This window comes from Erpetoichthys calabaricus, chromosome 5 (assembly GCF_900747795.2).
Source record: "Erpetoichthys calabaricus chromosome 5, fErpCal1.3, whole genome shotgun sequence".
NCBI classification, from domain to species: domain Eukaryota; kingdom Metazoa; phylum Chordata; class Cladistia; order Polypteriformes; family Polypteridae; genus Erpetoichthys; species Erpetoichthys calabaricus.
The window spans coordinates 181,075,053-181,147,141 of NC_041398.2; the positions used below are offsets into that span (position 1 = coordinate 181,075,053).

At 39.7% G+C, this 72,089-nt stretch overlaps 1 protein-coding gene across 1 annotated transcript; it reads right to left on the reverse strand.

Annotated features, from left to right (window-relative positions):
- Window positions 1–8,688: 8,688 nt before the first annotated feature.
- Window positions 8,689–50,690, reverse strand: parm1 (prostate androgen-regulated mucin-like protein 1). Its single transcript, XM_028802277.2, has 4 exons — window positions 50,536–50,690; window positions 43,408–44,109; window positions 20,578–20,656; window positions 8,689–9,385 (listed from the first exon to the last, which is right to left on the reverse strand). Exons 1-4 carry the CDS (start codon window positions 50,576–50,578, stop codon window positions 9,301–9,303), a joined length of 909 nt encoding a protein of 302 aa, XP_028658110.1. The 5' UTR covers window positions 50,579–50,690; the 3' UTR covers window positions 8,689–9,300.
- Between the last annotated feature and the right edge of the window lie 21,399 nt (window positions 50,691–72,089).

Consider the following 72,089-nt stretch of genomic DNA (forward strand, 5'->3'; position numbering starts at 1 on the left):
CATAGAAATATTGTAGTAGTGTGTTCCACAATAATGAAGCATTCTCTGAAAATGTCATCTATGGAATGTATCTAAAAGAAAATAATATGGGTTAGTCAAAAGACTATTTGTGGAAACTTATGTCAGTGATATGCAAAAGTGTAGGATTCTGTTAATGGTTTAAAATTTAGAACATTTAGAATCATTTTATAAACATCACAAGATTTATTTGCAAGCCAATGTGAATATTTCAAGGGCAGCAACGATTAGTTGATGCTACTCAATGACTGCCTAAATTCTTACAACCCTCCTGTGAATATACCTAAATATACTTAAATATGCTTAGTTGTAGCTATTACAGTGTTTTGTTATAGATGTTATATGTTAAGATAAACACATTCTGCCTCAGTAATGGTCAATAAAGTATTGCGGGAAAAATGTTATGTATAAATGAGTAAGTGTGGTTTCAACAATGTTCCCAATTTTTGATGACAGTATGCAGTATGTTTAAATATGATCCACACATTTCTTTTAGGGCAGCATGGTGTCACAAGGGTTAATTAACATATTGCCTCATGGATTCAGCATCCTGGTTTTGAGATCTGTGCCCATTTGCTAGCTGTATGGAGATTGCATGTTCTCCCTTTTTCTGTATGGGGTTTTCTCCTGGCACTCCAAAACAATTTTAAAATTGGTCTCCAATAAGTGCTTTTATGTGAGAGTGACTCCTGTCATGGAGTGGCACTGAATCTAGAGCTGGTTCCTGCTGTCTTCCTAGTGCCGGATGGGCTGTGGCCTTCACAACCTAATTGTAACAGGATTTTAATTATTTTATGTAGCTTGACATTTTCTCTGTCTGCTAGTGTGATACTAGTCAATGCAATGTGAGCCTATTGTGTTGTTAGGTTATGTGACCACAAAGCGACACCACTGAGCCCCAACCTCACACATTCCCATGTTCAAAAAATAAAGGATTTTAATTTACCAGATGTGCAAAAGCCACTCAACCACAATACACAAGAGTATCTTCTTTCCCTCCTACTGCTTCTCATGTTGCATGTCACCCGCTGGCTCCAAACTCTGACTCCCCAAGGTGAGATGGCAGACTCCTGTTAAGCTGCACCCAGGAATGCTTCCAGTGACATAGTGTTACCTCTTGGAAGCACTTCCAGACCATGGGGATATCAGCGAGGTCCTCACCCGACAGCACCCTTTAATGGCACCAAGGGAACCCAACAGGGCTGCACTTCCAGACTCCAGCTCCCATATACCCCTCTAGGTGTCTAAACTGGGAGGACCACTGCCACCTGGCATATGGGGGACCCCTCCATCCTTTATATACCTCTGGCCAGACAAGAAGTTGTTTTCCCATACCAGCCAATATGTCCATCTGTCCTTCATGGCACTTACAGTTTGTTAGTGGAAGGCTGTAGTTATTGTACTTATCTTTTATTTTAAGTTTTCTAATTCAATTGCAAATATTTATTATTTGTTTCCATAGTAAATGACATCAGCTGATTAATTTTCCTGATCTCAGAGCTATTCCTTGTCCACTGGTTTGTTGTTCTGGCCCACCCACTTTGCAACTCTGGCCTTTGTCCCGAGTCACAGAAATTTGTCTTTTGCCAAGCCAATGTTTGAACTGTTCTCATGTGAATTGCTCAGATCTGCTGTGGGAAATACTGGTGTTTGATGAAGACTTTTGTGTTTGTTTTATTTTATTGTTGCACTCTATAGTACCTCGCACCATTTCTTCTGAAGTAGGTAAAAGTTAATTCTCATTGAATAAGTAGGATCATGCAGATCATTTACACATTAAGCATTAAACAATATCACTGTCTTTCTCTCTGCCTGCAGCCATACCACATGTACTTCAGACTAGGTCATCCACCTGAAGCTAAGCATGTTCGGGCCCGGGTAGTGCTTGGATGGGAGACCATCTAGGAAAACCTTTGGTTGATGCTGGAAAAGGTGTTGGTTAGGCCAGTAAGGGATGCTTACACTATGGCCTCTGTGTGGATCCCAGTGGGATGGCACTGTCCTTCAAATGAGATGTAAAACCAAGGTTTGGACTCTCTGTGGTCATAAAAGATCCCTGAGCATCCTTGGCTGAATTGTTCATCACGGCCTGGTCATTCTGGCCAGTTAATCATCCCCTGTCCCTAACAGGCTCTCTCATCCCTTCACTGCTAATGTGTGATGAGTGTAATGGTTGTCATCCAGGTGGATACTGCACCTTGGTGGTGGTGGAAGTGGCTTACCACTCTCTATTTAAAGCACTTTCAGTAGTGAGAAAAGCTCTATATAAATGTAATGTCATCTTCTTCCTCTTCTTCTCCTCTCTCTCTATATGAAAACATGTGTATCTACAGTAAACCCTCCTCTATCGCGGGGGTTGCGTTCCAGACCCCCCGGCGAAAGGTGAAAATCCGCGAAGTAGAAGCCATATGTTTATATGGTTATTTTTATCTTGTCATGCTTGGGTCACAGATTTGCACAGAAACACAGGGGGTTGTAGAGAGACAGGAACTTTATTCAAACACTGCAAACAAACATTTGTCTCTTTTTCAAAAGTTTAAACTGTGCTCCATGACAAGACAGAGATGACAGTTCAGTCTCACAATTAAAAGAATGCAAACATATCTTCCTCTTCAAAGGAGTGTGCGTCAGGAGCACAGAATGTCAGAGAGAGTGAGAAAAAAACAAACAAAAATCAATAGGGCTGTTTGGCTTTTAAGTATGCGAAGCACCACCGGACAAAGCAGCTGCAAAGATGTACAATGTAAAGGTAGTCTTTCAGCATATTTTAGAGGAGCGTCCGTATCCTCTAGGCCAGTGTGTGAACAGCCCTTCTGCTCACACCCCCTCCGTCAGGAGCAGAGAATGTCAGAGAGAGAGAGAGAGAGAGACAGAGAAAAACAATCAAATATCAATACGTGCCCTTCGAGCTTTTAAGTATGCGAAGCACCGTGCGGGAAGCATGTTGCTTGACAAAGCAGCTGCACAGAAGGGAGCAACGTGAAGGTAATATTTCAGCATTTTTAGATGAGCGTCCGTATCGTCTACGGGTGCGAACAGCCTCCCTGCTCACACCCCCTCCGTCAGGAGCAGAGAAGGTCAGAGCAAGAGAGAGAGAAAAGCAAACAATCAAAGATCAATACGTGCTGTTTGATCTTTTAAGTATGCAAAGCACAGTGCGGGAAGCATATCGCTTGACAAAGCAGCCATATGTAAGCCCAGCAAGGAAGAGAGCAATGTGAAGGTAATCTTTCAGCATTTTTTGAGGAGTGGCCGTATCCTCTAGGGGTGCGAACAGCCCCCGTGCTCACAATATATTTGAGGAGTTTTATTTAATACGTAATACGCGCTCTGGTTGGGTAGCTTCTCAGCCATCTGCCAATAGCGTCCCTTGTATGAAATCAACTGGGCAAACCAACTGAGGAAGCATGTACCAGAAATTAAAAGACCCATTGTCCGCAGAAATCCGTGAACCAGCAAAAAATCCGCAATATATATTTAAATATGCGTACATATAAAATCCATGATAGAGTGAAGCCGCGAAAGTCGAAGCGCGATATAGCGAGGGATTACTGTATAATATTAACCCCAGCACACAACCAGACATATACTCTAGTGTTAAAAAGCTTGTAATCACTCTGAAACTTTTATGTTTTAGATAGAAGGTAATACTTTTCTAATCAAGGTACCATTACATTGATTTAAAATATAGCCATGGTATTACTGAGATTGCAAAAAGGTTATTATTGCTTGAAATGAGTGATTTAAAATTTATTATTCACATATGCTTGCAAAGCCTCATTTTTAAAAGCCATTACTCCAGTATATTAATGGTAAACTTGCTTTGCTCGTCCTGTTTAAAAGCTAATTTATTATTAGTGAAGCCTTTGTACTTGTGTTAGCACAGCTGAAGCTTGTTGTTCGGATCAATAATAAAAAAAAAAGAATTGTCTTTCCATTGGTTCTGAGGAGCTTGCATTCCTAAGGTTCTGGATTTATAAATGACCAAAGCGAAAAAGCCTTCTCGAGAAACATGTCCGTCTATTGTCATTTTGTGAAATAAGGCTTATTCTATGCAACAGATTGCCTAGAAACTGAAGATTTCATACAAGGGTGTTTATTACTGTCTTGAGAGAAGAGGGCAAACTGAAAGTAACCAGAAAAAGAAGCAGAAGGCCCAAGCACAAAACTGCACAAGAGGAGGAGTACATCAGAGTCACAGTTGGCTGCTTTCCTACACAGTATATACCAAAAACCATCTGAAACATCATCATCTGAAACAGTGAAAAGACAACTCTGGGATACTGGACCTAAGCAGAGTTTCAAGGAAAATGGAATATATGAAATTGGCAAATAACAAGAAAAAGTTAAAATAGACAAACATTTGCAACTACCCAGAAATCTACCATCCAATGCTAGTGCTCTTTTGCCCATTTTTAACTTTTTCTTTTCATTCATCAATTTCTGATATGTTGCAGACAACAATAGTATTTGGCATTGTGGCCTATAGGGTGCATTCCAGTACCCCAAAGCAGAGACACAACTACCCAGACACAAGTCCTGGGTTCAAGTTAAAAGTTTATTTACACAAATACCTTAAAAAAGCCCTTGATAGTAACATAAACACAAGTATTCTTCTCCTTTTCTTTTTCCCTCTCTTTCCTCTCCTCCAGGCGAGCTTTGTCCACCTTCCAGCTGACTCCAACTTGTCTGGATGAGGTTGAATGGCTTCTGTTATCTACAGTATGACTCCGAAGCACTTCTGGTACTAGGGTATGGCCTGTTGGAAGTGCTTCAGGATAAAACTGAAGTCTCACAAGGTAAGGATCATGTATCCCTGCATCACGCTCTGACGGTACTTGCGAATCCTGATAAAGATGCCCTATGGGACTACAGCTCCCAGCATGCCTTGTGGGTGTCCATACAAGTAGCGTTGCCCAGGGATGCTGCCACTTGTTGGGAGAGTTTAAAGCCCTGACAGGTTGTCTCCCCCTGTCCTTCCATCACACTGACCTCCTGGCCAGGTAAGGAACTTCAGATCATCCCTGCTGGGAACCCAACAGTCACACCTGCATATTGGCATCCTTTATCAATCTGGAAAGGGCAGAGAACATTCTATCCTTTTTTGTGCCCACTCACTGACATGTCCTCCTATCCAGGTAGTGGAATCTGTTCTGACAGGGACACCAGCCCATGAATGCTGTCCATCACTGCATGTACTATTTAAGGAAACAGCCAAATGAGGACATATAAGGGGTCTGTTCAGGTTTTGAACAACTCTTAATTAATGTCATGTAGCTAAACTGTGTTATTATTTTACCTTGCCTTGTCAGCCTCATTGGTGTCTTCAGTACATATGCATGGCTTGAGGCAATTTCCATATTGTTAACTAACTTGTGTCATTATTTTTCTGCAACTAACAAGGTGTAATCATCTGCTAAAAATATATTGTATAGCAGCGTGAGACTACTAATAATAAGGACAATGTGTGTTGTGGGTTAAACAATGGCACACTGGTAACAGTATTGCTTAAATTTCCATCCCATCTGACCCAACTACTGGAGCCAATCCTTATACTAAAATAAAGCATCTGAATTGTTGACATACTTTATATACAGTGCATCCGGAAAGTATTCACAGCGCATCACTTTTTCCACATTTTATGTTATAGCCTTATTCCAAAATGGATTAAATTCCTTTTTTTCCTCAGAATTCTACACACAATACCCTATAATGACAACGTGAAAAAAGTTTACTTGAGGTTTTTGAAAATTTATTAAAAATAAAAAAACTGAGAAATCCCATGTACATAAGTATTCACAGCCTTTGCTCAATACTTTGTCGATGCACCTTTGGCAGCAATTACAGCCTCAAGTCTTTTTGAATATGATGCCACAAGCTTGGCACACTTATCCTTGGCCAGTTTCGCACATTCCTCTTTGCAGCACCTCTCAAGCTCCATCAGGTTGGATGGAAAGCGTCGGTGCACAGCCATTTTAAGATCTCTCCAGAGATGTTCAATCGGATTCAAGTCTGGGCTCTGGCTGGGTCACTCAAGGACATTCACAGAGTTGTCCTGAAGCCACTCCTTTAATATCTTGGCTGTGTGCTTAGGGTCATTGTCCTGCTGAAAGATGAACCGTTGCCCCAGTCTGAGGTCAAGAGCGCTCTAGAGCAGGTTTTCATCCAGGATGTCTCTGTACATTGCTGCAGTCATCTTTCCCTTTATCCTGACTAGTCTCCCAGTCCCTGCCGCTGAAAAACATCCCCACAGCATGATGCTGCCACCACCATGCTTAACTGTAGGGATGGTATTGGCCTGGTGATGAGCGGTGCCTGGTTTCCTCCAAACGTGACGCCAGGCATTCACACCAAAGAGTTCAATCTTTGTCTCATCAGACCAGAGAATTTTCTTTCTCATGGTCTGAGAGTCCTTCAGGTGCCTTTTGGCAAACTCCAGGCGGGCTGCCATGTGCCTTTTACTAAGGAGTGGCTTCCGTCTGGCCACTCTACCATACAATGCTGATTGGTGGATTGCTGCAGAGATGGTTGCCCTTCTGGAAGGTTCTCCTTTCTCCACAGAGGACCTCTGGAGCTCTGACAGAGTGACCATAGGGTTCTTGGTCACCTCCCTGACTAAGGCCCTTCTGCCCTGATCGCTCAGTTTAGATGGCCGGCCAGCTCTAGGAAGAGTCCTGGTGGTTTCAAACTTCTTCCACTTACGGATGATGGAGGCCACTGTGCTCATTGAGACCTTCAAAGCAGCAGAAATGTTTCTATAACCTTCCCCAGATTTGTGCCTCGAGACAATCCTGTCTCGGAGGTCTACAGACAATTCTTTTGACTTCATGCTTGGTTTGTGCTCTGACATGAACTGTCAACTGTGGGACCTTATATAGACAGGTGTGTGCCTTTCCAAATCATGTCCAATCAACCGAATTTACCACAGGTGGACTCCAATTAAGCTGCAGAAACATCTCAAGGATGATCAGGGGAAACAGGATGCACCTTAGCTCAATTTTGAGCATCATGGCAAAGGCTGTGAATACTTATGTACATGTGCTTTCTCAATTTTTTTATTTTTAATAAATTTGCAAAAATCTCAAGTAAACTTTTTTCATGTTGTCATTACGGGGTGTTGTGTGTAGAATTCTGAGGAAAAAAATGAATTTAATCCATTTTGGAATAAGGCTGTAACATAACAAAATGTGGAAAAAGTGATGCGCTGTGAATATTTTCCGGATGCACTGTACTTTGTTCTAATATACCAATTCATCTTTGAGAACAGCTAGTGATCTGTGTAATGTGCTTGCATAAAATTATAACAAAGTGGCACATTTATATGTGGGATATAGCACAAGGCACTAGTTATTCCATATTATCCCAAATGTATGTTGTATATGTATGTAATTCCTACTGGTTTGTAAATGTTCCTACACAACAAAATTATTGGTGTTAATTTAACTCTTATATTAATAAACACTGTTTTCATATGTGGAATTTTACTGTAACTCATATACTAAAACTACAACAAGAAGTACTGCTACTACACTGTTAATTCTAACCCCAATAATGTTGTTGTACCTTCAACTTTTCTTTTTTTTTTGATCAAACATTTTTGTGAGAGATAGATGGAAGTTTTGTTTTTTTATTGAGTCAGACAGATAGTCAAGCAGTAATCAGAATAAATGGGAGACAGAGGTTGAGAGATTTAAAGAGGCAGAAAGCAAAAGTACTGAGTTCAAGTGTTTGCCAGACAATAGACATTTTCTTAACTTATTTTCACTGTGTCAATTAAACACAGTCAAGTTATACACATGCAGTTGTATCACATTTTCAGAATAAAATAGGAAAACAAACCACCTAACCATGAATTACATACAAAACCTGGGCACTCGGTGAGTGCATAGTGAATCTGACTCCAGCTGCATTTAACTGTAAAAGTAACATCCTTATGTTTATAATTAAGGAAGAAGAAATGTGTTAGGGCGGCACGGTGGAGCAGTGGGTAGCGCTGCTGCCTCGCAGTTGGGAGACCTGGGGACCTGGGTTCGCTTCCCGGGTCCTCCCTGCGTGGAGTTTGCATGTTCTCCCCGTGTCTGCGTGGGTTTCCTCCGGGTGCTCCAGTTTCCTCCCACAGTCCACAGACATGCAGGTTAGGTGGATTGGTGATTCTAAATTGGCCCTAGTGTGTGCTTGGCTTGTGTGTGTCCTGCGGTGGGTTGGCACCCTGCCCGGGACTGGTTCCTGCCTTGTGCCCTGTGTTGGCTGGGATTGGCTCCAGCAGACCCCCGTGACCCTGTGTTCGGATTCAGCGGGTTGGACAATGGATGGATGGATGGATGGATATGTGTTAATAGAGACTTATCTCAACAAGGGTAATTTTAGTTCAGTTTAAGCTAGTTGTAGCCTCACATGTCATAGATTTGAGTCCATGCATCCCCAACTTTTATTTTACAAATACAGGCAATGGTATTGGAGGCTGAAATAATTTTATGCAGTATGTAAAAGTGTAAAATATAATTTGGTCACAAATATTATTTCATACACTTTACTCACTATAGAACAGTGACTGAGCAAATAAGGCAGGACTGTACAAACTCTCATGAGCCTATACTGAAAGGATTAGTGGACAAAAAACATATAGATGTTTCCTGTTTATTTTACACAATAAGAATTTAGGACGTACAGCATATGTCATATTTATTATTTTTGCAGTGTTTATTTAAAAGCTGAGGCTGCAATAAAATTCAAAATCACAAAAAACACTGTAAACTCTACAAATTAGATGTCCAAACCTAAAAATGCAGTTTAAAAATAAGAAGCAGACATAATTTGTGGGTTTTACATATATCTACCAAACATTTATTTTGAACATTTTTGATTTCTTCTCCGTTTTTTATCATTACATATTCAGTACTCTTTACACATAAAAGTGCATGTTCAGTGCCTAAAATATCAATTCAATGCACTTTTCAAAGAGTTAGATCTCTAGCGAACAGGACTAAGCAGTATTGTGTATTAATATATATTACACAAAGCCTTTAATATAAAGTGCATTTAGGTTTAAAACTAAAATCTCTATATTTGGCATTATAAAACATACAAAATAAAAAAACTTTGTATTCCAACATTTTAGTACAATGTTCACAATATACTTTTTTTGTTAAATAAAACAAAAACGTTAATCAATTTCCACACCTAATTTTAATTAAACTACTTAGCCTGTTTACATACCAATCAAATTAACAAGGCATTTACAGCTAATTTACAAAGGAAATGTCATTGAGTGCCACATCTTCATCATGAATTATCAAAGACAGGGTTGCTGAAATTCCCAACAGATCCATAGTCACCATCATCCAAAAGCCGTCCATATGATGGCCTCCTGCAAAACAGAATGCATTTTAATATTATCTTTAATGGTGCACCTTAAGATCATCATTTTCCTCTTTTGTAGAATGGCTAAAAGCTGATACTCGGTACGTAAAAGTATAACATATACTTAATAAAAATTATTATGACACAGAAGATTTTAATCTTTCACTCTAAAGCCTTTTTCAATGGTCTTGTCTAAGCATTATGCTGTTAAACTTTAGATCAAAGCCCTTAGTTTTGTGCTTTTGCTGGTTTTCTAGAATTCAACAAAAGAATACAGTTTTATTAATTTATTAAACAGAAATATAAAAATTCCATCCATCCATCCAACCCACTGAATCCAAACACAGGGTCACGGGGGTCTGCTGGAGCCTATCCCTGCCAACACAGGGCACAAGGTAGGAACCAATCCCGGGCAGGGTGCCAACCCACCACAGGACACACACAAGCACACACTAGGGCCAATTTAGAATCACCAATCCACCTAACCCGCATGTTTTTTGGACTGTGGGAGGAAACTGGAGCGCCCGGAGGAAACCCACGCAGACACGGAGAGAACATGCAAACTCTACGCAGGGAGGACCTGGGAAGCGAACCCAGGTCTCCTAACTGCAAGGCAGCAGCGCTACCACTGCGCCACCCCAATATAAAAATTGAAACTCTAAATTTTAAAACACTATATTCAAAAATAAAACAATTGAAGAATTGAAATTAATTAAAAATAAATGCAATAGTCAATACTCCACACATTCGAAAAAAACACAAATATAAAGATAGATGCCAGAACCAGAAATAATCCAAAAAAAAAACAAAAGGGAGCTGAATAGCATTGTTGTGAACATCAAATGTCACGGTAAAGAGGCAGTGGTAACAGGTTTTTTAAAATAATTGCTGTTCTACTGACCGCTGCACCTAAAGTCATGAATTCAATTAAAAGTCAAACCATGGCAAACAAAGAACATAAAAGGGTACAGGTAATAATTTTAAAAGATGTAATCTTTCTAAATGGAAAACACCTGGTAATTTTCAATAATATATTGGGAAGAAAATACTGTGAAAATATAAAGCAAATACATTTATGATAAAGGGAAGTATTCAACATTTAGTTACTAGGAGAGAAGCCACCATAAAGCTACTGGGGAGGTACTGAATAGGACATGAATATTAAAGTACAATAAATACGTTTATGAAGCCCAGTGAAATATGGTAAAATATTCACCACAGTGGACCCTAAATGTTTTTGTGAAATACTGCGTAATCAATGGGAAAATTGCACAGACTAAAAATAATCAAGTGAGAAGAGAGTGGACAATATAAAAATTTGTCTTATGTAATGGATTTAAGAGAAAGTAAAACAATAATAATAATAATAATAATGGTAATTAAACAACATTCTCCCAGTCACCTCTGGTGATTTTTATCAATGAAAATGTGTCAGGAACACATTGCTTGTTTGTTTATAGTATTTAGATTTGTTGTTTTTTAATGTATTACAAATACTTATTTTTATCGTTATTTCAGTGACATTGTGCTAAAATTTTATGTATTATATATTTTATTGCATGTATTTGTTTGCAAGGTTGTTGCCTTTTTGTTTCTCTAATTTCATGGGTGCTGCCATTTTATAAGCATGGTTCCTTTGACATTGTGTAGGTCCTAGGCGCATGACATCATGGTGCCCATTACATGTAAGACGGCTTCCCTTTCATTTCAATAAACAAAAGACTCTTGCAAATAAACACATATTTAGTGTCACTCTGTTTTGTAGAAAAACAGGTTTGATCTTGGGTAATGACCTCTGCATTTTATTTCATTTTGTCTTACTGATTAGTTTGCAGAAAGATGAGAGGCCATTTTTTTAAGACAAATACATGCACGTCCCAACCATATTTCAACTGGTTGCATGCACTGAATGACATTTTGAAAAAATAGCATCATTGTTTTTCAAACATTTACTAACAGTTGACTAAATTATCAGGTCAGTATATTTCCCAGAAAAGAGGACATCGAATATTTATGATTTAATCAAGTAATCAGACAAGGTAGAATATTCTTGGCATATTATAATAAATTATTAAGCAAAAAGATTATAATTTGAGATGGAAAGAAATTACTGTTTTAATTAGAAAACAAACCCACCAAAAAAGGTTCACCACCACACACACTCTATTATAGCAAACATTAATATTTCAAAAACTAATCAAGGATTTTAGATGTACATTATCCAATATACTTTAGGATGAAAATATTTTTAAAGAGTTAGTCAGTAGAGGTTTGTGCTTTAAAAAAGGTACTGGAAGTGCAGCAACTATACTAGAAAAGACACTGGAAAGATCAAAAAAGCTTTATAAGAAAAATCACTTGCCTTTTTTATTTTTGTCTAACATAAAATTTAGCTGGTGATACCTGTCTTATAGCAACTTAAAGGAATAATTTTAACATGGTTAATGGTTATTGTTCATTAAATCACATTCAGGGTTTTCATATCAGGAAAGCATTCTTTGTGAACTTCACGTTGTGTGAAAATGCTGCACTTGTTAACCCATAAAAATAATGTTATTCTTTTCTTATTTTTACTATACTGTAAATGCTATTTCACACCTAGTGAGTTTTGAGTCCCTGGAAGACATCAAATGAACAAGAGATAAATTCATGGATATGCTGACTCCTTTGGCTAGACAAGCCTTGTAACAACCGTTTCTAAACAGGTGCTGTAATATCTTCAGGTTCAACTTTTTAATTTGCTTTGTCACTCTTGTACTCATAGGGGACAGCTGAAGGGCTCTACTGACTGTAATTCCACCGCCACACCAGGGGTTGGTGCTGTGTCTCAACATCTTTCTCTCTTTTTTCCTCTGCAGAGTGGATGACTGATGGCTAGAACACCTCTGATGTCACTTCTGATGTCTGTTCACCTGGACCCACCTCTTCCTGCAAGGAGGACTGAAACTCTGCCATCTTTGGTAGTTCTGTTGGATCTCACGTCTGCAGAGATGACTCTACAATAATTGTGTGTTTTCTTTTTTTTTTCTTCTGCTGCATCCATTTGAATGGGGTGGCCGTCTTGGCACCCCAACTCTTTGTCATTGTCCTCTCTTTCTTTTACAGCTTTAATAGTCTTTTACAGCTTTAATAGGAAAGTATTCCAATACTGCCCTGTTTACCAACAAGTTGAGGATGACTAATTAATGTTATTAACCGTTTCAGTGTTTTATTTTTGGTAACTCAATTGATCACTTATAGTATGTAACAAATCTCAACTAACATGATTTGGTTTTCAGCTAGTCATACAGACCCAGCACTGCTTGCAGGAAATCAGCACACTATGTCTTTTTTGAAACACACAGAAATTACTTTTCAATAAAGGCAGTTTTAAGCAATTTCAGTCTTATTTTCATGTAGTTAAGATTACCAAATTTTGTATAGTACCATTTCAAAAATTTAGTAGTTCAGTGCTTTTTAATTACCAGTATATTGCACAACACTACTGCACAACAGTCCAAGCAACAGGTAAGATATTTGATTTTGTAGTTATGTAATTGTAAGTTTTTTTTTTAAGTAAGACATTTAATGAGTATGCTTTTAATGTTTTATTAAGTAGGGTGAAGGGCAGTGCTAGCCACTGCACCACAACTGATAGTGTATATATGTTGATTTGATTAATGGCAGTGGCTTTTGTGTGTGTGAGTGGTGGTGGGATTATTCAGTATTTATAGATTTCACTTTTTCATAGGAGGGCTTGGAAGGACATCATGATGTTACTGTGTGGAAAAGAAAAGCTTTCATTATATTTGTAGGTGTTTTTTCCTTTTTAATGCTGAAGTAATTAACAAACAAAACAATGTCACAATCTTTGGGTAGAAGATGAGATGACAGGTTCAGGTTACCAAAATAAGGCTCCTAACAGTGTTGTTAGGTCCATTCAACATGACAGGATAAGGAGCTCTACAGTCTGGGAGCACCTTGGAGTATAACTGCTTGTCTGAAATAGGAGGAGTTAGTTTGTGTGGTCTGGACATCCAGCTAAAATACCCGGTGGACAATTCTCAAAAAATATCTAAGCAAAATGGTTTTTCTGGTTGTGTCCAAAAGAATGTTCTGTCACTAATATCTTCGCCATTATCAGATTGGCAGACACTGAACATATCAACCAGAAATCTAAACCAAAAGACTAGCAATGGTCAAATGATTCTGTAAACATTTGTAAAAAAAAGGGCAAGATAAGAACTGTGGTCAAGAAACCTGCTGTTCATCATGGAAGTGATTACTGCATCAGCTTATTACAACATTGCTACAAAAAGCACCCAGAGCAACAGGCATGATGCAATGTCTGATATACTGTATATAAATCCATCCATCCATCCATTATCCAACCCGCTATATCCTAACTACAGGGTCACAGGGTCTGCTGGAGCCAATGATATATATAAATGGTCCTTGGCTTCAGCAAGCTGTTACATTGGCCCTTTATTAACAGTTTCAGAATTACCTTATCTAAGTGCTCTGAATTTTGAATATCACATCTGTACAAACATGATACCTTTTAACCAATAAGTAAGACCCTATTTCTTCTCCATTAATACTCCATCAGACATTCATCACTCTTGTTCTGTTTTCTATCTCAAATTTGAATTGTTTTTATTGCTTAAAGTACCAATCAACTGCAGCAAGGTCAAAATGCTGGTATGAGTGACCAAGCACATTGAGCTTATCTCCTCTTATTAAACACTTGGTTATTCAAAACTCTTGCTGACTTAACCATTAATACTCCATCAGACATTCATCACTCTTGTTCTGTTTTCTATCTCAAATTTGAATTGTTTTTATTGCTTAAAGTACCAATCAACTGCAGCAAGGTCAAAATGCTGGTATGAGTGACCAAGCACATTGAGCTTATCTCCTCTTATTAAACACTTGGTTATTCAAAACTCTTGCTGACTTAAAGAGACTTTGATTTCAGTAAGCCAGCTTAATTGTCACTGTTACTTGCATCTTTGTAAACTGATTCTTCTCACAGTTACACAAGCCCGTTTTGGATCTCTTAGTAATCACTCATGTGACTCCTCTTCTCTGAAACTCTCTCCCTAAATGTCTTCCCAAAATGTCCATTGTTGGACTCATTAAATCCTCACCTATTCTCTGTTGCATTTAAATCTATTTGATCTGTAACTGTACTCTTATTATATTTTTCTATAAAAACTTTATTAATCTTTACACTACCATACTGTCATCTCAGGTTGTTCATCTACTCTACTCTACTACTCTTATTGTTCTTTAAATATGTTCATATTGTGAGACTTCTGAACTCTTTGAGACCCTCCCCAAAGGGACGACACCCAGAAACATGCAGAAACACGACTGCCTCTTTTGAGACCCCCCCCCCCCCCCCCCCTTAAATGGGACAACATGCAGAAGCCATGTCTGTTGAGGGTTGCTTGTTCATCGCTGAGAAAACTGCATATTTGCAGCACCAAAGGAACAACTATAAGCTGACTGCTGCCAAGCGCAAAGCGCCAATCACCCAATGGGTGATGCAGGGAACATTATAACTTGGCCACTAACATGGCCCTCACCCTGCTTGTTTGCTGTGTCCTTGTATAGTAGAATGGTAGTTCCCGTTGCAATAAATAACCTTGCTGTTCTGTTTTGAGTTGAATAAAGCAGGTTTTGCTAAAGTAATGAGACTCAGCCTCTTCTTTTGGGTGTAAGACACCAACTCATGTGTCACAATATTAAGAATATAATTTTAATGTGCATTGGAAGGCTCCTATAAAAATTTCATTTTTTTTCTAAATAAGGGGCCTTGTCATCATGTACGGTATGAATAAAAATATTCAAGTTAAACTAAATAAAGCACAAATCCATTATATTCAGTTTGAATAGTACACCTGGGGTACCGTTCATAACGCTGTGCTTAGAATTCACACTAAAACATGGCATACGGACAAAAGCGGAAATGTGCGTATGCACAAAGAAATCCAGATGCATAAATATGTGTGTATGCCAAGTTCCATGCACTTCCCCTTTACAAATCCCAACGAACATAAAATTTAATGCATGTGCATGTGCCTACAGCCCCACCCCGACTCCTCCCAGAATTTTGCATATTTTAGTATTCAAATAATATAAATATCACCTTCCATTCAGTGTCTGGTTAAAAAACAATGGAAAAGGCTCGTGAAAAAAATAATTTCGAATGCATGCAAAAAACAATTTCGAATGCGAAGTGGAGGCAAGAAAAAACATACTATTTGTTGGCTTACGCAGTGGTATAAGCAACAAAAGTGTGGCGGAGACACTTGAAAGTTCAAGTTCAGAAAGTCGCACAGTGCCTGAAAGAAAAAGGAAGTGGTCAGATATCATAGTCGATGTGAAAATGAGAGTTGCAGCCCACTGTCTGTTTATTTTGTTTCAGACAATATTATAAAACCTGACCCTCATGCAATGCTCAGGTGGTGATGGTGCTGCTGTGCCAAGCACATCTTAGGGCGCTGAATGCAAACACACCTGTGCCTCGGAAAGGCACAGAGGGAGGCCATGTGGCTGTATGCTGACGGGCGCTATTCTGGAGTCACAGTATCCATTATTTCATTTTGTAAGAGATGTGGCCAATGAACTAAGGAATATAAGGGCTATACTATGTGATATTAACCACAAATTAAATGAATTGGTTAAAAAATAAATGCTGTATCTAATTACATTCTACTAATTACAATCAAACGAAGTTGTAATGCTGTCCAACTTGGCTAATAATTTGGTCAGGTTCATTATAGTGCAACTCTTCAACTACATGCTTGCACATTGTGACACAGTTTCTGTGCACTATAGAGCAGCACATTAATAAAGTGGAAATGTTTTATATTTACAAAAGCAAATTCATTCTCTGAAGTTGCCTTTATAGTGTAGGGATGGCATATTGTGCGTTTATGTTTTCCAGTTCAGCCACAGTGTAAGGAAATCTTATCTATCTGGATGATAAGTAGATAATACCATCCTATACAGCTGGCATGGTGCAACTCAGTGATGTTTGTGAAATAACCGATCGTCAGCAAGTTCACGTTGAAAAGCTCCTGTAGCCAAAAACCTGAGAGTGGGTAGAACTTGCAAAGAACTAGGTAGAGCACAATTCCTCAAAGTTTGCCTTTGTAAAGCTGGCCCCAGTTCAGCACACAGCTCCAAAAAGATAGTTCCTGGAAATCAAAATCTACTTCGAAGCCAGTCATCATCATCTATAAATATGTGCTCTCTTCTAATTCTTCCATTTACAATGTCTTCTAACAACGTTAAAGCAGCCATGGTAGTAGGAATAGTCTGGCCATTCTATGCACCATTACAGTATATTGTTATAGAATGATTACAATCAAGTGAATTAAATTTGTAAACGATATGCAATTCATTTTGGTACTTTTGATAAAACCTGTATCATAGACGTGAATCTAAAAAAGAAAAGCAGACCACAGAAACGGTAGAACTGCTTTGATGCTGGGTACTGCTAGTTTGCAACACCTAGAATAATAATGCGTACACAAGGTGGGACCCTGTCATGAAAATGAGCGTGGCCTTATGCCAAGTTTAGTTTTTATACATCTGAAAGTGAGCATGGAAACAGGCGTATGCAACATTTTTGTGCATACGCACTGTTTATACTTGAGGCCAAAGGAGATTCCTTAGCAAAAATCTAAAAAGCTAATTACATTAAGGACTGAGACATAAAATATCCATTAAAGGATAACACACTACATATAAAGTCATGTGAGGCCTCCTGAGAGTGTTGTGTAAACAAGACAGTAAAATAAAAACAGACCTTGTCAAATTGGCTCAAAATAAAAAATAAACCACAAAAAATTGAATCTTTGGCTCAAAAAACCCTAAAAAACACTAGCATAAGTATTTAATATTACACTGGAATTGGATTAAATAGTCTTGGGAATTTTATGTTCTGCTGTTTCTGGGTTTTCAGTAATTACATACAGATTTGTTTTTAGCATAATGTATATTTATTATAACATATGTTTGTCTGTTTATATTTACTAAATTATAATTGTCATTTTTGGGCAACCTGGTGGTGCAGTGGTAGAGTTGCTGTCTTGCAGTAAAGAGACCAGAGTTCATGTCCCAGATCCTCCTAGCATGGAGTTAGCATGTTCTCCCAGTGTCTGAGTGGTTTTCCTTCTGCTGTGCAAAGACATGCAGGTTAGGTAAATTGGCGATACTAAATTGGTTGCTCTGTGTGTGTGTGTGTGTGTGTGTGTGTGTATTTGCCCTGGACTGTCACCCTGTCCCAGGTTTGTTCTTGCCTTGCACCCTATGCAAGGTGGGATAGGCTCCAGAAACTACCACAGCCTTGGTCTAGATTAAGCAGATTAGTACATAGCAATTGTCAATTTTGCATATTTCGAAAACCTTCAACAAGGCATCTATTGTTGACGAATACATGCAAAAAATGAAAGATATTAACATCAGTGAATTGTAATGATCTTGAATCACTAAATTGCCCACCATGGCCTAGTCATTCTGGCCCCCTAATCATGCCCTGTCTTTAATTGGCTCTCTTACCACTTCACCACCTAAAAACATACATCACTCTTTTATTTCTTTTATGTTTGTGATTTATGTGATTCATAATATTTAATATACTCTAAACTATTTAGCAAATCAAGTCAAATTATCTTGGAAAGTAAAATTTTGTGGAGTTCTCGCCATAATTTTCAATTCTGTTTTCTGACATTCCAATTCATTTCCAATTCCATTTCCATACAGCTGCATGCCATTCTAATTCTAATTCCAATTCCAAGAAGTGAACTGAAATTTACCATGCATTCTCAATTCAATACATTAATGGCCCCAACCCTGATGAATTAAATGTCCATATTTTATTTTAATGATAATTTGTTCAAATTTAATATTTTCTAATTTTAAAATCCATGTCTAAGGAAAAATAGTTATTTTATTGGATGATAAAGTTTACATGTTGAACCTGAAAGTTCTGTGCCTCTTACTGGATCAGCAGTCAGGGCAATATAAAATTTTCTCTCTGTAAATGGGACAGCCGAGACATGGTTGGGTTCAGAAGAAATGACCAGCTAGAAAAAGCTACAGCTTAGTGCACAAATCATCATCTGACAGAGCTTGTTGGACCCTGATAAAGTGCTGATACTACCACTTCATATTAAGCTTGGTTTGCTGAAGCAGTCTGTCAAAACAATATCAAAAGATGGAGCCTGTTTTATGTACTTGTGCCAAACGTTTCCAGTTTTGTGTGAGGCCAGATTGAAAGAAGACATTTTTGATGGACTTTACATTTGAAAACTGATTTTTGATACAGAACTTGATGGTGTGATAAAAAGTGGTTTAGGTATCATTTAAGGAAGGAAAGTTTTTTGGTAACAATTTTAAACTATAAAGAAAAATGTTTCAGTTAAGTTTAAGGAATTGGGTTCTTTCATGAGTCTCAAAGTTTACCTTTTGGATTCTCAATTGAAATTTTTCCCTTGTCGCAGGTGGCCAGGATTATTACCTGGCCGGGATACCAGAAAGGATCGGAAGGTGGCAAGAATAGCCTCCGGGCCATGAGGGCACAACCGCCATGGAGCAGGAGAGGACCACGGGAAAGGAGAATGAACTGTCAGACTTGTTGGGACCCGTGGCCACCGCCTGGGGGGCGCTTTACACCTCGTGGGACCCGGATGTTGTTACTTCCGCCACACTCTGCAAGATGGTGGAGGAATCTGCCAGGAAAGTTCCGGAGTGTTTCCGGGGCAAAGGGCAGCACTTCCGCCACACCAGGAAGTGCTGCCGGATGGACGTCATTAGCCACCTGGAGCACATCCGGGCGGGAATAAAAAGGGCAGCCTCCTCATAGTCATTGAGCCAGAGTCGGGAGTGGGAGAAGGACAAAGCTCCCTGGAGGAGGATAGAGTCAGCCAAGGACTGAGACAGTTGAATTGTGGTGATTATTGCTGAGTGCATTGTGTGTTGTGGTGGATTTGTCTTTATTTAATGTTAAATAAACGTGTGTTTTATAAAAATGTGGTCTCCGACTGGTGGTGTCCGGGCAACTATCACACCCTGAAGGTCTTGGAGTGGTGAGTAAAAAGCTGGGTGAAATATTCCACTGGGTTATCAAGGACATGGAAAGAAGGTATCAGGGTGATTAGGATGACAGTATGCAGTTGAAATACTGCAGAATGATTTGTAGTGACGCACCAGAAAAAGTGTACAGACGACGTGCCACCAAACAAAGCTTTGGAGAAAAGTGAATATAAGTCAGTGAATATGTATTGTTGTTTTCTTTTTAAAAAATATTGACTAAATGTTTTCATGTTGGGCAGCACGGCGCAGTGGGTAGCAATGCTGTCTCGCAGTTAGGAGACCTGGGCTCACTTCCCGGGTCCTCCCTGCGTGGAGTTTGCATGTTCTCCCCGCGTCTGCATGGGTTTCCTCTGGGTACTCCGGTTTCCTCCCACAATCCAAAGACATGCAGGTTAGGTGCATTGGCGATTCTAAATAGTCCCTAGTGTGTGCTTGGTGTATGGGTGTGGGTGTGTGTGTGTGCCCTGCAGTGGGCTGGCACCCTGCCTGGGGTTTGTTTCCTGCCTTGTGCCCTGTGTTGGCTGGGATTGGCTCCAGCAGATCCCCGTGACCCTGTAGTTAGGATATAGCGGGTTGGATAATGGATGGATGGATGGATGTTTTCATGTTAAATTGATTTAGAACAATACTGTACATGAATAAATTATGTAATTTGCTAAATTTTAATTAAATTGCCTTTCAATTTTTTACTTAAATGTAAAATGATGGAAACATTCTAATTAAATATTTTATTATGTTCACGAATGCAAATAAAAATAACTATTCACAATTAAAACAATTATTTATGAGTTTAATTTTGCAGACCTGTGTTACAAGAGCTGCTCAGAGTTATTGGACACAGACCCATTATGGATTATTGCGGATATAATACAGTAGTTTTAAAAAAGTCAATATTGTAATTACACAGTATAAAATTTAGTTTTAGTTTAGTTTTGTTTATAATCTGTGTTTTATCTATTGTTCAGTGTCCTTGTGTTTAGAAAGGCACCTACAAATAATTAAAATGTATTAATATTAATAGTAGTAGTTATTATTTAAATACAATACATAAAAAAATCTGCTTTGATGAAATAAGGAATCAACAAGCTTATAGATTTGAAGTATTCTTACCTTATCTTTAAGTAATACGCTATTCCAAATATCAGAATTATGATTAAAATGCATCCAAAGACTACACCAGCAACACTGCCTGTGAAAGTGAAACAAAGATAAACATGACATTAACACCAGGTCTATTAATAGTACCCAGAAATGCACTTTGCACTTTCAATATACATACCTTAGATGTAATACTGTAACCAGAGGTCAAATTTTATTACAGTTAAACTTCAAGAAGCCAGTTACAATTTAAACAGAATATATTCCAAGTTACCAACTGCAGTGTTCAAACACTTCAATCAACTGAAGAGCTAGTATACAACAATTTTGTAATGTGTAAATTAAGTTCATTTCATTTACATTAAAATGTAACAGAAATGTGGGAATTTAAAATAATTCAAAGGTGAGAGAGGAGAAAATATCAAATTTATTTTATAAAGATAATTCTACAGTAATTCTGTTAATATGCTTAATGTATAAGGGAAGCAGATAAATTGATATTTCCAATGTGGCACATGTATGACTGAGAGTAGGTGGGTGTGTGTGAGTGGGTCCTGGGATGGAGTGGTGATCTGTCCAGGGCTATTTCCTGCCTGAGACCCCCCAATGACTGTAAGGTGGATTTATTAGGTTTGAGAATGATACAACATCCATCCATCTATCCATTATCCAACCCGCTGAATCCGAACACAGGGTCACGGGGGTCTGCTGGAGCCAATCCCAGCCAACACAGGGCACAAGGCAGGAACCAATCCTGGGCAGGGTGCCAACCCACCGCAGGACACACACAAACACACCCACACACCAAGCACACACTAGGGCCAATTAAGAATCGGCAATCCACCTACCCTGCATGTCTTTGGACTGCGGGAGGAAACCGGAGCGCCCGGAGGAAACCCACGCAGACATGGGGAGAACATGCAAACTCCACACAGGGAGGACCCGGGAAGCAAACCCAGGTCCTCAGGTCTCCCAACTGCGAGGCAGCAGCGCTACCCACTGCGCCACCGTGCCGCCCATGATACAACATATATGTTACAAATTTATTCACTTGAAGTACAGGAATGATAAGTGCCTCAAAAATAGGTCCAGAGCATTGTGGGTCAAATGGTTATTCACTAGACCAAACTAGCTGATAAACCTCATATTTATTTGAATGTTAAAGTCTTTTTCTGATTAAATGAATAATGTGCTCAAACTTAATACTGTATTATGTTTGTCATCTGTTTAAACACTGTAAAAACAGCATGTGCAGCCCATCCATCAGCTTGAATAGAATGTTATGTGCATATGTAAATATATTAAAATGTCAGAAGACTTGTGCTGTTCAATGACTTAATTGGAGTCTAGTGTACAAATTGTTCCATACAGCAAAACAATATATAAAAATGTAAGCTATAATGTTCTCTGAAAGTACAGACAATTGATCTGAAAGTACAAAACATAACACCTACTATAATAAAATGAAAGTGCTTACAGTGAACAGTAAAATAAAAGGTCGTCTTTGCAACAGCTTATTTGGTAATATTTAGCTCAAAAACACTATGGTGTAAGCTACAACAACATAAAGGAGAAGTTATTTGTTTCTCTATTAAGTGTCAACTCTCTGGAGTTTCGTTTCATCTATTTTCTTACCTACTTCCACCACAGCCTGGGATTCTTAGGGCATGACACTGGAATCAACCTTGTATGTGATAACGGCCTATTGTTAAGACAGTCATTCATACACAGACCCTCACTTGGTCATACAAGACCAAATTAGAGTCACAAATAAACTTAAAACGTTTTGAGATGGGTGAGGAAACTGGAATGCTTGGAGAAAACTCACACTGACATAGAAGAACAAGCAGACTGGACAGTGTGGCTGCACCCTGTAGAGTTAAGCAATTGGAATGCTAACTGGAATGAAGAGGCCGTAAAAATGGATGAATGATAACTAACACAACTGTAAGCACCTAAGAGACTCTGACCCACTTTTGAAGCAATGTCATGTTTATAATAGGTGGAATAATTTACTGAAATACTTATTAAAAAAGAATTTCCTGAGCAGACTAGCTTGAAAAACTACTGCCAAACCTATTGGTAGGTTTATACCTATTTAATCTGTGGTTTGGCAGCCACCACCCTAACATGGGTATCATTTTGTCAGAAGAAACATAATTTATCCACTAAATTCTTTCTTTCATTTCTGCTAAATGTATTTGTTCAAATAGTGGAAGGAACCCAGAAAATTGGGAAATAACACTTAAATCAGAGAAGGGAAAATACGCACATTTCAAACAAAAAGCCTACCTACCATGAAAAAATTAAGAAAACTACAGTATTGCTTGGATTCTTAAAAATTAAAAGTGCCAGTTTATGCTACGAGCAGCTGTTGCTTCATCAGATTGATAGCTAATACACAAGTAGCACAGATTTATGGTGACCATTTAATTTATAACAGAGTAAACCCCCAAATGAGTTGGGAGCTAAGCTAACTAGGCTCCTCTGTATTTCACACCATTGGGTTTTCAGTTTATAATCTTTCTTTCTGCTAAGAGAAATGTACACTGTTATTATCAATAGGCACATAAGTAAGTATCAGGCCACTGTAAAATGATGTCAAATATCTGAAGTGAGTCTTTACTCCCTAGCATCAATTCATTTTTCCAAATAATTGGGCCTCTAGGGTTAAATGAACATGGAGGACTAATGCTAGCATAGGAAATGAGATATTCTACCTTGCATTATTTTTAGGTTGGCTCGAGAATGTGAAATGTGTAGTTGGAAGACTCAAAGTCATCACAGAATAAACTAAGGTCAGTACCTAATTGCTCAAAAACAGGACACAAAAGCATAGTCAGTGCATTCATAAAATTTAAAAACATGGAATGGACAAAAACCCAGAAAAAAGTAAAAATCAAAGTTAAAAGTTATTAAGAAAATGTCCAAAACAGAAGACAGCTAGCAAAATAATTAGAAAACAAAAAATTTGTTTACAGAATTACTGAGTAATGAGTCAGAGTCAGGCTCTATCTTAAGTAAGCAAATGACAAATAAGAGTTGGGTATGGCAAAATTGCTGCTGAGGACAAAAAACAGAAAGAGAGGACTGTGTGCACCACTTCTGCTATCATTAGTTGAGAACTCCTCACTCTGGACTCACTCTTCTTCTCCAGGCTGAACCTTAAAGCCATTAAGATCTTATTTGCCCATTTCCCAAAATCTATTCACTACATAAAAGTACTTACCCACAAGTTATGACATGCATGATTTTGAAAGCTTAATCTTTTCACTCTTCTACCACACTGTTCACACTCCATCCACATGGTAAATGGCTTTACTTAATCAAGACCAGGACCCACAGACTTCAGACAAAATACACAAGCTGTGGGATACTCTAAAGTGATAAATATATGTATTTTATTTGTGTGACTTCACCAATGAAATTCATTGAATTAATGTAAATTATAATATATAAAGCTCAACCAGTCTCAAATAAAGAAACAATAACTGCCATCATCACTTAACTGCATATGGTGGAGGCATATGGTTTCTAGAGACGAAGGCAAAGCACTGCAATACCCTCCCTTTAAGTTGTGGCTTCCTGGTACTCTAAAACCACTGCATTGTGGTGTGTTGCACCAAATAAAAACAGAACACAAATGAGTTCCACAAAGCATAGTATATCTTATATACAGTATAAACGTCTATGTGTGGAAGTGTGTGTGTCTGTCTGGCCCGGAAGTGAGAGGTGGAGTCGGGGTAAGGGCTCCACCCCTGAAGAAACAGAAAACTCATTCAGCCACTAATAACACAAGCGAGGTCAGCACATCAGCAAAACTTAACCTCAGAAGAAAGACAAAGTCTCTTAGTCGCTAACATCTGCAAAACATACGGTATCCCTTTTACTTTTCCTCCTGCCACTAATGCACAAACAATGCAAGCACGTCGGGAAAACAAATCCTCCTAGAAGACAGATGCCCAGAGTAGTTCCTTTCAATTACCCGACATCTCTACATTTCAGGTTTTTTTCTGATGATTTCAATAGTTTCTAGGATCCCAGCTTTTTACCGCATGGGCTTACACAGCTAGTGTGTTATAAACACAGAACATGTTCAAGAGATGATTCAGAAAATGTTCACCAATTAATCCCAGCCTCATTCAAAGGCCCAAGAAAAAGTAATAGTAACAAGAAAATTTTTGGAAAGACAATGATTTGGTTCTATACAAACTGTTGGTTCTGAAAATTCCTCAGTATTCAGGCACAATTACACTTTCCACTCTTCCGCATTTTTATTTACAGGATGCTTCATTGACAGAGGTGTAAAATAAATAAGTACTACTACTTTGTTTTTTACTTAAGTACATTTTTCAGCTATTTGTACTTTACTTTATTAAATTTCATTTAAGGCTACTTTTACTTTTACCTCACAAAATTTTAGGTCAAGTAGCATACTCTTTACTTTCTTACATTTTCCTGCAAATCCTTGTTAGTTGTTACACAGACCAAAATATTATAAATTCATAAAATAGACCTATGCCTTGCAGTTAGGAGACCCAGGTTCGCTTCCCGGGTCCTCCCTGCGTGGAGTATGCATGTTCTCCCCGTGTCTGCGTGGGTTTCTTCCAGGCGCTCTGGTTTCCTCCCACAGTCCAAAGACATGCAGGTTAGGTGGATTGGCGATTCTGAATTGGCCCTAGTGTGTGCTTGGTGAGTGGGTGTGTTTGTGTGTGTGTCCTGCGGTGGGTTGGCACCCTTCCCGGGATTGGTTCCTGTCTTGTGCCCTGTGTTGGCTGGGATTGGCTCCAGCAGACCCCCGTGACCCTGTGTTCGGATTCAGTGGGTTGGAAAATGGATGGATGGATGAAAATAGACCTATCAGATGTGTTGTTGATGTAGGTTATACTTTAGCATTGCTCAGACAAAGCCAATAGAATGGCGTATATCATTCAAAAATAATAGCGCTGTCGTGTGCCTTCCTCTGCTCATTTGGCAGGTTGTTCCCATGCTTCCCACTCACTTTTAAGACACTGAAACTAAATGTGCATTTTCCCTGTGGTTGTTTTTGAATACTATGTTCAAATTTGCAAAATGCAAAGGTGAAATTAAGGCAGTGTCTTCTGGGCCTGCCAGCATCTAATGAAGTCTCTGCTTTCAAGAATTTGCTTTCAAATTTAAAGTAGCATGTTGATGTAAACTTTTTTTTCCCTGTTCTTAAGCTATCTGACATGGAGCCCCTGAAACCCCAAAAAGTGGTGTCTTTTCAATCTTGTGTAAACAAGTTTTTATGGGCTCAAGTAATATCTTGAGATCACAAGTTATATATTGTCCTAAAATTATTCGTATGCTGCATGCACAAAATATTGCTGGAGATTCTAAAGAGCCTAATTACTGAAACACTAGAATGAGCCCAGCCATAAAAGTTGATTGGTAACTGGAGAAGACAAACTCTGGGATTAAGTCAAATCTTTTGGCCTGTGAGGGGTCAGAGAATTGTCCCTGTGCCAAACACAGTGATGTCATGGTCTTGGTGTCCCTTGTTATTTGAGTTCTGATACATGTGGTGTCATTTTTTCCACAAGCAGAGATAAGTAATTTTTGTTGGTACCTTATGGTATTTGATCTCAGGGAAAACTAACAGAACACTGCCTTGCCAACTAGAATCTACTGTACTCTAGAGCCACTATGAATAATGAAAAGTACTAATGACTTATTAAACCCAACCACAGGGGATGCACAAACCAGTGTGTTTCTTCCTGCCGGTCCCAAGCCCAGATAAATGGGGAGGGTTACGTTAGGAAGGGCATCCAGTGTAAAATTTTGCCAGATCAACATGCGAACAACAATACAGATTTCCATACCGGATTGGTTGAGTCCCAGGTTAACAACGACCACCACCAGTACTGTTAGCAAACAGGGTGCTGGCAGAAATTGGGCTACTGTTGGCCAAAGAAGGAGAAGAAGAGGGGGGAGATGTGTCTGGAGGAAAGAGGAGAGGAGGAAGGTAAAGAGAGTGGAACTGAGGGTAGGAACTTTGAATGTTGGCAGTATGACTGGTAATAATAATAATAATTCTTTGCATTTATATAGCGCTTTTCTCACTACTCAAAGCGCTCAGCAATTGCAGGTTAAGGGCCTTGCTCAAGGGCCCAACAGAGCAAAGGGAGAGAGACTATTGACTTATTAAGTTAATATTCTAGTTTTATATGCAAGAGTAAACTTTGAGCAGTGATATATTTTGTCTTGGTCAATTACTGGAGAATTAATGCACATTATTTATTCTATCTTCCACTGAATTGCAAAGTGTGTGACTTATATTATCTCCAGGCTCCCCTTAGTTCTTTACACAATTCAGAAGAGAGCATCTAAATTTAACAAAATGTTCCCATGTCCAGAGCATTCTTCAGTAGAACATTGACTCTCAGACTTGAAATTACCATTTCCGTTTGTTGTAATGAAGCTGAATTATTGTAGTGTAATATTTATGCAAGTTGATTTAATGCTTACAGTGTATATGTATGGGAAATATGTAATTTTGTTGAATGTGTCTAGTGGAGTGCATTAGAATATGAATACACATTGGGTACAAAATAAGAAAAGGAAACCCCAGATGTCTTAAAGGATTCTTGGTACAGATAAATTGCATTTCTGAAATTGTACTAATATTTAATGTACTAATTGCCATTCTAAAATCTGACTTTACTTCAGTGAATTATAATAAACCCAATTTGTATTGATTTTCACTAAGTTTTTTAGTTTCTCATTTACAAAGTATAGGGAATCATCCAAAGTATATTGTAATCATCCAAAAATTTCACCTCGAGATTTTGATGAATCTAGACGTTTTAGACCTCCCTGAGTCTGATTTACTTTCTCGTAGGGAAAGTAATGTAATTGTTGAAAAATTCAATTTTGAGAATTTGATGAATCTCGACGTTTTAGACCTCCCTGAGTCCGAAAATGCCATTTTTGGAATTATGTGTGGGTGTCTGTCTGTGTGTATGTGTATGTAAACACATTAACTTGAGTAAGCTTTCAATTAGGTAAACCAAATTTTGCATACAAGTATTAGGTACAAAATTTAGATTTCTTTCAACTTTTGAGCTATTTCCACTAACCGGAAGTGGTACTTTTTTATTCATGCAGCTGCAACTTTACTTTAATAATAATAATTGTTGAATATATAATTAATTTTATTTGATTTGTTGTTGATGGTTCTCTAAAGTACATAATGTAATAATATAATCATTGTCTTGCGGTTATCTGCAAGTCTAGGGGAGACCACGCTCGATTTTTAAATTGTGCAAGCAAACATGAATTTAAAGGCAGGATCAAAAATATGAGATGAACATTAGGAATGGATATATACAGTACATCATGAAACAAAGTCAGTTATCAATCAGGTTAGTGCTGGGCGGTATACCGGTTCATACAGAAAACCGTTTTTTGTTTTTGTTATGATATGGATTTTTCTTATACCGCAACACCGGTTTAAATTGCCTAAACGACATTCGGAACGTGGCACAGCTGGAAACTGTTCAAGTGGGGACCTTTTTCACTGCTACACCACTAAACACAGACGTGTTGCATGGGGGCTCTTTTTCACTGCTACACCGCTAAATAGGTGTGGTAGTGTAGGTATTGCACGGTGAAAATGGACAGAGAACATTCCGAAACTGAAGCTGTAGCTGACGATAAAGTTGAACATGATGACACAGAAGAACTTTTGCCAAAAAAAAGGAGTCACGTCCGTTGTCTGGAGATACTTTGGTTTTAAAAAGGTCAGATGTGGACCATTATGTTCAAATGTGTGAATACTGTTTCTATACTACTGGATGGATAATACTGCAAGCCAAGTTGTACTTGTTTTATTTGTTTTCAATACAGTGTAATGTACCTGGGTACTGTGTAATAGTGTGACAACATGTTGACTTTAATCTCGACGCTTATGACGAGAATAAAGTCGCCATGTTGACTTTATTCTCAACATTTCTACTTTATTCTCGCCATTTATGTCAAGATTAAAGTCGACATGTTGACTTTATTCTCGTACTTTGTCATTAAAGTAGAACATCGTAAACTAAACTTCATCGTAAAATGAATATTTAATTTACTAGATTTTCTCAAACCCCGTCATAAGTTATATAGCACATTAAATGCTTTGTGTTAAGTGTTCCCCGAGCTTCTTAAACTGACTTCCTCTTGCACTAAGAGGAGGCCCCGGCAGCGATCACCGCACAGAATACATTCACTTCATGATATTCCTGCTCTCTGAACATTTAGAATTCTAAGATAAATACTTGATATAATTTTCATGGTGAAATGCATTAAAGCATGTATTAATCATGTGGGGGCACCGCGGCATGGAGGTTGCACTGCTGCCTTGCAGCAAGGGTGTCTTGGGTGCACCCTGCCTTGCATTTGCATGTTTTTCTGGTGGGTTTACTTCAGTTTCCTTTCAAAGTCATGTAGAATGTGGGGTTTTGTTATACTATATTGACCCTGCTAGTGTATGTTTTGCTCGTATTCACCCTGCGATGTGCTGGCGACTCGTTCAGGGATGGACGCCACCCTGAATGGATGGTATAATTAAACATGTATAACGAAGATATTTTTAAAGTTCTGAACACTCCGTGGGCTAAGTTTATAACTAGTTTTAATTTCACAAAGACGTTTATCGTGTGGTGATTGGTTATGTGGAGAAAGAAAAATGAAAGATAGGAATTGGGGTTTTGGTACGTCAGATAGAGACAGCACGCGTGGAATAAAGAAAGCCTGCTCAGAAGAACATCCATTGAATTCTGTGTTAGTGTCTCCGACCACCAGATCACAAACCCAACATTTACACAATATTTAAGTTAAACCTGTGCGATACCCATTCATACATCCAGTTTTTTGGAGCCTCGTCACACCTGCCATAAAGTTCTCTACACTGAACATACACCTGGGGACCCCTTACTGCGAGGGAGCAGCACTACCGCCTCACCACCGTGCATGTTTAATACCTGCTTTAATTCATTTCATCATGAAAATGATATCAAGTATTTATCTTAGCATTCTAAATTTTCAGAGATCAGGAATATCATGAAGTGAATGGATTCTGTATGATGATCGCTGTCTCCTCTTAGTGCAGGAGAAGTCAGTTTAAGAAGCGTAGTGATTAACAACTGGGTCGGGGAACACTTAACACAAAGCATTTAATGTGCTACATTAACTTATGACGGGGTTTGAGAAAATCTAGTAAATTAAACAATGATTTTAGGATGAAGTTTAGTTTACGACATTCTACTTTAATTATAAAGTAAACTATGAGAATAAAATGGAAATGTCGACTTTAATCTGGACATAAACGGTGAGAATAAAGTGGAAATGTTGAGTTTATTCTCAACATATAGTTTGATTTTTTCTTCCCCATGTCCGTATTTTTTTTCTTCACCGTGGCCCTAATCCGATTCTGTAGGGCTATACCACAAATAGCATTATAAATGAAAGTTTTAGTTTTATTATTTATGCATATAGCTTAGCTTGAAGCAAGGTCCATATTAATGCAGTTTGCCTAAATGATGGTTCAGTTGGTAAAGATGTCATCACCAAGATTGCACTTTTTATTTTATTTTATTTTAATTTGGTGAATACTGTGTAATGCACCTGGACTTGAAGCCTTGAAGTAATAGTGCAACTATCAGTAATAATACTATAATTTATTTTATTGTTATTATTTATTAGTTTAAATATTATGCAGTTTAATGATGGTAAAGTTGTTTAAAAAGTCACTTTAACATGTCGGTGGACAGAGATGGTTAACATTAACAGAAAGTGTAGTTGTTTTACAAAAAATATTTACTATTTATTCCTTTTCTAAGACATGTTCAGTGCAATACAACTTTTGACAAGCACTTCTGGATATTTTTCTAAGTCTAAATGGCTCTTTGGATGGTTGAAAATATGTTGTCAAAATTATAGTTTAAGTTTTTGCAAAATTTGTTCAATAAAAAGGTTCTATATTTTGACTGCATCTGTCATTCAATGTGATTCCTTCTCTTCATTAGTGCCACCCCCTTGAAAACTATCACTTTATGGGGCCATGCAAACCTGTATTAATACTTGTGTGCACATTAAAATGTTTTTTTTTTGTACAACGTACAATGCACTTGACAGTGGAATAGGTTATTCTTAGCCAGTAACTGCATGGAAAATGTGGTTAACATCAACTCATGCATGGGAAAAAAATACCGTTGAATACCATGAAACCGGGATAATTTAGAAAAATACCGTGATATAAAATTTTGGTCATACCGCCCACCCCTAAATCACATACACAGGAACTAAGATTCTGGCAGGAACAATGTCATGTGAAGACTAAAGGGTCTAAAAACTCCACTGGACAAAAAACATTCACATTTATAAAGTATGTAAAAGTTGTGTTGTGACCATCAAGTGTTATTAAGCAAGCCCTCTGTCAGATTTTAAAAAGAATAGTAGAAATTGAATAACCAAGGTTCAAGGGGAGACACTAGACTCAAAGTAATTAAATAAAGCTAATTCAGAACTAAACTAACCCAGCACAGGCACTAAGGCCCCATCCACTGACAGTTTCCTTCCAGACTGCCGTTCTCCCTCTCCTTTTTCCTAGGTTCCCATACCTTTATTCAATATGGGACAAGCTGCACACTGTTCCTCCCAGTGTCACATTGTAGACTGCAATTGCCCCAAAGGTGCCATTAACACCATTAAACATTGCTTATCAGCAATAATTGTCTCAAACATATTCTTTACTTTCCACATTGTACACATTATGTGTTCTTCTGCAAACCACAATCTTCTGCTTTGATTATGTGGAACTCCCTGCACATGTATTCCTAATTTTAGTCTGCTTCTAAGATACACATTTCATTATGTGGATCTCTCATTCTTGGCCTTGCTCTTAATTCCTCTGTCATTGCCCTTGACTCTAGGCTTATAAATAGCTCTTTAAGAGGACTGGCAACTTTTACTAATAATTGAAATTACAATACAACTAATGTGGAAGATTTCATTCCATTAAGGAAAAGGAACATTTTAGCATTAAAGAAAAAAATTGTTAAGTGTTATTAAGCCACCTGGCTGGTCTGTATGTAAGTGAATTGACTGCACAAATTACAAGAAAAAAAAATACTGAAGTTTACTGCCAAACCCATTTGTACCTGTTTCACAAAATAATAAAGACCAAAGAATAAATATTTGTAGATTGGCTGAAATGTAAAGATAAGTGTGTCTAATTTTTAAGAAAATAATGCATATTAGGAACATATTTTACTTTCCTGAAAGATCAGCTGATAAAACTTTATCACATTCCTGGCCATTCTGCAGTTCCCCTGCTTGGACTTGGACTGTCTGGTTGTTATTTGTTCTGTTGTACATTTACAAAGTGTCAGGAAACGAATTTGATGGGCTCTAGCACAAAAAATATAAATAAGCTAATCCTTCTGATTTGGAATTGAATTTAATCCAATTAAAAATGACCACCATCAATAACAAATGTCAAGCATATAAGCTAAGGTACATAAAAGATCGATAGTCATAATTATGTTTTATGGCACTGTGGAAATAACACTATTAACTTATTCATTCTGATGTCAAGTAAGCAAGCATGAGAATAATAAAGCCTTACAAAATAATAACTGTCATCATGGACCCCACATACTCATGAGCCCCGATGCAACTGCCACATCCACACAGCTTATAGTTAAACTATGGCATTTACTTTTGTTTTGATTTTGTTGCATATGTATTGATATTTATGGCACACAGCAAATCCATCAGTTTTAAATTGACGTTTGTACTGTTAAAATAACATTTAAAAGTGTATACATGGAAACAGTTTCTATATGTACAGTTTAAGTGTTAACTTACCACTAGAGAGTTTGCAATGCAACAAGTCTGCTGCACTGTTGCACTATGTACTATAATGTGGCTATATGTTGATGTTTTCAAGACTGACAACAAATACTTTTCATTGTGCTACAAAGTAAAATGGTAATAATTGAAACTAAACTGAATACACTGTCACGCACTTAAGGACCTGACGGGCACCGCGACAAGTCGTGCCAGGGAACAATGGTGGGGTACTAACCTCACTTATTCTGTCTCTCCAGAAAAAACAAAGCACCGCCGCCATGACCATACCCGGAAGACTGTTGATTCCACCCACTTCTGGGTTCCTTTCTTACCTCTGGTCCCCTCCTGATGACGTCATTCACCCATCCACCACCACGACTACCCCATCATTTACATCACTTCCTGTCCTCCGCTATAAATTTTATTTGTTGTTGTTGTGTGTCTGTATGAAAGTACTGACGGAAACCAATTTGCTTTGCAGTATACGGGGCCTCAAAACCCCAAACCTTTATGCTTTGTCTTGTGTTTCTTTACAGTGGCGTAGTAGGCAGGATTAAGCCCGAAAATGACAGAAGGGCAAGACCTGAATGTGGTCCTGACCACCATGGCCAACGAGCTGCAGGCTGTGAAGGTAGACCAGACCGCCATGAAGGCAGAGTTGACCGAGACCCGGAGATGGCTGGCAGCGGCAGAAGCAGTGAAGCCGGAGCCCACTCGGCTCCCACCACCTCCTATCGTTCCACTCTGTGAGGCGGATACATATTGAGTCATACATGTCGGTCTTCGAGAGGACTGCTTCTCGAAACCAGTGGCCAAAGGCAGAATGGGCATCCATACTGGCGCCGTACTTGAAGGGGTGCGTGCAGCACACCTATCATGATCTCCCCGAGGAGGAAACCGCCCAATACGACCTCCTTAAGACCGAGATCTTTAAGCGCTACGGCATAACCTCGGGCCAGCAGGCGAGGGAATGGTGGCTATGGAAATTTGACCTCCACAGCCCGGTGAGAGCTCAGGCATTCGTGTTCGGGCGCTGGCTAAGGCCAGATGTCAACCAGGCCCGTCAGGTAGTTGAGCAGGTAGCCTGTGAGGGGTTGGTCAACACCATGCCGGAATATCTCACCCAGCAGGTCTGTAGGCACCCTTACAAGGACATGAACGGTCTTTTGGAGGTTCTGGAGTGCCAACTGGCAGTAACCCAACTCGGGGGGTCAGAGAAGACTGCTTGAGGGGTCCGACAAGGATGTGTCGCCACCCCTGAGCCCACCCGTCTTGCAGCAGAGTTTCCGGCAAGACCGAAAGAGAGGGTGCCCACCTCCCCACGCTGTTACAATTGCGGCGAGGTGGTACACCTCCTTCCCACCTGCCCTCTGAACATCCTGGAGCCGATGGACTGCACTTGGGCCAAAGGAGAGAGATACTGTGCTCTGTCTAATCCCTTGGCGGTTCCTAATACAGGAGTGGTGTTGCTTAATGGGCACCCGGTGGTGGCACTCTTTGATTTCGGGAGTTAACATTACCATTGTTGCTCACCGTTATGTTCTACTGCGACAATGGGTGGTGTGGTGGATTGCCGGCTTCTTACTCCGGCCATCACCCCCAGGCCGCCAGGAGGAGCTCTCCGGACAGCGTGGACGTGCCCCGAGTTCCAGCAGGGACTCATGGACTATGTAGTTTTTATACGCAGCCCTGCTGGATACCTTGGGGGCCACCAGGAGTTCCTGTAGGAGGACTCGGAGGCTCTTATGTGCCCTATAACCCGGGAGTACGTCATGGTCACGTGACAGGAAGATTCGACGTGCTCCCGGGTTGAACAAAAAGGACTGTTTACCCTGACCCGGAAGGAATAAGGAACTGTGGACTGATTGGGCAGGAACACCTCCGGGTCAGGGTGTATAAAAGGACTCTGGGAAGCCCAGTACATTGAGCTGAGCTGGGAGGTAGGGTGGCAAGTGTCTGGGCGAGGAGGAGATAGTGATTATTGTATTGTATTGTGTTTATGAGTAGTGTGGAGTGGAGGGTGCTTTGTGCACAGTTTAATTATAAAATAAAGAAGTCTTGGACTTTTATCCAGTGTCTGGAGTGGTACCTGAGGGTCCGAGAGGTGGACAAAGGGCTCTACTGCTACAGTGGCACAGAGAACAGATGTAACTTGTGTACACGGAGAGACCAGGTCTAATAGGTCGGCTAAGTGTTACATCTCCTGGAGGGGGAGGCTGAAACAACTGCTCGTTGCTGTATTGCCTGAGCCCCCCTTTCAGCTTACACTGGGACGAGACTGGTCGGAGAATAACCGCAATAGAACAAAAACCACTCCCACACCTAGCCTGGGTCTAATTATGGAGGGTAAAGGGGCCCTCTCTGCTGCTCCATACGCGGTGCTCTTTGGCAACTGATGATGACGTGGACAGCTGGTCGGAGTCTTCTTCGGCGATGGACCTTGACCCAGAAGTGCAACCGGGTGAGGCTCCGGGTCGGACAGACGCTGCCCCAGACTGCCCACCTGATCCACTCAGCGGCATGGAGTATCAGTTTCGCTCCATGCTGGCGTCATTTAAAAGAGAGCAGTGGAATGATGATTCCCTGAAGTTTGCCAGGAATGCCACCGTGTCCGTAGACGTTCTGGAAAATGATCTGTTGTACCGAGTTGCAGAACACGAAGGTGAGAGGCGGAAACTGTTGTTAGTACCAGTCCCAGACCTACAGGTGGGAGGTTTGTGAACTAGCGCACGCCCACCTCTTAGGCGCCCATCTCAGGGCCGAAAAAATACTGAAGCGGGTAAAACTCCAGTTCTATTGGCCCGGAATCAATGAGGAGGTCTGACGTTTCTGTCAGTTTTGCCCGACTTGCCAGCTACGTCAGATACTCCATAGGGATCAGGCTCCTCTGGTTCCGATTCCCCTTATAGATATTCCATTTGAGAGCATCGGTGTTGATCTAGTAGGACCCCTGGAACCTTCGATGTGAGGCCATAAATATGTATTAGTTATGGTCGATTATGTAACCCGGTACCCAGAAGCGGTTCCCCTGCAAACCGCCAATACAAAAAATATCGCATGGGAATTGGTAGGGCTTTTCTCCCGATTAGGCATACCCAAACAAGTCCTTATGGACCAGGGCAGGCCCTTTACTTTGGATACGTTCAGGGAGGTTGCCAAGTTACTCATCTTGAAAACATCTGTTTATCATCCTCAAACGGACAGGTTGGTAGAAAGATTTAACCAAACCCTTAAACAGATGCTCCGCAAGGTAGTCAGCACGGACGGTAGGACCTGGGACCAGCTGTTACCCCTGGTACTTTTCACCTATCGGGAGGTGCCACAAGCCTCTACAGGGTTTTCCCCTTTTGAATTATTATACGGACGCCAGCCTCTGGGCATTTTGGACATCCTAAAAGAAGGTTCGGAAGGAGAGGCACTTCCCTCCACTAACATATTAGAGTACAGTTAGGTCCATAAATATTTGGACAGAGACAACTTTTTTCTAATTTTGGTTCTGTACATTACCATAATGAATTTTAAATGAAACAACTCAGATGCAGTTGAAGTGCAGACTTTCAGCTTTAATTCAGTGGGGTGAACAAAACGATTGCATAAAAATGTAAGGCAACTAAAGTATTTTTTTAACACAATCCCTTCATTTCAGGGGCTCAAAAGTAATTGAACAAATTAAATAACTGGAAATAAAATGTTCATTTCTAAAACCCAAGTCTTGAACTCATGGACATCACCAGATGTTGGGTTTCCTCCTTTTTAATGCTCTGCCAGACCTTTACTGCAGTGGCTTTCAGTTGCTGTTTGTTTGTGGGCCTTTCTGTCCGAAGTTCAGTCTTCAACAAGTGAAATGCATGCTCAGTTGGGTTAAGATCAGGCGACTGACTTGGCCATTCAAGAATTTTCCACTTCTTTGCTTTAGTAAACTCCTGGGTTGTTTTGGCTGTATGTTTTGGGTCATTGTCCATCTGTATCATGAAACGCCGCCCAATGAATTTGACTGCATTTAGCTGGATTTGAGCAGACAGTATGTCTCTGAACACCTCAGAGTTCATTCGGCTGCTTCTGTCCTGTGTCACATCATCAATAAACACTAGTGTCCCAGTGCCACTGGCAGCCATGCACGCCCAAGCGTGCCTCCACCGTGTTTTACAGATGATGTGGTATGCTTTGTAATGAGCTGTTCCATGCCTTCTCCATACTTTTTTCTTGCCATCATTCTGGTTGAGGTTGATCTTGGTTTCATCTGTCCAAAGAATGTTTTTCCAGAACTGTGCTGGCTTTTTTAGATGTTCTTTAGCAAAGTCCAATCTAGCCTTTCTATTCTTGAGGCTTATGAGTGGCTTGCACCTTGCAGTGCACCCTCTGTATTTACTTTCATGCAGTCTTCCCTTTATGGTAGATTTGGATATCGATACGCCTACCCCCTGGAGAGTGTTGTTCACTTGGTTGGCTGTTGTGAAGGGGATTCTCTTCACCATGGAAATGATTCTGTGATCATCCACCACTGTTGTCTTCCGTGGACATCCAGGTCTTTTTGCGTTGCTGAGTTCACCAGTGCTTGCTTTCTTTCTCAGGATGTACCAAACTGTAGATTTTGCCACTCGTAATATTGTAGCAATTTCTCCGATGGATTTTTTCTGTTTTCGCAGCTTAAGGATGGCTTCTTTCACCTGCATGGAGAGCTCCTTTGACCGCATGTTGTCTGTTCACAGCAAAATCTTCCACATGCAAGCACCACACCTCAAATCAACTCCAGGCCTTTTATCTGCTTAATTGATAATGACATAACGACGGACTTGCCCACACCTGCCCATGAAATAGTCTTTGAGTCAATTGTCCAATTACTTTTGAGCCCCTGAAATGAAGGGATTGTGTTAAAAAAAATGCTTTAGTTGCCTCACATTTGTATGCAATCGTTTTGTTCACCCCACTGAATTAAAGCTGAAAGTCTGCACTTTAACTGCATCGGAGTTGTTTTCATTTAAAATTCATTGTGGTAATGTAGAGAACCAAAATTAGAAAAAAGTTGTCTCTGTCCCAAATATTTATGGACCTAACTGTATATCGCACAGTTATACGATAGATTGGAGAAAATTAGGCCTTTATTAAAAGATCACATGTCGAAGGCTCAAGCAGCGCACTACAACAGAAACACCTCCCTGCGGAAGTTTCAACCAGGGGACCGAGTAATGGTGCTTGTGCCCACTTCACATTCCAAATTATTGGCCTGTTGGCTTGGCCCTTACGAGGTGAAAGAGAGAAAGGGCTCGAGAACTATTTGGTACACCAACCAAATCGTCGGCCGAGCGAGAGGGTATAACACGTTAACCTCCTGAAGCTGTGGAAAGACAGGGATTGATCACCCCGTTTCTGGCCCTACCCTCTCCCTTTTCTCCAAAACAAATGACCTTAACCTTGGTCGCAATTTGACTTTCTCCCAGCGGCAGGAGCTCGAACGAGCAATCCTGTCTGTCCCGGAAGTGGTCAGTGAAGCACCAGGCCACACCTCACTGATTCAGCACGACATAGTGATGGACCCAGGGGTGGGAGTCAGGGAACACCCCTACCGCCTCCTGGAGGCGAAACGTGCTGAGGTGGAACTAGAGGTCCAGCACATGTTGGACATGGACATCATTGAAGAAGGCCACTGTCTTTGGTCTAGTCCCATCGTCCTCGTTTCTAAGCCAGACGGTTCATGGAGGTCCTGCAATGACTTCCGACGGCTCAACCAGGTCTCCAAATTTGATGCCTACCCCATGCCCCGCGTGGACGAGTTCCTCGAATGACTGGGGATGGCCCGTTATTTGACTACTCTTGACATGACAAAGGGATACTGGCAAATTCCCTTAACGGCATCCACAAGAGAAAATACGGCATTTAGCACCCCTAGTGGACACTGGCAATACAAGGTCCTCCTATTTGGACTGCACGGGGCGCCAGCAACCTTTCAGCGTCTGGTAGATAGAGCGCTAAGGCCCCACTAGTCCTATTGTGCTGCCAACCTGGATGACGTTGTCATTTATTCCGGCACCTCGGAGGAACATGTGTTTCAGGTTTACGCCGTCCTCCTGATTCTAGCGAAGGCAGGGCTTCGGATCAATCCACAAAAATATTATTTTGGGTTGAACGAAACCAAGCATTTAGGCTACCTGGTGGGAGGAGGACTGGTGAAACCACAGAGTTCTAAAATAAAGGACATCCTTGAATGGCTCTGTCCGATAGTCAAAAAACAGGTGCAAGCCTTCTTGGGATTGATGAGTTACTACTGCCGGTTTGTACCTCATTTTTCCAAGACAGCAGCCCCTTTGATGGATCTGACAAAGAAACAGGCCCCTTTACATGTGGTGTGGAACGATGTTGCAGAACAGGCATTCTGCGACTTAAAAACAGCCCTAACAACGGCACCTGTATTGAGAACTCCTGATTTTTCTCTTCCTTTTCTCCTCCAGACCGATGCTTCGGACACAGGTCTAGGTGCTGTGCTGAGCCAAAGCATCAATGGTGTCTAACATTCTGTGCTGTACCTGAGCCGGAAACTGTTGGACTGGGAGACCAGGTAATGGGAAGCCTTGGCCATCAAGTGGGTGGTAACTCATCTGCGGTACTCCCTGCTGGGTCGAGAATTCACCCTGGTGACAGACCATGCCACCATCCAGTGGATGGCCCACCACAGGGATTCGAATCCTCGGGTCACCAGGTGGTTTTTGGATTTGCAGCCATGTAAGTTCACCATCACTTATCGCCGTGGTAACCTTCAGGCCAATGCTGATGCTCTCTCTCGGGTTCATGACCTCTTGGTTCGGGCCGCCCAACCCAGTGGGTCTGGGCTGAAGGGGGGTCATGTCACACACGAGCGCATGGGGAGCGGCTTAAGGACCCAACAGGCACCACGACAAGTCGTGCCAGGGGACAATGGCAGGGTACTAGCCTCTCTTATTCTGTCTCTCCAGAAAGAACGAATCACCGCCGCCATGACCATACCTGCAAGACTGTTGATTCCACCCACTTCCAGGTTCTTTTCTCACCTCTGGTCCCCTCCTGATGACGTCATTTACCCATCCACCACCACGACTACCCCATCATTTACATCACTTCCTGTCCTCCACAATAAATTGTCCGCCAGCCATTTTTTGTTGTTGTGTGTCTGTTTGAAAGTACTGACAGAAACACATTTGCTTTGCAGTATACGGGGCCTCAAAACCCCAAACCTTTATGCTTTGTCTTGTGTTTCTTTACAACACATAACCTCAAATTGTCTGACTTGTATGTGGCAGGCAGCAATTCACAATCATTTAAACATTGCAGTATCCAGTGGGCCTGTATTCTTTTACAATGCACTGCATACAAAAGGCACATTGATATTGTATTTGAGCGTAAAGTTAAATTGTAACACCTTTTAAAAATGATGACCTCAACTAAGAGATGCAGCCTTGGAAAATGAAAACTATTGTTTATTCATCACATCTTCATCAAATAATTTCAATAACGCAACTTAATTTGGACTTCAAAATAATTGCACTGGCCCTTAAAACTAAGTATGTCCAGTAAAAGAAGGAATGCATGAAATGGCAAGACAACAGTTTATTATAGAAAAAAGTTTGAAATAGTGTAAGCCACCATAATTTGGGGTATTCATTAGAAATGCAGTGATTTATTTCATGAGGTAAAATACATAATAAACAAGAATAGTTGTGTCTAAATTTGATTAATTAAAATGTGTGTTTCAACTTAAATGTTTAAAGTCTAATTATTCAAGATTGTAATAGAAATTTGTCATATCTCACCCTCTAAGAGAGATCCCTAGTAAATGATCAATAATAAAAAATCAAATATTTGTAATCAATGAACTTAAAATAGAAATTTTCTTCTTTTCACTCTCAGATAGAAGTTCATAGAGGACTAGATCCCAAGTAAAGGTCCAAAGTCAAAAATAACATTATACTTGTAATCTCTGACCTTGAAATAGTCTAAAAGAATACATGCTTAGGTTTGAAATATGTAATTTTTAACCTTCTGGGAGTGGCTCTAAGAAGGACCACTGCTAATGAAGCAAATATCAAAAATATTATGATCAGCAACCTCAAAATAGCATAAAACAACATTCAACATACCTATATTACCGATCCCCATTTTTTAAAGTTTTGTAAAAAGCAGTAACTTTGACCTGTTGTATCCCAATGGGAGGGGACCTCTGGAGCTGGTTGATGCGATGTAAACAACTTTAAATTATTCAGATCACTTTTACTGAAGACACCCATTGGTTTACCCTTTATCATAAGGGTGTAATTTCCTTCACAAATTATGAACCAAAAATGGCCTAAAAAAGAAGGTTTCTCAGGTCTAGAGTGCCAAAAATAGGGGGAAACCACAAAAGGTTTGATGTCTGGCATAACTAGACCTCAAGGCAAGTCAAACACTATATCATATGTTGGAGTTTTCTAATACTGGTGAGTCAGGAGGCGCCCGATGAAAAAAAAAATTGAACTGATTTCAAACTGTTTATACAGTAACACTTGTGAACACAAAAACAAAACATTTTAAACAATCAGGTCTCTAAGATATAAGAGCACAATATAAACTTATATATTATTATATATATATTAATATATTCATATTATATATTATTATTATTATTATTATTACTTATATATATTCGTTTTCACAAAAAAATAATTTCTATATTTCTAACAGTATGTAAACATAGGCCTAGAATGGAGGTGCCATGGCTGATGAAATGCAGTTAAGTGGGTCTACTGGAAACAGAACACAAAGCTGTTATTTCACAAAAAAATAATTCCTATATTTCTAACAGTATGTAAACATAGGCCTAGAATGGAGGTGCCATGGCTGATGAAATGCAGTTAAGTGGGTCTACTGGAAACAGAACACCAAGCTGTTAGTCATCAAATTTTTTCAAGTGCTTTGACTTTATATCATTTACATGTGATTGACCTCACAGAAAACTTGGGAGGCTGACCGATAAACTGCTGCTCTAAATTCTTCGCTTTCAGCCGCTTTGCAATATAGTATTTAGCAAGATAATGAAAGAAAGGAACATTCTGGGAGTGGAAGCAGCAAAACCACCATAAGTGCAAGAAGTGATTGCTCTGATGGTATGCTTTAAGTTTGTATGAATGGTGTTTCAACTATGTTTCAACTTTCAAGCAAGACTTACATGTTTGCAGAAACAATTAAAATACCTGCTATGGATCAGACATCAAGGGGAGCATACCATACAATAAAATGGGCTAAAATATGTGACTACACAATTCTACTGAACAGACTATTTATTTGAATTTTTTTTAAGTGTGTACTATTGTTTCAACTTTCAAGCAAGACTTACATGTTTGCAGAAACAACTAAAATACCTGCTATGGATCAGACATCAAGGGGAGCATACCATACAATAAAATGGGCTAAAATATGTGACTACACAATTCTACTCAACAGTTAGACTATTTATTTGATTTTTTTTTAAGTGTGTACTATGGGATTTCTGGTGTGTCTGCCAAGGATCACATATCTTTCTTAGATATAAGCTTTCTCCAACCACAAATTGTAGCCTGATTATAAACAGAAAATATTCTTCATATTTTCACTTTACAAGGCCTGTGATGTGCATAAAGGCTCTCAAAACTGTATGAGCTGTTGCCCAGGAATCCTTTTCGTTACATGTATACGATGTTTTCTGCCTTTCAAATAGTGGAAGCTCTAATTGAAAATGGCACACATGCACAATATTGTTGACTGTAGTGGAAAAAGAGCAGAAGATAGTCAAGTTCTTTTTTAGTGTTAATTGTTCTTGGAATGGACTGGTGCCCTGTCCTGAGTTGATTTCTGTCTTGGACCCAGTTCTGCTAGAATTCATTCCACAGCACCTCAGTGGCTCTGACTTGGATTAATAGGTTTGCAAATGTTATTTTATCTCTGTTTAATTACCATTTGTCAAATATTTCTTTCCTCTGAGTGTCCTAAATGATAGGCTTTAAGTGTAACACAGGAAACAATGAATACATGTCAGAACAGTGTAACAGTGTATGGAAAAATGCTGCAGAAAATGTATTCACAAACAGTCACGCTGTGTAAACTCCACAATGCACTCAATAAAGAATCTATCTCCAGAACACTGAATTGCTAGCCACTATACTTTTAAATCATGATATATACAAAGGGGCCCTATCCGTGCTAGGACTGCCCAATGTCCCCATGTCAGAGGTGTGGTGTTCTGTGGGGATTTCAGTTTTTTGACTATATCCCAAAGGTGTACATGTTAGGCTAACTGGTGAATCTAATTTATCTTGTATGAGCAAGCCCTGTGGGAAATTGTGACACCCCCCTCCACCCCGCCCCTTACACACTGAAAGTAATTAATGACAATTGATAAAGGATTAATGGATAGATGACATATTACATAAGTTATTCTGCTATTTACATCGCTTTGGATATGTTTGCATAAAGTACAAAAGCACTTTTTGTCATCATATTGTCTGTCTGCATGAAACAGCTGTGCTTCCAGTTTAACCTTCCACTACTTTTAAACTAATAATGCTACATCATTTAATTGAAATCTAGTGTATGTAAAAGCAATTCAGACACCACAAGTCTGCCTGGGTCTTGTCTTAAGCGACATGCATTTCATGAACTTAAATGCTTGGAATTGCATTCTTTTATTCCTGTTGTTTTGAACTGACTCAATGTCACAACAATATTTAGTAAACAAAAATGAGATATTTCTGTCTTTGATTAGGTCACACCTAAATGTTATGCCAGGTGTACTTTTTCAGCTTGTTTAAGTATTTTTTCAAATACACTTTTTTACTTCATTAGCCATTTTTCTCTTTTCATGTATACATTCCAATAAACAGTCATTCTTAGATTTTATTTTTCCTAACTTTGATGACTCTGTAATTAAACTCTTATTATTAAAGTCATATACTGTAATTAATTACAAATGTTCTTCAGAAGTGATAAGAGCAAGAGAAATACCTGAACTTAATGCGTTGGGTGGAAGCTTTTCAGATGGATAAGATGTAAGGACAGATGATGCATGAAAGACAGGTGAGGTTAAAACTGTTTTCGAGGACACTGCCATTACTGTTGGTGTTTTCTGTGATGCTGTCATTGGTATCGTTTTCGCATTGGTGGATGTCCCATTTGTTGTTATTGTTGTCACTTTGGCTGATGTCCGATTTACAGTTGATGTCATGTTGGTTGATGACTCTTTTGTGGTTAAAATTGTTTTACTGGTTGAAGGCCCCTTTACTGTTGATAACGTCACATCAGCTGATGTCCTAACTGTTGTGGGTGCATTGGCTGATGTCCAAGTTGCTGTTATTGTGGCACTGGCTGATGTTCCTTTTGTTCCTATTGTTGTCAAACTGTTTAATGACCCATTTGTTATTTTTGTTGTTGCACTGGTTTGTGGTTCCTTTGTTCCTATTATTGGTAAATCAGATGTTGGCTTTGTAGTTGTTATTGTTGTTCCAGTAGTTGATGTCACACTTGTTGTTGTTGTTGTGTTATACGATGGCTTGTCCTCTGTCTCATTAAAGTTATCATTTTTAGTCCCACTTGATGTAATCTCATGAGTCAATGTAACAGAGATGCTCTTTAAAGAATATCCCTTTGTTGTGGCGACAACTGGTGATATGCTGCTATTTGGTGGATTAGCAATATCTGATGCAAATGCTGTATTAAAGAAAGAAAGAAAGACCAACAAGTGATTGTCTGAGCAACTTAACAATTATAGGTAAAATCCACTGTGAACATTAGTCATTTGATCTTAACAAACTATTTCCAGATTTTTCAAAATGCAAAGCAAATCATAACTTCTTTATAGGTTTGATTTAATTTCATTATTTGTATTGGATTAGACAAGGCACACAAAAGCCTTTAGATTCATCATACTATACAATACTTATAAATAAACAATAAAATGTGCACTTCACAATATGTACTTCCTCAGAGCATTTAAAATCCCATATTTTTATTTTTTGCAACTGCATCAAAATATGAAGAAAGTATTTGCTTAACCAAATTAAGGAGACAGAAAATGGTGATCCTCATAATAAGTAGGATGGCAGACTAGTATGGGGCAACAAAGGTAAAGTGTCAGTCAGGCTTGCTAACCTCAAGGGAAAATAACTCAATCTATTATGTGTCATGGGTCAAGATCCCAGGTGATTAATAACTCTCTTTTATGCTATGTGAGACCAGAAATGTGCCCTGGTCTACAAAAAAAAATAACAAACACTGACAATTCAATAAAAAGCTTCACGGATGTTTACGGAATTTACAGTATCAGTTTAAGAAAAAGAGTCTCAGACTCAGTTGCTTTCCATTTGCTGTTAATGCAACTGATAAGCCATAAAGCATCGTGTATTTGTGCTTTGAAAATGAATTAGTCTATACTTTGCACAAGTACTGTATACCGTTAGCCAGCATAAAATAAGTACACCGATGAATATTAACTGGCCTGGAACGTAAGAGTGAGGCTATGTATGTGACTGTGCCTTGAGATCTGCTGGCATAGCATCTATGGTTTGTTGTAGCCTTATGCCCACTTATGCCCAGTGCTGCTGGGATAGGCTCCTTAATTCTCTATTACAATTAATTTCAAAAGATCTTAATTTATGTGTTAAATTTTGCATGGTTACATCATTTAAGTTAACTGTTTGGTATTTTTGAGCCTATTTGTAATTTGTGCCTGTATTCAGGTCCAGTGCTACATAGTGTAAGAAAACAAGCAAGCCCGCGATTCTCGAAAGAATCGCAAATCCAAGAATGGCAATCACTTTCTGTTCCCTCCGATACTTGGAGGGATGAAATATCATGGAGGGTGGGTGCGTCCTGGGAAAGTTCATTTAATGAAATAAACATATTTGTACTAAAGCGGTTTCTTTTTGTAGCTGTGACTCAGTTGTAGGCGCCTTCGTTTATTGTTTTTATCCATGCAGTCTCTTTTTTGTTTTTCTATGGCTGTGTCGTCAGCGAAAAGTCGGTTGCTGACGGCGGCGGATTCGCGTGCTGAAGTGACCATGGCGGCGGATCTGGGCATGGAGGGCTACATTACTAAACGAACATGGTATATGTGGTGGTTTGAGCGGTCGCTTTCGGGCGGCTGTACAACTTGGCGTGCACGCTTTACCTCAGGTTTAGTTCACAGGTCGGAGCCATGGTAAAGTTTTCATTTAGTTAAATAAACATATTTGTACTAAAGCGGTTTCTTTGTGTGGGCGCCTTCGTTCATTGTTTTTATCCATATGGGCTTGTGTACAGGTCGTAGCCATAAGGGTTCGTGTTTGTATTACTAATCGTTGAGCTCCTTCCATTTGGAGCCGTGACTCCTTTGCCTCTGCTGTGTCAGAAGCGCGTTGTGGGCGAGTTCGTTCATTGTGTTTATCCATACGGGCTCGTTTTGTATTTCCGTTAGTTGAGCTCTTTCATTGTGGAGCCGTGACGTCTTTGCTTCTGGTGTGTCTGAAGCGCGTCATAGGAGCCTCCGTGTATTGTTTTTATCCATGCGGTCTCGTCTTTGTTGTTCTGTGGCTGTGTTGTTAGGTAGAAGTTGTTTACTGTTAGGAAACATACTCCAACTTACACACACTGACTGCTGGCACAGTGGATTAGAGCAGGTGTAGTTTACAGGTTGTGGTGTTTGGGCGCCACGCACTGACTCTGGGAACTACGGGCTCGGTTTTGTATTACAAATCGTTGAGCTCACAGGTTGTGTTGTTCGGGCGCCACCTACCGACTCTGGGAAGCCGCTGGGTTTGACTCTGGGGCGCTGCGGCGCAGTGCACATGTGCGTCGGTGAGTCCGCCGTCTGTGCATAAATTAAACTGTGGTTTAGTAATATAGATCAGGCACCAATGCTATATGGGATGCTAGACCTTATGAACTGTTACACACACAAATATTATTTAGCATATCAAGTCAATTTGAGAATCCACATTGACCTGGGTTGAGTACATGTATGTGTATTCTTTGGGCTTGGAATTCATTGAAGAGCTGTTATCATCCAAAGTCCTAGTGCTGCTAGGCTTGGGCTTCATCTACTTTACACAATATGTAAACAGCAATGAAGATAACTAACCATATTTTATTATTATTATTATTATTATTATTATTATTAGAAAACAACACTGATATACAATGGTGGCTTCACTAAGTGATACATTCCTTCTATTAACACAAGTTAGGAGTGCATGGAGGAAAAGAAATTTGCTTAACATTCCCAAAGAATAAGAAATTCTGCTCCAGAGAAGAACTGAAATTAACACAACATAGTGATACATAATTAATGGAAAATTTTTTAATCACAACTAAAGTAGTGATGCCACCTTTTGTGTTCCTATGTTCTTAGTTAATCTGTCGTATCATTTTCCAGGAATTAATATACTGTAGTTTATATATCAAGCTATACATGCATTGAATGAACTAATATTTACACCAAAAGCAGTGCTTATAAACTAAACTGAACTAAACTTAGAAACTAAAGCTCTAATGTTTATAGACTATGAACAACCTTTGCAGATATTATATACCATAAAAAAGGAAATATATATAGATAGATAGATAGATAGATAGATAGATAGATAGATAGATAGATAGATAGATAGATAGATAGATAGATAGATAGATAGATAGATAGATAGATAGATAGATAGATAGATTCAGACAGCAAAGTATGCCTTTACTATCTTCACATTCCAATCTTCCCTCCAGCATAACCATTAGCATTAAACATCAAACTTACTAAACTTTGTAAAACATTATTCCTGATGCCAATAACTTTATGAATTAATTACTGAATGCAGGCTTGCATTCACAGTACTCTATACTGTAATATTGTAAAGTAACTATATACAGTATTTATGATGCTTTCTTTTATTGTACATGTACTATTTGACATAGATACTCTGATATTTATATGATAATTACATATATATATATATGCCTATGTGTGTGTATAAGTGTTAGTTTTAAATTTTCTACAATTACTACTTGATGATAATACAGCAATTTCATAATCAGTCTCATAAATATGTAAAAGTTTGTTTAAATTTGATACTAGTGAGGTGGTAAATTTAAATCTACCGATACTATTTAAAGCCTAATGATACATAAAATACATTACAATAAAACCCTTTTCTGTATTTAAAATGTAACAGCTGAAAAATATTATAGTTTCGATATAATGAGACCTTTTATTACAGAAGTACTACTTTCATTCTTATCATTCTGTACAGATATAGGTCTTTAGGAGTTAATTTACTAATAATGTGTCCCAGTAATTGATGATATTTACGAGTGTCTTCTGATAAGTCACTAATTCTGTATACATATGAAATAGAGGTTCACTTTAGACTGCTACTGGGTCCGTCGCTCATAATGTATGGATGAGATCGATTGCTGCATTTTGGATGAGCTGCTTGATATATTGATAATTTACAGCTATGCTTCACTCCATTATGTAATATTCTAATAATAATTGAGAGATAACATTGTAATCCAAAGTTCTCTAGAAGAACTATTTGATATTCCATTCAGGTTGTACAAAGCTCTTTTTTTTAGTCTACTGCTTCCTACTCTAAGATTATTATATAAATTCTATCTATTATTTGACAGTAATAATGCTGTATAAATTTCATTAATGTTAAGTCGGCTACCTAATACACACCATTAATAGTTGTATGGTTCATTTCATTTTATTCCATCAATACTATTGAATACTGCATTTTTCAGATGTGTGATATTTCACTTTGGTATTTTTTTTTTTTAATTATTACTTAAATATGGTTTGGTATTTTAGTAATGCTGCATGCATTTATGTGCATGAGTGAAAGTGCCCTAGAGTGAGCAGGCAGCCCATCCAGGGTTGAATTTTTCCTTCCTTCCTTGACTTTGAGACCCTGGAAAAGACTGGTTCAAAAACATTTCTCTTTTTCTTATAAAAACATCAAACCAATATTGACGAGAACAGGCAATTCAGCCCAACAAAGCTCATGAACCCTACTCACCTAATTTTTCCAAAATAACATCAATTCAAGTATTTCAGGCCAGTACATTTAACTACACTATGTGTTAACTTGTTCCGTGTGGCTATAGCTCTCTCAATGAAGAAAGAATTTCAAACATATCTATAAAATCACCCATAGCAAGTTTCAGTCTGTGTAATATTTCCCTTAAATCACATAAATTCTGTTCATCAACTCAGTTTGGCTACTTCCTGTTCATGACGGCTAATGTTCTAATATGTTTATTTTATTGCAATTCAGTTTTTTTAACAATGCTGTGTATATTTAGTTGTATGAGTGACTGTGTTCTTGGGTGGATTTAAAGTCCATTAAGGTTGGGTTCCTGCTTTGCATCAACTTCTGTCTGCAGCAGCTTCCACCTCAACAACCCTGGATTGGTTAATGCGGGTACAGATAAGGGACAGATGAATGAATGTTTAGTTAACATTATTCTATCACCTAGTACTGTAAATTTAAATTAACAGGGGGTAACTCACTTTATTGTAACAGTAATATTAATCAGACATTTTTGGAATGTGGTTTTTCACTTTATTAGATAATATCCATCCATTATCCAACCCGCTATATCCTAACTACCGGGTCACGGGGGTCTGCTGGAGCCAATCCCAGCTAACACAGGGCGCAAGGCAGGAAACAAACCCCGGGCAGGGCGCCAGCTCACCGCAGGGCACACACACACACAGGACAATTTAGAATCGCCAATGCACCTAACCTGCATGTCTTTGGACTGTGGGAGGAAACCCACACACACACACACGGGGAGAACATGTAAACTCCACGCAGGGAGGACCTGGGAAGAGAACCCGGGTCTCCTAACTGCGAGGCAGCAGTGCTACCCACTGCGCCACTGTGCTGCCCTTATTAGATAATATTCAAAATATATTTTAAATGTGTTACATAACTTTATTGTTGAGTTAGTGCTTGATATTTTAATAATATCATAGATTTTTGGTGGTATGAATGACTAGGCCTTGTGATGGACTGGTAGCTCATCCACATTTGGCTCCTGCCTGGCACCTGCATCTGCCAGGGTAGGCATCAGACTCCATAAGCCTTTATTTGTCAAGAAAGGTGCAGAACATAGATGAATGATTTTTTGGTAACTTTACTGTGTTACTTTTTATATTAATATTTAGAGTGGGTAACTTACTTTATTCTATCAATACTTCATACTATTTTAATTTTTTTAGGTGTAAAGTTTATCACTTTGAAATATAGTACCCAAATAACATGTAAATGTGTTGTAGAGATACTGCTTGATGCTATAATAATGTATATTTTTGGGTGTGTTAAGTGACCATGTCCTGCAATAAACTGATAGCCACTCCATAACTGGCTTCTGCCTTGTACCTGCTGCTGTAAAAATACTCTGGCCTCTGAAACCTTGAAAATGGATTGATGGATGGATACTTATACAGTATATTTATATTTGAAAAGGATCTACTGTACAGTAGTTTGCTTTATTCTAGTATTTATTTGATACATACAGCTTTTCAGTTTAGTAAGTCTTATCAGTTATTACAGTGTTCACTTTTCACCTAGCAATGCAACTTTAATGTTTTAATGATGGGATGATGGCTTACTTAAGTCTGGCAGTAATGCTGAATCATAGTGCAAGATTACAGAGTCAGTGACTATAACCTTCAGTACCCATTACTTCACTGAGTATGTAATCCAATGTATCTGTTAAATATCATCGCCATGAAACGTTTTTAAATGTCAGCATATATATTTATTGTAAAAACCGGCAAAGTAACTTTTTCAAGCATTTTCAAGTTTTTACAGCTAAAAACAATAATACTACTGCCATTGATATTAATATTTCAATTCATGCAACTTCTGTATTTCAGAGGTCTTGTCTATATATAATATTTATTATAATAAACGTAACTTATCATCTATTTTAATATGGAACGTTGAATAAACTAAAACTAAACGTTCCAAAACAAGTAAAAACAAAACTCTAAAAGCAAGTCATAAAAAGAACTGGAGCCGCTATCTTTAAACTTTCCTGTAGATTCTGTGGCTTCTATGCGTTATTGGGACTTCCCAGCACAATCGATCGCCCACTTACCTGCTAGCAGCGCGGAAGATATAAGCAGCAACGCGATCGACATGATTCTTTGGTGCGGCCGCTTCTAGTTACACAGCGTGCAGCAGCCGGCCTAGCGGACTGAGTGAGCACAGGCGGAAACAATGCGCTTGCAGCGATGGGGCTGAAAATACAATAATCTGTGATAAGGGCACGCCTCTTTCCTGACAGTGGCGCACAAACGGACACACAAGAAGGACTTAGGTAAAAAAAAAAGCGAAAGAGAGCGGATGAGAAGCCAACGTCATCGTGCGGTGCGGTTAACTTTGAGACCTGCGTTACGCTTTCGCTTGTGGAAAAAAGGTCGAATATATAAAGTGCAACTCCAGCAACAATTAATCAGTTTTTCATTTAAACCTAATTTAAAATGTTCGGAATATAAAATATTGGTATCATATACGACAGCACATCCTTATAGATGACAGGTAAGAAAAAAGTAACGTACATTTTTAGGTAGCCCGTCTTAATTCATAATTGAGAGTATATGGCACTTTTAAATACGTGTATAGGTAAAGCACATTAACAAGGTGGATGTACAGATAACGTACATTAACAAATGATAGATAGATAGATAGATAGATAGATAGATAGATAGATAGATAGATAGATAGATAGATAGATAGATAGATAGATAGATAGATAGATAGATAGATAGATAGATAGATAGATAGATAGAAACTTTACTATATAGGAACTTGCAGAGTTACAACAGCAGAACAAAAATGTTCATATAACAAAAATGATAAACTTATGTATGCAAATACACATACAACAAGAACTATTAATAACTAAATTAACAAAGTGTAGGTATTTACTAAGTGTAATTATGACTAGAGTTGCACATACTTACAAGTTAAAATTTCACAATACAGGATATCCCTCATTGGCAGATTAAACTTATGTATGCAAATACACATACAACAAGAACTATTAATAACTAAATTAACAAAGTGTAGGTATTTACTAAGTGTAATTATGACCAGAGTTGCACATACTTACAAGTTACAATTTCACAATACAGGATATCCCTCATTGGCAGAGTATATTGCACATGGTGTCTTTGTTAAGTTGTGCGGTAGACCAACTCAGTACCATTTAGCATACAGGGAACAATGATACCTTGATGGAGAGGTGACTCATTATAGAGCCTGATGGCTGTAGGTAGAAAAGACCTCACAAAGCTCTCCTTGGGGCAACACAGCTATCGCAGTCTGTTTAGCCAAAACCTCTTACAGGGGGTGACAGTCATTGTACAGGATAGTAAGCAGCTTCCTGAGTGACCTTTGTTCTACCACTTCCTCCAGTGAGTGTGGCCCGTCCACCAAGATTGAACTAGCCTTTTTAATCAGTTTATTTAGTCTCTTGGCCTCACCTGCACTAATGCCTTTTCCACAGCACATGACTGCATAAAAAAGGCATTAGTCAACTAAAGAGTGGTAGAAATCATGGAAGAGTAGCCTGCATGCACCAATCAACCTCACCCTCCCCAGGACATAGAGGTAACTCTGACCCTTCTTGTATATAGCCTCTGATTTGGTACACCTCTCAAGTCTGTCATTCAGATGCACCATAAGGTATTTGAATGTCCTCACCAACTCCACATCTTCACCATCAATAAGAACCGGAGGTGGAGTGGGCTTAGCCCTCCTAATGACTACAATTATCTCCTTTATCTTACTGACATTGAGCTATAGATAGATAGATAGATAGATAGATAGATAGATAGATAGATAGATAGATAGATAGATAGATAGATAGATAGATAGATAGATAGATAGATAGATAGATAGATAGATAGATAGATAGATAGACTAACATACATTTTATAATAATAGAATATAGCTGAATAGAAGCCATCCTGGCAGCACTATGCACAAGATAGGAACAAATCCTGGATAGGACTTCAGTCCATTGTAAACAAACAAAAGCAGTAAAAACAAACTAAGATACTGAATCATAGAAAAGAATATGATAATGTTTGCTTCCTCCAGTCCTGAGAGAAAGAGAAAGTTATCCAAGAACCATTTTATCTTCTCTGTTTAAGAATTCACCAATATAAATACACAGCAGGTTTCATATAATCTTTCATAAGAAATATCAGTGGTTGATGTTGCTGTCACATCCAAGGACCTAGGTGTGGTACTCAGTTCCATCACTGTTCACATGAGGTCTGTGTGCAAAACCCTAATGTTTCGTCTGCCTAGTCTGTTTTTCTCCATCCCAAAGACATTAATGTTTGGTATGTCGATTCTAAATTGGCCTTGTATGACTAGGCCCTGAATGTCGATGGAATGGAGGCCAGCCCGGGGTTGGTTATTGTCATCTGCATAATGTTGCCAGATAGTTGGCTTTCTTACTGTGGGCAGATCTTTGAAAAAGACAGGATGTGGAGTCAAACACTGTCATAGTAGCAAAAAGATGCAACAAGCAGAGCTATGACTTGCATATAGATAAAGAGTAGCATGCTGGTCTGGTTTAAAGTGCTCTTTCTAAATGGCATGCACCTTTTAGAATCAGGATGAATGTAAAGGATGATTATATAAACATGCATTTTAAGTTATATAGCACCCTTCTATAATGAACATCATCCCTAGGTGCATCACAAAGATAGAACTGCAAAATTAATTATTTGTTTCTACAACTAAAGAATTGGCAGTGGATCAGGATCACAAAGAACTGACACCTTCATCATGGGCTCTATAAACATCTTCTTCCTGATCTTCTCAATGGAGAAACACCCTGATATCAGCCATTATACTTAAGAAATGATGACAGACTGTGGCATAGACACAAATCTAAAAGAGTGAGTAACCCAAAATGCACAAAACAAAAACAAAAAAAAACTCAATCATTGTGCTGTGGTGCTGCATTCTATCGTCTCTTCCTCTTTATTTGGTTTCTTTTTCCATCAGCCCAGGAATAGCCATTCATCTTCCCTTCAGTGCAGAACTTGTTTACTGCTGCTATTTATATCGTATTTCAGGGTCACTTAGGGAGGTCTTCTCTTGAACATCTCTGCTCTCCAGATACATTTAAAAAGTCAGACAGCCAGAAATTCACCCCAAGCACTCTCATATTCTACAATACAACAGGATCACATAACTTCCTCCTCCAAATCCCAGCAGCAAACTTGAAAGATGAATGTGTTTGAATGATCCATGGGACATTTTATGGATCTCTCAAAAACAGAATTCCCTGTCTTTCTAAGAGTAAAGATTTCTCTGCAAACACCAAACAAGCTCTGAGTACCCATTCTTAGTAAAGTGGCAATTATATGGTCATTCACTATTTTAGGTTGTACCTTTCAAAATTAGCATTATTCATACTAGTTCACAACTGAATTATATTATTGGGTAAAAATAAAGCAATTCTGTAGGAAAGAAATTGCTTCATTGGCATTATAATACTGCCATTTCAACTGCCTCCTGAATCAGGCTGCATGTACTGGTAGCCAAAATAGTAACATGGCAAAAGAATCAAACACCAGAGACATCCAGTTAATCTGTAAGTGTGAATAGTTATTGTGGTGATGTGTATTTCACTCTGTGGACTTTAATGGGCATTGGTAAGAATGACCAAAATAATAAAAGAAAAAGGTATGATTAAACAAACAAGTGAACAATAAGATAAAGGAAAGAAAATATATAAACGGGGCAAACACAACAAAGATTACATCCTCTGGCTTTCCAACTCACATAGAGTGTCCAATTACTCATGGGCTGGCTGGTCTACTTGCTCACTACCCCTTGCTCTCTTTACCTTAGTTTTACCCTTCTTTCTCCACATCTATAGTCTGCCTTCCTTTCCCCAGGCAATAGAGCATTCATCACTGGCTACCTTCCATCTCCCAGCTCTTAGTCTAGTGATCAAAAGGCTGTTTTATGCCAAGGTCCAGGGGCACTTCTGGAAAAACCTTTGTAAGTACATCTGAGTTACCCAGCCAACATTCAAAGATCTGGTGGTGCTCTGATGAGCTCCCCTGCTGCACCATGGTTTCCGGAAGGCTCAGGACTATCTGTTCTTCTCGGTACTTTTCTGAGTTCTATCCACATCATCCTCTAGTGGCCTGGGGAATGCTTATCATGCTAACAAATCTGTTGTTAGGAGTCTGATTTGTACATCATACCATTTTAATATTGATTGTTCATGCATATGGCTTAGCAGAATTATGGCTGAAAGTAAGTGGAAGGCAATAAGGGGTCTTTGATAAAAGTCCGATAACATATAGGGTGTCACATGAAAAATTATCCCTAGACATGGTGAGAAGGCCCACCCTGGTTTTAGCAACAGCAAACTTAGTGAGGTGACATAAGTTACTGTAAACCAATAGGTATTATAATTTTATTAGAATGTTTCATTAGTAAATAAAGAAATTGATATTACGCTCAAGAATCATATATATTTTTGGGATTATGATATTATGGCCTGAGCATCCATCCCACATGAAGAGCCAGCCTAACCTCTTAAGTTTATCATTAATTACTATTAAATCTGTCCTGGGTATGAAGTTAAACTGCATTCAACACTTGCAGGGAAAAAAAACTTGGAGGCTGGAGGAAGGATTGGCATTCCAGCCACTGTAAAAACTTACCACAGCTCTGAAGCAGTAGACAGGATGAATTTCTGCTCTCTTTTGGAGTAGTTCTGCTGCTGCTGCCCTCAGGAAGATTGCTCGCACTATGAAGGGGATGGGGAAAAAAACTTGGAGGCTGGAGGAAGGATTGGCATTCCAGCCACTGTAAAAACTTACCACAGCTCTGAAACAGTAGACAGGATGAATTTCTGCTCTCTTTTGGAGTAGTTCTGCTGCAACTGCCCTCAGGAAGATTGCTCGCACTATGAAGGGGATGGGGGAAAGCCCTCGGGAGCCTCATTCCTGGAAGAGTCGAGCACTGACACTGACAAGGCTGGCTATGAGAATTGTGTCAGTCCTTATGGGTCTGGCGACCATGGTAAAAGTGGCTCCATGTTCCTTGACTTTGCAAAAAGTAAAGGGCAGCAGATCACTGAACGCTGGTTCCAGCACCTTGAGCCACATCATTAGACTTGGTAGTCCAATAATGGTGGTGCAGTGAAGGTGAGCAATCACATCCTTGTGGGCAAACACTGGAGGCTCCTACAAAACTGCACATCTCTGGGTCAATGGTTCTTGAGACTGACCCTCCAATTAGCTTTGAACCACCCAATCTCACTGAGATTGCACAGGTGGTAAATCAGCTGAGGGTAGGGAAGGCTGCAGGGATTTATGGTATCCGGAGTGAATTTCTCCAGGCTGGGGGGTAAGGCTGTCCTCCTGGTATTGCAAGCAAACTTTGCCCCATTTGGAAGATGAGTGTCATCCCAACTGACTGGAAAATGGGACTCATCATCCTGTCTGGAAAAAGAAGGGTGATTGCCTTGATTGCAGCAACTACAAGGGATAACACTGCTCTAATGTCCTCACTGGGGTCATTCTCAATAGGATCCATTAATACTTGTTCACCTACCGCCGACCGGAGCAGTCAGTTTTTACGCCTAAGAAGTCTACCATCAGCCACATCCTGGCACTGAGGGTTCTCATCGAGCACAAATTTGAATATCAGCAGAGTTTCTTTGTAGCCTTATTTGTAAAGTGTTCAACTCAGTTGATCAAACTGACCTGTGAAACATCCTGAGACTTTGTGGGATCCTCCTGAAGTTGCTGGATGTAATGCCTGTACACTGGTGCTGTGAGTGCTGTGAAGAGAGCAGGCAGAACCTCTACGTTTTTCCCACTTGATTCTGGGGTTCATCAGGGGTGTGTTCTTGCTCCTACTCTGTTCAATGCTTGTGTGGACTGGGTGTTGGGCAGAGTCATGACGTCCAGTGGCTGTGGGGCATCTGTTGGTGAAGAAAGATTCATTGATCTTGACTTTGCGATGCTGTGATCTACACAGATGAAGGTTCTGATCAGGGCGCTCAAGAGATAGAGTGGGGAATCTGAGTGTCTGGGCTTGTAAGTGTCCTGGATAAAAAATAAAATCCTGGCCTCTAATGACCTCTTGAGCACAGCCATCAGCAGTGTGTCTGTCTGCAGACAGAATGTCGACTGTGTCTATAGGTTTACTTTTCTCGGCAGTGTCTCTGGTGACACTTCCTATGAAGTCAGTCCACAGAATGGGAGAGCATGGAGTGTCAGGAGGTCACTGGAAAGGGGTGTGTAGTGTCCTTTGTAAGATGATGAAGGACCAAGTCTTTAAAGTCCTGGTGCTTCCTGTTTTGTATATGATTGTGGGATATGGATGCTATCCAGTGACCTGAGACGAAGACTGGACTCTTTCAGTACTGTGTTTCTTCAGAGAATCATTGGGTACTGCTGGTTCAACTTTGTGTCAAATGAGTGGTTGCTTACGGGGTCCCGAATAAGACACGTTACCTGCATCCTGAGGGAGTGTCAGTTGCAGCACTACACCCATGTGGTGCGATTCTCCAAGGCTGATCCAACTTGCAGGATCCTGGGGTGCATCAGGGGTGTGCTCTTTCTGTTCAATGGTTGCATGGACTGGGCATTCGGTAGAGTCGTGGGGTTCAGAGGCTGTGGGGCATTTGTTTGTGAAGAAGGATTCACTGATCTTGACTTTGTCAATGATGCTCTGATCTTCGCAGAGTCAATGAAGGTTCTGATACTGGCTCACGAGAGACTGAGTGAGGAGTCTGAGTGTCTAGGCTTGTGAGTGTCCTGATATGGATAAAAACCAAGATCCAGGTCTTTAATGATCTCTTGGGCACAGCCATCATCAGTGTGTCTGTCTGCAGAGAGAATGTCAACCACATTGAATGGGTCACTTACCTCAGCTGGTGACTCTTCCTGTAAAGTCAGTAGATGGATTGGGAGGGTATGAGGGGTCATAAGGTCGCTGGAAAGGAGTGTATGGCGCTCTTGATATTTTTGCAAGAGGACAAAAGTCCAAATCTTTAGAGTCCTGGTGCTTCCTGTTTTGTTATATTGTTGCAAGACATGGATGCTATCCAGTGACCTGAGACAAAGACTGGACTCTTTCGGTACTGTGTCTCTTCAGAGAATCATTGGGTACCACAGATTCCACTTTGTGTCGAATAAGCGGTTATGAGGCATGTTACCTACATTGTGAAGTAGCTTCAGTTATGGCATTACGGCCATTGGGAGTGATTCTCCGAGGGTGATCCGGCTTGCAGGATTCTCATTGCTGTGGACCTGAGTGGCTAGACCAGGCCAAGGGGATGTCCCCATAACATCAGGCTGCAGCAGATAGACAGTCATTTTCGGAGGGTGGTACTAGACCGCATGTCTGCCTGGTGGGGTTGCCAAATGGGATCCCAAGGTGTTTCGTTATGTGGTAGGTGTGGCAATGCGCTGTACCAGTGCATGCTCCCCAACCTGACCTGACCTGAACTGACTATTAACTATCTACAATAAGATGAGGACATTACACTTTCTTCATCTATTAGGACTTTGTGTTCTGTAACTTATGTGAGACGACTGGCAGGGCAATCACTCCTTCTTCATCATTGTAAAAGTGACTCACAGGGCCTTACAGAATAGACCTTTTTGCTTCGTAGAGTTCTCAAATGAACACCGTCCTTTCACTTGTGCTTTGTCAATTAGCCCATGACACCTGAAAAGTGCTAGGCAGCCAAACCAGTGTCCTGGAATTACCCCTTCAGCTGATCACATTTAGCGAGTACTCAGTTATTTTTTGCCTCATTTCTGAAATCTGTCCCCTTTCTTATCTGTAAAATCATACTGAGGTTTATAGCCAGTGCTTAAAGCAGGTTAGCGCTTAACCATTCTAGCGCATAAAGTGCCTTCAATTAATGTGTGCATAATAGTGCATACACATATTGACTTTAAAAAACCCAATCTATTATTTCTGTGATGTTTTGAACTTCCAAGGAGGAAACCACCCACAGATTCCAAGAGGGCTCCCTGTTATAGGTTCTGTATATCAGTGCATCTGCAGACCTCCAAGGTAATCCTTCAGATGCCCCTAACCCCTCCCTAACTCCATCCCAGCAATCAGAGACAGTTTTAATAGTCGTCTGCCAAACAACAGGGATAATCACTTCTTTTCCATTTCAGCCACTGTTTATATTATATGCTCTGGTTTCCCAAGGGTTGTAACATAAACAGGGTGTAGGAAATGTTGTGTGCCAGGGATACACTGAGCTACATTTTTAACATACATTTACCCTATTAGGCTTATTCTTGAAAAAGTTGTGTTGAGGTATGCACGACAAAAAAAAAAGTACCAAAATGAAAACCTCTGATAAAAAAATTTACTTTTGTCAGACAAGAGATACCACAGCTTGTAGTGTGTGGTATACCAGTTAATCCAGTACACTGCATAAAATTATTGTTCCAGTACGAATTCTGTGAAAACTGTTTTAGTGGTATGGTAAAAATTAGAGAAAAACTTGAACACATTTAAAAATAAAAAACAATGTGATAAAATAAATTGGAAATGAGATGTAGCATCTGAGTTTTAGTGTCTTTAAAGCTAATGTCTTTGTGTGTGGACTTGTATGTTAATAATTGAACTTTCCCCTTTAGGAGTAAAACAAGAGTGATGTGTGGTTCAACCTGATTGTTGAGTTGATGCAGACAGGAAGAGGCCATGTCTGGTACTACATTCTTGGAGGCGGCAACTGAGGTTACTTAGCAAGCAAGAGAGAAAGAAACTGTACTTTAATGTTTCAAGAGCAGTTAATATCTGCAAGTGAAACTTTCTGGACAGCAAAGCATTAAGTAGCATTTTGAGGAATAAGAGACATGTCTGTAGCACAATTAATCAGTTATATCTTTGTTATTAGTTAAAAATACATTTCAGTCTGAAAAGTATATACCCTGAAATATACCAATGTCTACCAAAACAATGACAATTTGTTATTATACCATGGTATATATGTCTATTTTTGGCCTACTCTTGAAACTTTCTGGACAGCAAAGCATTAAGTAGCATTTTGATGAATAAGAGACGTGTCTGTAGCACAATTAATCAGTTATATCTTTGTTATTAGTTAAAAATACATTTCAGTCTGAAAAGTATATACCCTGCAATATACCAATGTCTACCAAAACAATGACAATTTGTTATTATACCATGGTATATATGTCTATTTTTGGCCTATTCTTAACCACTGCCGAGATCTAGATCCAGGCTTAGGAATGATATTAGCCCAGGTAGTTTTTAATGGCCAGGATGTAACTGCTGTTAATACAAATAAGCAAATCAGATGAGGTCTGGAGTCTACTCCACTCATATATCACCACTCATAAAGCAAAGGGTGAGTATCACATGAAATAACTTTTTAGTGATTAATATGTATTGTGGGATATATCCTTGTAAATTAGACTATGATACTGGAAACTGCCTCTTGATAACTGAAATATTATTTTTATTTATTTCTCAAGAACTGATATATTCTGTACAGCAACCTGTTACAGAAAGAGCATGGAAAATTGAAATGTTAACCTTAATTTTTACACTTTCGTTAACAATGCAAAAGGTGTGTTTGCTAGCTAGCTAGCCGAGCATATTTTTGTGCTTCTTTGTGTTTTTTGGCATTCGTTTCTTTATTTTTTTCCATGCTGTTTTCATTGGCTAGTGAGTATACACTGCTTTCTGGCACAACCAAGATGACTACTGTTGTAGAAAAAACTTTCCTCTATTTTAAAAAAAGGCAGTCACAGAGCCCAGATGAGAATGCAGAACATTTCTTTATTTACACAGATCATGCATAAATGTCTCTGTCCATTGAGTGAGCAATTAATTAAACAATTAATTTGCTTTTAAACATTTCTATTACAATTAACTTATCTGATTCTTAATATGTATAATACGCAGAACTTTATTATTCCATCCAAACAACTAGTGCCACCAGTATTTTCTGACTCCTGTCAAATCTCCCACTTACCTGAATGCCACCTCATTGATAGGGGAGTCAGACTTTTCTATTGATCTTAGCACCGCTTCATAGGAGGGATCTTTGGGCTTTCCCACTACTTTATCCTTGCTTTCTAGAGGGTTGTTCGTTACTTGTTTACCTAATTCTAACCTTGGAAATTCAAGTTGCTGGTTTCTCTAAAGTACTCCTTAGAGCTCCTTAGATCTCCAGGCCTAGAGGGCCACAGTGGCTGCAGGTTTTCATTCTAACCCTTTTCCTAATCAGTGACCAGTTTTCACTGCTAAATAACTCCTTTTACCTTCATTTTAATAGCCCTGTTTTTAAGGATTCAGTCCTCTCAATTGATTCTTTTCGTCATTAAATGGCAGCCAAACAGAAATGTGATGTGAAACGAGCCAACAGATGACCAGCTAAACTGGGGTTTCAAACTCCAACCAATTTCACTCCAACCAGTTTCTTAATGAGAAGCTAATTCTTGCTGTTAATTAAACCCGTTACTTAATTCCTCTGCTTGCTGCTGCTCTCTTTCTGCTACAGCAGACATTTCCCAAACTGTTGATTTTCTGTTTCTGATTATTTACCTGAGAGATCAACCTCACTGAGACTCTCATCTTTCTTTATGTTCAGATAATATGGTTAGCTGATTACTTGTTTGCTCATTTTTTGTCTCATTATTGTTTGGCTGCTAATTCAGGAAATTGAAGGAACTAAGGGGTCTGAGTCGAGTTAATTAAAACTAAGGCAAAAGAAGCTAATTAGCAGCAAAAACAGGTCACTAATTAAGAAGGTGGTTAGAATGAAAACCTGCAGCCATTGCGGCCCTCCGGGACCAGAGTTTGACACCCCTGCTCTAAGGTGAGGCAGACCACACATGCCCAAGTTTTAAGCCATATTTATTTGATGCTTTAGTTACCTTCAGTCCTTTTACTTATGTTTTAATAATTCATTGTTACAATTTCATTTATACTTGTAATAATTTATAAAGATTATGTATTAAGTAAAAATTCCATACCACAAAATTATTTCCTGTGGTGCACATGAGACTAAAGATGTTTCAGTCCCTGAGACTTTCAGAGTAGGACATGTTCTTCAGACCTGATGCACTTTATTGCTATTCTCTGCACAGCTTCAAATGCTGCTATATCTTTTTTTTTCTAGTGTGGTGACCAGAACCGCACATAATACTCCAGATGTGGTCTCACTAACATATTATATAGTGTGAGGCCCGGCCTGGACACTGACAGGCGGACACTGACATTTCACCCAACATACATTCATTATACATAATATTTTACAATTAGTGCACACACAACCCCAGTACTTCCCCAAAGTCCAGGCCTTCCTTCACTCTCCCTTGCTCAGGTCTGCCTCCGCTCCTCTCCTCCTAGACTTCGTCTTTCTCCCCTCCCGACTCCAGCCATCGAATGGAGGGAGGCGGGTCCATTTTAAGCTCACCCAGACGTGCTCCAGGTGCCTCCAGATTAGCTTCTGCCAGCCTTTCCTGGTGTGACAGAAGTACCGGCTGCGCACCTGGAAGCACTCCGGGTGTCCCTGGTCTTCTTCCCCCCAGCACTTCTGGGTGTGGCAGAAATGCTGAGGGCCAGGGCTCCACAGGCATTGGGGCACCCCCTGGCGGTGACCACAGGCCCCTATAGGGTTGAGCTTCTAAGTTCTGTTCCTGTGGTCCCCAAAGCCACCAGGGCAGTCGCCCCCTCATGGTCTGGAGAAGGTGTAAGCCCTCCTCCGGTCCTCCTGGGCGTCCCTGCTGGGTACCACCCCCAGCCGCTTGCCACAATAGTCTGAGCATAATGTCTCTTGATTTATATTCAACAGTTTCTGTTACAGTATCCTAACTAATTGCTTCTGCACATTGCTTAGACAATGAGAATGTTGTGTTAAAATAATTTCCTAAATCTTTTCTAAGGTTGCTACCTGTAAGATAGTGTTTTCCATCTTGTATTTATACTTAACATTCCTTTTGCTTATGTGTGCTACACTGCATGTTTCAACATTAATCTTTATTTTCTAAATGTTCACCCAGTTCTGAATTTTGTCCATGTTTCTTTGAGTTATTTTTGCAGTCTCAGTGTCTGCTGTCCCTTTTAGTATCATATGTGAAATTTACTAATGCATACAATCTAATGCATATTAATGACAGAATCTATGTCATTAATATCCATCCATCCATCCATCCATTATCCAACCCGCTATATCCTAACTACAGAGTCACGGGGATCTGCTGGAGCCAATCCCAGCCAACACACGGCACAAGGCAGGAAACAAACCCCGGGCAGGGCGCCAGCCCACCGCAGGGCACACACACACACACACACCCACACACCAAACACACACCAGGGACAATTTAGAATTGCCAATGCACCTAACCTGCATGTCTTTGGACTGTGGGAGGAAACTCACACAGACACAAGGAGAACATGCAAACTCCACACAGGGAGGACCCAGGAAACAAACCCAGGTCTCTTAACTGTGAGGCAGCAACGCTACCACTGTGCCACCGTGCCGCCCATGTCATTAATATGCATTAGAAAAAGTAATAGTACAAGGACAGACTCCGTGGGACTCCACTAATGACTTCCCCCACTGCAGAACATTCACTTCTTTTCTATACTCTTGGTCTTCTGCCAATTGCCCAACTTGAAATCCATTTTTTTAGGATACCTCTGAACCCTGTATCTTTCTGGCCTAAAAATTAATCTTCAGTGTGGAATTGTATAAAAGGCATTTTGAAAGTCTTAGTAAATGATGTTTTTGTCAGCTACTCTAGTTGCCTGCTCAAAAAAGTGTCATAAACCCATGCTGGCTGTTATGTATGAGGGTAAATTGAAAAGTAAAGGCAATTTGAAAATTACGTGGAAACTACAATGGATAGAGCTGATACAATACAACTTTTGCAATTGCTTATGGGTAGTTTATACACACACATCACAACATTCTGGCATTAGTCTAGTTTAAGCCAAGGTCAAATAAATATAAACGCTCTGCTGTGGGATTGCACCAAAGATGAACAAAACACTGTAGTGAGATTTCTTTGGGCAGAGAGAGTGCAACCAGCTGTAATTCACAGAAGGATTGTATGTCTCCCACAGACTAGTGACAGCAATAGAGAAAGAATATAACACTATACATTAAAAATAAAAATAAGATAATAAATACAAGAACACTTATACAGTTTTCAGTAGGAATAGCTGTAGAGTAGAACAGAACAGAAAGGAGCTCTGTACTTATTGTAATCTTTGCCAAATTTACCACTCTTATAGTGCTTTGTGGTCCTGAGAAGAGTAGGTGCTGTACCAGGATGTAATACAACCAGTGAAGACAGCTGAGCAACTATGAAAGATGGCGAGCATAAGGCTTTCTTCAGACATATGGGAAAGTAGAGGCTTTGGAGAGAAATCTTGACAACAAGTAAGATGCGTCATGTTCAGGTTGTGAATGATAGTCACTCCAAGAAATTTAAATCAGTTGGCCATCTTCACAGCAACCCATCTGATGCAGATGAGAGTTTTGTCTGCCTGCCTCTTCCTGAAGTTAGCTCCTTGATTTTGTCAACATTAAAGGAGTGATTATTATCCTTGCTCTAAAGTGTCAAAAGTTAGTTTTGTCCAATTTAACACTTTTCACAGAATGTGGATATCATTCACACCACAACTAACAGTGTCTCTCATTCCTTCTTTTACTTTATTTGTGATATTGCCATTTCCTGCTAACCATTTTGGCTTAATAATATACTGTATTTTAAATCTGTTAATTAATTTTTGCAATATATAGAGTTAAAGGATAAGTTCTGTATTTTTTTAATTCAAGGCTATTCCTCCACAATCAAAGTGTATACATTCCATACGTGAAAACAAAAGCCTTAAAACTTAATGAACAGTTTTACTTTAAAGCGGCAAAGGTTTAGATTTAAGAAAATGTGCCTTCAGCAATTGTGAAAAAAAACAGGAAACTGTAAGTAATACATTTTATTTCAGATGCTTGATACTATTTTCTTGAGGTAAGGATACATTTCCTGTTCATTTGTTTGCTTACAATGTCTGTCGTGGGTGGAGTTTTATTTAATATTTTCCACAAGTGTACCATCAATTGTCAATTATTTGTAGCCTCATTGTAGGTTCCTGCATTTTCCCTCCTTTTCTTTCTACAATTTTGTTTAATAAAAGGTTACAGTATATTCTGCTGTTTCTTGTATACCTATAATGCTCCATATACAATGTTAATATGCTATGAAATCGTGTCATTTGAGTACACATCTGTCATCAAACCATTGTCATTGTACATAATGTAAAACATGCGTCAGTGCTGGCTGCACACATTTAATGAAATCGTAGGTTTTTTTTTATGCCACGATGTTTTCAAATTTTTTTATATGCAATGGTGACAAATGTACTGAAGCACAGAAAGATACAGTGATTTGACAGCACATGTGCACTCGAATCATATTTTTTATCCTCTTAAATCACCTCGTATATAGTCTAGGTCCATGTTGCATTGGTTCTTCATACATTGTCAGGTAGGCCGTGTCTGTGAGTTGCCATCTTCCAGCATTGTTCTCTCCCCCCGTGGCTTGCCCCATATATCCGATGCCTTATTCTATTTTCTCCTCATGGACCCTGGTGCAGGCTGTGTAATAATTACACCAAGTGTATGAAAAACATTTTAATGTAATTTGTGGTGATTTTGTATATGACTTTACCTAACTGAAATCAAAAACAGGCTGTTCTGTATTTTATATATTTTACATAGCCTATGAAGCGAAATTTATGTCTGAGTAGCAGCATGGAGCATGTTGATGAAGTATGCAAATAAGAGTTCAATTGTACTTTGTACACATGACAATAAATCTGAACTGAACTTATTACACTACATTGTATTTTGTATGAAACCTTTGATTTTTGAAGGAGCCAAGGCCACATGCAAGTCAATACTAAGTTAATAATGCCAATCAAAACTTACACAACATATCGTGTGTGCACAAGAAAAAAAAATATACTGGGGAAATTAAAAAGGTTAATGTAATAGAGGTAAGCCATGGTGAAAAATATTTATGCATCATAAACAAGTTATTGACCTTTCATCCTGGCCAATACCCCCAGGCCGCCAGATGGAGCCCTCCCTGCAGCATGGAGGTGCCCCGAAGGCCAGCAGGGAATCCTGGACAATGGAGTTTTTATCCACAGCACTACTGGATACCATGGGGGCCACTAGAGGACGCTGCAGGGAGGCCCAGAGACTGTTACGTGCCCTATAACCCGGAAGTACGTCTTAGTCACAGCAACAGGAGGAATGACGTGCTTCCGGGATGAAAAGAAGACTTTTGGATCTGACCCAGAAGTGCTAAGAAGTCACATGGACAGGGGTCACGGACTATAAAAGGACTGTGCGAGATCCCAAACGTTGAGCTGAGCTGGGTGGAAGGGTGGCAACGCGTCTGGGAGTGTGGAGGATTGTTTATTATTGTAGTATTGTGAATTTATATGAGTATTGTGGAGAGGAGGGTGCTTTGTGCACGTTACAGTTCAAATAAATATAATATTTGGACTTTTACCTGGTGTCTGGCATGGTGTCCGAGGGTTCAAGCACTTTACTATTGTACTTGGTATAAGGTTAAAATATATTTAGTAAAACACATTATTTTTTGAACATTCTAGTGTCTTATTAAGCTGTAGGTCTAGCTTTCAACATAGCCTAACAAAATAGCCATTGTTTTGACTTCTGTGTTTTTGCTTTCTTCAAGACAATGGATTAACATCTCCTCTTAGAAATGCTTCCAAGAACAATAAAAACAAACACTTACTGCCTTATATAGCATCTACTTTTCTGTTTCATTTTAACATCACTAAGCTTCAGGACTCATGTTTACCTATACTAAGTTATTCTGGTAACGCAGCAATAATAAATAATACATTTGTAAATTAATCACTAAACCAAAAGCTACATCAGTAAACTAAGCCTCTTCTTCATCATTACCTTCCAGTAAAACAATAACAGTACAGCCTCTACTGACTATGACATTTGCTTGTACACTTCCTGAACAAGACCCTAAAGTACAGAAATGTCTCCACTTGTAGGACCTATTCTCTATCACCTGCAGAAAAAAGAGAAATTCCGAGAGAATGAGGCTCTTTTCAGATAAGAACTTTAACTTTGAATGGCGAAAGGTTTATTCCTATCTTGACTACTTCACAACAATCAACCATGTTATTGCATGACAGAGATTACAGTCAAATGATGACAACATTATCTTTAAGCATCAGTTGGTACCATTTGGACCTAAATTGGATCTTCTACAAGTCTTGGCTACGCCTTAATATCATGTTCATAAAAATCACAAACAAGAGAGGAAATCAAATGCTGACTTAGCAAAGTCACACTCCATATAAAAATTGATTTGACCTGACTTAATTATGTGGTCACATTACTTTCTCTTGGAATAAAGGCAGGGTGAATTTTGCCATAGTGATCCAAGATGCTCAATACTGCACTCTCTCTCTCTCTCTCTCTCTCTTTCTCTCTTTGTTAGCTGAGACAATGTTGATACATTCACTATTTTGTCAAGGTGCCATCAAAGCATGCACCATTTGGATGGTGAAAAGTCACAGAGGGCAACAACTCAAAAGTCCCTGGGTTGAGCTGGTCCAGCATGTCCAGAGTTCTGTGGTAATGGTGTTCTCTAACACAAGTGTTTATTAACACTTTCTGGTAATGTTTAGGTCACGTGAGGTCAGGTTGGGGAGCATGCACTAGTATAGCACACCCACCACACAATAAAATACCTCAGGATCCTGGTTAGCAACACCCCAGACAGACACGTGGCCCAGTCCCACCCTCCGTAAATGACTATCTATCTACCGCAGCCAGGTGTTACATGAGCATTCCCTTTGGCCTGGTCCAGCTGCTCAGGTTATCAGCAATGAGGATCCTGTGAGCTATATCACCCAAGGGGAATCGCGCAACATTGGTGTAGTGCCATAACAAAACATGTCTCATTCAGGACTCTGTGAGCAACCATTCATTTCATAAAATGTTGAACCAGTGGTACCCAAGGATTCTCCGAAGAGACAGAGTACTGAAGGAGTCCAGTCTTCATCTCAAGTCACTGGAAAGTGTATATATGTCACGACCATATAGCAAAACAGGAAGCACCAGGACTCTAAAGACGTGGACCTTTATCCTCTTACAAAGAACACCACACACCCCTTTCCAGTGACCTTCTGACCCCCATGCTCTCCCATTCTGTGTACTGACTTCAAAGGAAGAGTCACCAGAGACATGAATGTCGCTGCCAAGGAAAGCAAACCTCTCAACATGGTTAACATTCTCTCTGCAGACAGACACACTGCTGATGGCTGTGCCAGACATTATTAGAGGCCTGGGTCTTATTTTTCTATCATGGACACTTGCAAGCCCAGACATTCAAACTCCTCACTCTGTCTCTCAAGAGCCCTGATCAGAACCTTCATCTGTGAAAATCACAGCATCGCCAGCAAAGTCAAGATCAATGAATCTTTCTTCACCAACAGAAGCCCCACAGCCACTGGACCCGATGACCCTACCCAACACCCAATCAACACAAGTTTTGAACAGAGTAGGAGCAAGAACACACCCCTGATGAAACCCAGAATACACTGGGAGGAATTCAGAGGTTCTGCCTCCACTCTGCACAGCACTCACAGCACCAGTGTTTACTGACCGGCCATGACATTCAGCAACTTCAGGATGTCCCACAAGGCAACTCGATCAACTGAGTTGCACACTTTATGAAAATAGACAAAAGCTGCAAAGAAACTCAGCTGATATTGGAATTGTGCTTAATGGAAACTCTCAGTGCCAGGATGTGGTCAATGGTAGACTTCATATGCATAAAACTAGACTGCTCTGGTCACTGGCAGGTGATCAAGTGAACACGGATCCTATTAAGGATGACCTCATTGACAACCTTACCGCCATTGACAGCAGTGTTATACCCCTGTAGTTGCCGCAATCCAGGCGATCACCCTTCCCTTTCCTGATAGAGACAACAAGTCCCATTTTCCAGTCAGTTGCAATGACGCCAAATGGGAGCAAAGATTGCTTGCAATGCCAAGAGGACAGCCTTACCACCAGCATGAAGAAGTGAACCCCGGATACCACAGATCCCTCCAGCCTTCTCTACCCTCAGCTAATTCACCACCTGTGCAATCTCAGTGAGATTGGGTGGTTCACAGCTAATTGGAGGATTAGCCTGAAGAATTGTGGACCCAGAGATGTCCAACGTCCTAGCCGGAGGATCAGCTTTAAACAGCCGCTCAAAGTAACAAGCCCCCGTGGGTCACAACTGCAGTGTCATCCGTATGGACCGTTCACTGCACCACCAGTACTGGAGCACCAACTCCAATCATGTGGCTCAGGGAGCTGGGACCAGGATCCAATGATCTGCAGCCCCTGACCTTTTAAAAAGTCAAGGAACATGGAACCACTTTCACCACGGTTGCCTGACCCATGGCGACCGACACAATCCTCATAGTCAGCACTGTCAGTGCCAGTGGTCACATTGAAGTCACTTATGACAAAAGGAGTGTCACCTCGTGTGCCCTCATCATCCACCAAGTGAAGTTGCAAATAAAATGACTCCCTCATTGAGATATCACTTACCACAGTCGGAGTATAAACTGAGACAACAGACAAGCCACTCAGAGAGTGCTTTAATCTGAGTCTCATAATACTCTCATAGAAAGGAGTGGTATTGGACACCATGCAGAGGAGCTGATCCACCACAGTAACAGGTATTCCCTCAATACAAGGCCATCAGAGCCACCAGACCAGTAAAAGGTGTACCCGCCTAGAGAGTGTTGCCACTGAAATGTGAAGTTTATGAATCTCCTCCAAGAGCAGAGGAAGATGGTCATCATACCGGAGAGAAAAGATGTTCCACACACCTATCTGGATGGGCCACCTCATATTAAGACCTGACTGCTGCCATGCAATGGGTGAAACCTCAGTACCACACCAGGTCCAATCCTTAACAGGTCTGACCCCATTGGCTCTCTGGCAGTTTTGACTTTCCAGGAATGAGGGTCCTGAGAGCTTTCTCCCTTCCGCTTCCAAGTGCGAGCAGCCTTCCTGTGGGTGGTTGAAGCAGAGCTACTCCCGCGGATAGCAGAAAGGTGTCCTGTATTCCGTTTTGGGCTGCGTAAAGTTTTTACAGTGACTGGAATGCCAATCCTGCCCTCAATCCCCAAGCTTTTTTTTTTCCTACAAGTTGGAAGACGGCATGCTAGCATCATACCCAGGACAATAAATAAACCAATCAGTGTCTAACTGGAAACTTCAGCACCATCCCATCAAATCACTGCAAAATATCTATGGAAACAGAGAATTTTCTCAGCATTTCTCCTGGCAGAGTCCAAGAAATACTTTCTCATAGATTGATACAACAATGAATGAAAACAGAAAACAAGAATGATTAAAATGAATAACAATGTAACGTGTAAACTAATATTTCATAAGTAGACTATTAATGGTAGAATAAGTTGAATATATTTGAACTTGACTTTTTGCCCACAATGATCTATTGAATACATACTGTACATCACATGATGTTGTAAGTATTGAAGTGGATAAACTAGCATTCTGATGGGGATCAAGGTTAATTCCCTACTTGACCAGCAGGCTATAACAGAAGGATGTGGATGGACAGGCATCCTAGCTGGATTGGTGGCTGGTATCTTTCCTAATTGGGAGGCCATAATGTAAGGACAGAGGGAGTCTGCTTCCCAGGGCCATGTATTCCCCCTATACACAGGGTGGCAGCATCCCTCTGGTGAAAATCCCATTTGTACACCTACATGGCATACTAGTACCTGTAGTCCTGAGAGGCAACCGTTTTGGGGTTCTTGAGGGTCAACAAGGGGAGCAGCATGCCTAATTTGGGGAACCTCTGCCTGGCCCGGAAGTGGTTCTGATGTGCAATACTTTGTCCCCAGAAATATTTTAAACATCATTTTATTTTACCTGAAACTCTGTTTAGCTGAGTTGTGACTGGTGTTTGGGACTCCCTTATGGCCACAATGTATAGCATCATTATGCCTTACTGGTAGACACACCTAGACTGTCCACTCCCAACTTTTTTGCCATATGTCACAGGCTTTTTATATTGACCAAGTGTGTCATGTGAGGAATTCATATGGCAATTATCTCAAAAAATAGGTGCTTCATGTTCAATATGAAAGGAATGGTGATGATATGGTGGGTGTTTTATAATACCCAACTAGAGTCTGCAGACTTTCCAAGGAATGACAAAGGAATGATCACCTTTACAGCAGAAGATATGAATGATGCAAGGCTGTGTAAAACACACACAGTAGTAGTACTGATGCAACGCCATTTAGCTAGTGTCCTCTTTCAGAAAACAGCATTAACACTAAAGACAGATTGGACAGTCAATCTTCTGAGAAGCACCTTTGCTGAAATTGCTGTTGAACAGTATTATGCAAATGTATGTTTACTCTGATTCACTTTGCCGAGATAGTAAAAGAGTAGTTTTCAGTTAAAACACACAAAGGGGTATATAAAACACTCCCAAAGATTTGATTTTTGATGGCTTCATTTGCGTTACATAAATAACTGATATATAGTAGAAACATACATGGGAAAGGAGCAGCGTCAATGCATGTTCCAATATATGGGACTTTGCTGTATGTACCTTGTGTGGAGTTAGCATGTTTTCCCTGGGTGTTCCAGTTCCACTCATAGTCCAAACACATATCAGCTAGGTGGATTGGCATTGCTAAATTGGCCCATGTGTCTGTTTGCCCTGCGATGGACTGGCTTCCTGTCCAGGGATTGTTCCCACTTTGCACCTGGTGCATGCTGGAATAGCCTCCAGCTGCCCTGTGACCCTGCCCTGGATAAACAGGTTAGGAAGATTGATGGATAGATGTATATCATTAATGTCTGTTAAGTTCAGGACACTTAATTGCATATTACACGTATGCTGCATATTCTCTCGCACCAAAACTATGATACGGAACACATTTATCAATTCAGTGGCAGCAGACAATATTGTAACAACCTGAGCAACAGCAGAAGAAGTGGCATAGACACAAGCAGCTGTTTTATGGTCCTTGAAAGGACTGTTTATCGTCCCTTTAAGAAAGGACCATGTTCAGCTCCCACTGTTGTTATTGGGAGATTTCTCTCAGAAATTTGATGCTTGTTCAAGAGACCACTGGCCCCTTGAGATTTCACATCACGTCAGTCATCTTCCATTCTTTATTGGGTCTGACCTTCCACACAGTTCGGCAAACCACCTTTTGTGCCACTTCAGCAGGCATCACTCCGTCCTCACCTCCTGCACATCCTTACCTGCCCATTCTTGCACAGTTTAAGTTGCTACATTATCCATGTGAAATAATAAAATAAGTTAGTGAAAGAATATAAGAGATTGTGTGGCTTTTTTCTGTTATTATAGTGTTGCTATGCGCAGAACAGAGATAGCATTTAACATCTAGATATCAGCATCAAACATCAGCTTTAAATGTCAGTAACAGCACTTGACTATCCAAAAATAGCCTGGTCCTGAAACTTGCCATGGTGGAAGATGAGCATCGAAGTAAAGTGTGTAGTCAGTTAAA

Excerpts from the sequence above, each read along its gene's own strand:
- parm1 (XM_028802277.2), bottom strand. The coding sequence starts at position 50,578 with ATGTCGATCGCGTTGCTGCTTATATCTTCCGCGCTGCTAGCAG. Across the intron at positions 20,657-43,407 it reads ACCCAACGCATTAAGTTCAG|GCAGTGTTGCTGGTGTAGTC; the intron begins GTATTTCTCTTG and ends TCACTTTCACAG. Across the intron at positions 9,386-20,577 it reads GCGTATTACTTAAAGATAAG|GAGGCCATCATATGGACGGC; the intron begins GTAAGAATACTT and ends TCTGTTTTGCAG.